This window comes from Macaca mulatta, chromosome 10 (genome assembly GCF_049350105.2).
Source record: "Macaca mulatta isolate MMU2019108-1 chromosome 10, T2T-MMU8v2.0, whole genome shotgun sequence".
Lineage (NCBI taxonomy): Eukaryota > Metazoa > Chordata > Mammalia > Primates > Cercopithecidae > Macaca > Macaca mulatta.
Genome location: NC_133415.1, coordinates 93025174 through 93097262, shown reverse-complemented (window position 1 = coordinate 93097262; position 72089 = coordinate 93025174). Strand labels below are relative to the sequence as shown.

At 38.4% G+C, this 72089-nt stretch overlaps 1 long non-coding RNA gene across 2 annotated transcripts; it reads right to left on the bottom strand.

Moving 5' to 3' along the window:
- Positions 1–38630: 38630 nt before the first annotated feature.
- On the bottom strand, positions 38631–67835 carry LOC144332249 (uncharacterized). 2 transcript variants are annotated; one of them, XR_013400152.1, is made up of 3 exons: positions 67772–67835; positions 53930–53978; positions 38631–39078 (listed from the first exon to the last, which is right to left on the bottom strand). It is a non-coding gene; the product is annotated as an uncharacterized LOC144332249 (long non-coding RNA). The 2 variants fall into 2 exon arrangements; XR_013400151.1 differs by lacking the exon at positions 38631–39078 and adding an exon at positions 41689–42775 and having other exon boundaries at positions 67772–67832.
- Positions 67836–72089: the final 4254 nt, after the last annotated feature.

The following is a 72089-nucleotide window of genomic DNA, read 5'->3' as shown; positions in this document are numbered from 1 at the left end:
CATTTCTTTTGCAAAATTCTTAGAGAAGTTAAGGCATGCATAAAGCATCATTAGCAATATTAGGATATTTGGAGACATGGCCTTCACATTTTACTGGACTACTAAATGCAGGAGAGGCCCCAAATTTGTATTTGATCAAATAATGAGAAGATGGAAAAAAATTCTTAATTGTAGCCATCTCTCAGTGAAACCTCTCATTTAATAAGGAAACTGAGTCCCAATAGCAGTTCTTATGCTATTTTAAGGTAAGTTTTGGCAAATTTTTTCTGTAAAAGACTAGCTTGTAAATATTTTAGGCTTAGTGGACCATATGGTCTCTGTTACAGCTACTCAACTCTGCCATTGTAGTGCAAAATCAGCCACAGATGGTATGTAAATGAATGAATATGGCTGTGTTCCAATAAAACTTTATTTATAAAAACAAGTGGTGGGATAGCTTTAGCCTGCAGACCATAGTATGCCAAGCCTTTTCCTAAAGCCTAGCAATCTTTAAAAAAATCATCATCTTATACTATAACATTAATAATACAATGTATTATGAACACATTTTAATATATTACAGCTTATATATTACACACTATATTTTAACAATAGAGTAGAATAAAATACAATAAACCTCTCAACTACATAAGATTCCAGGAAATTATAGAAAACACTCTTTTTGGTCCATATATGGCAGGAAGTATCAGTCATTTGAGAGTTAAAACATTAATCCCAGGTTATTTAGAAGGTAGTTTTCTATAGATTTGCACAGAAGTATGGAATTTGACCTAAGGCTTGAATTTCTGAATGTGGAATCATGAGGCATGACCATCAACTCACAGGAAGCTAGGAGCAGTCAGCTTGACAACTTGGGGATGGAGGTCATATCTGGAAAAGCACAGGTAAAATTCAGGGCCTTATTACAAACAAAGGGTAAACTACCTTTCCAACAATGTGTCCAGGCTGAGAAGAATTCATGGCTATTGCTTACAAAGGGTAGGAATCTCTAGAAATAGAAAGTTCTTTAGGGCTAGTTTTGGTGAAGTATTACCTTGGTAAATAGGTGTGTTTCTTGATTCTGTATTTTATTTGTTTTCTCCACATTTAGCTATCCCTACTTTAATCTAGTTCCACATGTCATTCACTAAACTGACATCACAGTGACAGTAGCTTAGATATGAATATTTTGTAGCTGATTATCTGTGCAGAACAGGGTCAAATATATTTATGCCAGAGTGCTCCGCAGCCAAGAGTGGTAAGAATATTGGAGAATGCTCTTCATGTCTTCCTGATCATTTAGCAGAGGCAAAAGGGATCCTTGTTTCTCCTCCTTATAGAGATGTCCTAGCAGACACATTGAGATAGGTGAATTTCGCATCAAGTTTTCTCAGCAGAAGAAGGCTTAGATTTAGGGTAAAAATTCTGTCTTTACCCTAAAAAATAAAAATATTTTGGACTGAAAATGCAGGCTCCATACCCCACTATACAACTAACTGGTTGTGGGACACCTTAGATAGGAAGAAAGAACCCCACACACCTTTTCTTAGTATTAAATGAGATAAGACATGCACAACACTTAATCTGGATCCTGAGATCTTATGGGTACTAAGTACATGACAGTTAAAGAGAATTATAACTTTCATTGATATTATTTTGTTTAAAAGTCTCGCTCTTTTCAGTTTCCTGATCTTTATATTTTAGTTTAAGACAGCTCCTTCAGATTTATCACCCACAGTCCTACTCTGAGATAAATTCTTATAGAATGAAACCCTGTCTCTACTAAAAAATACAAAAAACTAGCCGGGCAAGGTGGCAGGCGCCTGTAGTCCCAGCTACTCGGGAGGCTGAGGCAGGAGAATGGTGTAAACCTGGGAGGCAGAGCTTGCAGTGAGCTGAGATTTGGCCACTGCACTCCAGCCTGGGCAATGGAGCGAGACTCTATCTCAAAAAAAAAAAAGAAGAAGAATGATGTCTCTCTATGTTCTTTCTTTAAATCTGTGATTCTCATCTGCCTTTTTTCCTTTTGGAGTCTTTATTGCACAGACATCTCAATATCACAATTTTTTTTTTTTTTTGCATCTGAGCATCCCAAGTTTCCTAGTACAGCTTGTCACGTGAACCTTCCCAATACGTTGATGTGCAGCCAACATTTTCAACTTCAAATTTTCAAACATAAGAATCAACACAAAACAAGCCCTTTATCTATACGTAAACCACGTATGTTGCATATACGAAGTGTTATGTGTGATTTGAGCACTTTCCAAGGGTGCTGCTGTCTATGCGATTTAAATCAGAGGTTGAAACCCATCTTCAATTACAAGGCGAATTCATTGTATTATTAAATGAGTACTCTGCAACAGACCCCAAGCAATGAATGTGGAGGATGCAAATCTATCATTCCCCGAAATGACCTCAAGAATTAATAATATGGCAGAAGTGAAAAACCTTTGCATTTCTTGAATTCTTTAGGTTTCCAGAGGCAGAGAGCTGCCTGCAGTTGTTTCAAGTCATGTGGAGTTGACTCTTTAAGGTAGGGTTTCTCAGTCTCACCACTGTTGACGTTTGGGATGGGCAGATCTTTGTCATGGGGATCCACTCTGTTCATTGTAGGTTCTTTAGCATCATCCTGGTCTCTACCCACTAGATGCTATTAGGGTGCCTTCATCTCAGTTATGGTAGCCAAAACTGTCTCCACACATGGCCAGATAAACTCTGGGAACAAAATCACCCCTGGCTGAGAACCGTTGCTCTAAGGTTACAAATGGGGATGTCTGAATCAGGCATCTTGGTGTGGCTGGGTCTCATAAACCCTAGGGATTAGTTAATGGCCAGGCCTCAGGAAGGGCAGGGACCATGGGTTCCTGTCTTATAAGGGCTTTGTGAAATCAGGTATTGCTGGCTCCAGTAGCAGGAGACTCTTAATCCTCACTGCAGGACTTCCTCTAAAATCTGCTCACGTCAGTGTCTGCCTAGTTTTCACTCACCTCCTGGTTGGCTTTACCCACCACTGTATCATTTCTCCTCATTCATGGCTTTGACTATCACATGCTTTTACTTTTACTTCTGCTCCTGATTCTCTGTTGGTCGTCCAATTTGCCACTCAAAGAGGAATCCTATGGGTCTGTCTCTTCCCATTGGGTTTTTGCACCTAGTTCCTCAGAGGTCCTGAACAAGCAGCAAGGCTTGGCTACCCTTGGCTACCCAGCTGGTTTTATTGGGCAGGATGAGGTAGGGTAACATGACATAGCTCCCTGAAGTTTCTCTGTTTAGGTGGGGTTACTGGCATGGTTAGCACCATACTTAATGCCTCTTGCAGTCATGGACATTAATAAGGAAACAAGTAAATGAAAATAGGGAAATGCCATTACCGAGTGTAGTGTACTATGTGCTTTGTAAATACCATTAATTCTCCTAACAACCATATAAGGTAGATATGGCCATGCTGCACTGTACAGAGAAGGTATAAGGCCAAGAGCTGAGTGAGGTGCCTAAATCCACACACCTGGGAGGTGGGTCTGGGATCCACAGCTGGTGCTCTTTTTGCTTTAGGCCTCTGTAGGTTTAGGATCAATGTTTCCACTGGCTCCAGTAAGTCAAGTCCCAAGAGGAAATCCAAATGTAATTTTAGACAGGTATCAGGAAAGTGGGGAAGGTGATGCTAAAAAAATTATTAAGATATGACTAAAGAAGAACAACAGTCAAATTGTCAGCTAATTTCTTTCCACTGCAATCCTTGTACCCTTCCATACTTCACCTCCTCTGCCCAATCAGAATTACTTGCAGCCTCATCTTTTATGTAGAAATCATTACTTATATGTCTATAGTACAGAATTTGTGTCACTCTATTACATTTAGGAAAAATGCACTCCACCTTGTTATGAGACAGTAAAAAATTTTCAGGCATGTTTTTTCTATAACCTTACAGCTAATATGTACAAAATACCTGACACATAGTAGGTGATGAATAAATGATACATGTCTCTCTCTGTCCATTTCTCAGTCTCCAGACCTTGGCAAACAGGGAATAATGATAGCTAACATTTAATGAATCTTTATCATATGTCGTGCACTGGTTGAAGGGCCTTGTATTTATTAACTTCCTGGGTCCTCATAACAGCCTCATACTAAATACCATTTTTGGCTCAATTTAGATGAGAGAACTGAGGGACAGAAAGGTTAAGCAACTTGCTCAGTATCATAGAACTAGGAAGTGGCAGTGTCAGGATTTGAACTTGGCCTGAATGGCTCTCAAGTTGGTCTTAATAGCCTGCCTACTACTTTCATCAATGGCAGAAAGCTCTATGGATTTGCAGAGAGCATATGCTCTTGCTGTCTTTTGAAATGTTCATTCTCAATCGTCCTAGCTCTCTCTCCTCTGCCTATTCAGCAGGATTGAGCCTGCTGCTGGGTCACCCATTCAGATGAGCCACACCACCCATCACACATATCTGGTTGTGCTGGGTGCAGCTCTCTAGGAGAAGGGCTGATGGGGCACCGGCCATTACGTTGTGCAAATAGTTCCCTTGCAGCTTTGGGAGAAGCAGCAGCAATCACAGTTTCTCTTTCTCCATCTGGGCACTTGACATAAAGCCACCAAAATTCAGTTTGGAGGAAGTAACCACCTTCGAGTTCCTGAGAAGCAGAAAGTGGCTTATCCACAGTAGCCAGGGAGCCAGAGGGCCTGGATGAAAGCTGTGGTTGGAGGTAGAACACCTTGAATGCTAAAGCAACCAGCCAGCCACAGAAATCCTTTGATCTTACCCTCCCCTGTGTCTGGATTCTCTCCTGGAAGATGCCTTTAGTCCTGTTGCATGAGGATTTGCTGAGGCCCTGCTTTGTAGACTGCTGCACTCTGTACTTACACCCCACCTCTGGCTCACAGCCCTCTCCAGGTAGGGGCCAGTCCCCTCGCTGGCCTCTTCCTGATCACTCCTAAACTCTGCACCCGCCCTGCTGGACTGTGGTCCCTGTTCCCACTGACATTTCATTGTCCATAAACACCTTTTGCCCTGACTCCCTCTGTTCCCCTGTGTGACTCCTTATGACCATCTAGTCTCAATTGGGAAGTCACCCCTTCCTGAAAGCCCTCTGTCACTCTGTACCTGGCTTAGAGCCCTGGCTATGTCTTCAATATACTGAACCTTCCCAGTGGAGGAACCTAGGAATAAATTTTCCACTTGTGGAATTGTAAATCCCAGGAGACTGTAAGCTACTCGAGGGCAGGGACTCTGTCCACCTTACCATGGCAGCCTCAGAGTTTGGCAGCATACCCTAGCCACAGTTAGTGCCTCTGAGTTAAATGAATACAGGAAGGTTCTTAGACTGCAAATAGTCACTTGTATTTGGGTGTCTAGGACAGCAGCCACATGGCACCATGGGTGAGCTCTTCTTAACATAAATACAGCCATGTCACACTCCTACATAGACCCTGAATGGCATTTTCGGACACCTTAGCATGGCCCACCAGACACTATGTGATCAGTCCCCCGTCGACTTCTCTGTCCTCATCTGTTCCCTTATTGCACTTGAGCCACATTGGCTCTTTGTTTTTCTGCCTCTGGGCATCTCTATTTACCCATTCCTCTTTCCTCTTCCTAGAATGGTCTTCCATCTAATCTCAGCAAGGCTGGCTCCTCCAGCTGAATATGTCTCCCTGTGGAGCCTTCTCAGATTGTCCCTGCTCAATTGGCTCTGCCCCACCCTCTGCTACCCTAACTAAGCACTTTCTATCACTTGGAAGTGTTTTATTTTTTTCCCAGAACTTATCAGAAGTAATTTCGTTTATGTATTCTTTCTTTTTATTTTCCTGTCATATGTTTTTTCCACTAGGATGTGATTTCCTTGAGGGCAGGACCTTCTTGGCCTTGGTTATTGGAAGGTCTGAGTCTACAACAGTATCTGGCATATAGCATATGCTCAGTAAATATTTATCAAGTGAGTAGGTCACCATGAACTAAGTATTTGTTTGTTGTTCTAATTATGATGTGTGGATGGATATTTTCTTGCTGTCTTACAAGTCTTTATGATTCAGCTTATTTGAAGCAGGTTGCATAGGCAAAAGCACTTAGTGAAATGCTTGCTATGTTGTTGGTGCTAAGTCTCTCTTCCAGTTCCGTAACAGCATAAGGGTAAGGAGGTATGGCCTCCAATCTTGGAAAGAAACATCCATCAAGTAGGGATTGGACTTTGATCCCCGAAGCCCAACCTCATAGGGTTATTCCAAGCTCTAAACACCTATCAGAGTGCCTGGCATATCATAGGGACTCAATAAATGTTAGCTGTTATTGCTATTGCTATTGTTACTGTTACTGTTATTGTCATTATCATGCTGTACTGGTAAGTAATATACATCTTCCCCAAACATTCCTCCAAGGTAGGGGTGGTGTCTTGCCCTAGTAAATAACACAGTAGCATGATAAATGCTCACCAAAAATGAAAAAAAAAAATAGAAGGTAGGAAGTGAAGGCCAATGTGTGGTACACCTTTGAGCACTCAACTGAAGTCTGTTACGGACTCAGTGGAAGCCATGTCCAGATGTTACAGAGTTACTCATAGGAAGTTGGGAAGTTATGTATTAACTTTTATCCTTGTTTTAAAGCTGAGTATATTTTTCAAATATCTACATGATGTTGGTGCTGTGTCTCCTGATTTAGTAATGTGGTCTCTGGAGATCCACCACTCAGCGATAGGCTGTTTAACTTGCATCTACTGCTTAAGAAGGCTCTACTGCTTTCTACTACTATCTACTACGGCTGTCTACTATTTCATCAGTGGCAGAAAGCTGTACGGATTTGCAGAGAGCATACACTCTTGCTCTCTTTTGAAATGTTCATTCTCAATAGTCCCAACACTATCTCTTCTGCCTCTTCAGCAGGATTGAGCCTGATGCTGGGTCACCATTCAGCTGAGCCACGCCTCCCATCACATACACCTGGTTGTGCTGGGTGCTGCTTGTCCGCATCCTGCAGGTCTCAGCTGAGTACTGAGCTATCATGTTTAAGGGTCACACACAGGTCAGGTGGAGTGCAGGACTCCACAGTGGCCATCATACTGCAGCCCACACTACTTCTCAGAGTAGAGACGCCACTGCTAGCAAACCTTGGCTGGATTTCTGTGCAAATATATAGCTTCTGCATTCTAAGAGGCTCTTCCCTGTCCCAGTGCCATGCTAGTAAGCATTAAGTGAGTCTTCTGTATTCACCAAGTACCACCCTAAGGCACTGTCCTTAAGGTTAGTCCACTTGTGTTTTGGCACCCACACTATGGTATAGCTGTTTTTAGACCCATTGTATTGTGGATAAATTCAATTTAATACATTATATATTAAGAGTTTCTACTATGTTCCAGGGAGCATGCAAAACATTCACTTATGTTGGGATTAAAATACAATAATTAAGCAGGAACCAGTGAGGACCTACTCTAAACCAGGTATTCTTCTAGGTATAGGGATAAGTAGATGCAGATAAATCACTTGCCTTTAAGAGGCCATGCTCCAGGGAAATCACAGTTTTGCAAAGAAGGAAAGAGGCTGATGGAGAGTGTATCAGTAAGGCAATAACTCCATGGCTGCATTGACATTTTTAAAAAGTATATTAATCTGGATTTAGGCTTGTGTTAAATCTGCTCAAACCCTTAAAAAATCTGTTTTTACACTAACCTAGTTGTGGCTTCTGAAATTCCTCTGGAGGAACTAATGTCTCTAAAGCACCTTGCACAGATCCTGGCTCATAACTCACATTTAATAAATACTACTTTTACTCTAGTCCTCTCTGGGCTCCCAGGGCTGTGTCACGGTTTTGGTTGATCCACGGGAATAGAGGGGGAAATGGGGGTGGGGCAGCGCCAAATTCTAAGCAAGGGCCTCTGAAATCAAAGAATCGTGTGATTTTGGCTTTGATAGCTTTGCCCTCTACTGAACTTTATCTCTTCCAGGCTGATATTTTCCAAAAACAGCAAACATGCCCCATTTTCAAGGAAGTGCTTACAAAAACTCTTCTCTCACTAATGACTTTCTCAGATGGGCAATGCTGTATTCTGTGGGCATGAAAGGCAAGAAAACTAAACAGTGAGTGGGCCCTATATCTGCTTCCTTACATTTTTGAATGTTTTGATTTCCACCATCTCAGCCATTGGGGAAATCCTATCCTTGGATTAGGAACCATGCTCATGGTGAATTTAGAGGAGGAAAATCTTTACCTTGAAGTTAAGGTAAGTGAAATCTTTGCAATGAGTTTCTTTTCTTTTTTGGGGGGAACAGGGGAAAGTGCTTGTGGGGACAATTTTCGTCATGAATGATGGAGACAGCATTAGCTCAGCTTCTGACTCTCTTGGCTTTTGCAAAAGACTAAATTAAAAGAACCACCTTGAGCAGCTTTTGAAACGATGATAATCTAGAAGATCATAGTATTTCATAATTGGCAATTTTTTTTAATACAAAAAATAAAATCAGAAACTACAATGTTTACAAATAATTCGCAAATGAGTTATTAGGTGAAATTTGTTTCAATTCAAGGCAGTAATTTAAATTCTAGGCAAATTTCTTCACACATTAAGATTTCATTAAATATTCAATTACAATATCTAGTTTTCTCCCACCACCCTACAGGTTTGATTAGGCCAGGGTTTTTCACCCTCAGCAGTAGTGTCATTTAGAGTTGGATGATGCTTTGTGGTGGGGGCCATCCTGTGCATTTATAGGATGTTTAGCAGAGTCCCTGGCCTCTGCCCACTAGATACCAGTAGCAGCTCCCCTCACCCTAGTTGTGATAACCAAAAATGTCTCCAAATATTGTCAAATGTTCCAGGAGAATGGGTGGGTGGGCAAAGTTACTCAAGATTAAGGATCACCACGTGTTTGATTTAGCATCATTCAAAATGTTCACATCAAAGCATTTTTTCCCATTCTCTTAGGAGGCATAGATGAATAAAACCCTTATTTAGTTTACTGGAAAATGTATCACATGTTAATCAACTCACAGTATTAAAATCCAAGTTATTACAGTCTCTACAAAGTGTCTCCAAATGAATTTATTATTTACTTTTTTGGGAAGCGTATTTTAAATAAACAGTTGCTCATTGAAGGAGGAGTTTGGTATCACAACGAGCAATTGCTGTGGACTGATGACAGCTGTTATGTGTTCCGTACCCATTGATTATTAGAAGCAGCCAGTTTATTGAGGCTTGAAAAGGAAAACTACTTCATGCCAAAGATGATGCTGTGGATTTGGTTTTGCCCCAGGTCTCTCCCTGTTCTTCATGTTCATGGATGTCCTAATAATGGCAGCTAATTTTAGGGAACGACTCATTCTGCACCAGGCACTGTGCTGACAGCATTAACAGAATCATCTCACGGCATCCTGGATACAACTTTATGAGGTAACTGTTATTAATCCCATTTTATAAGGATGGATCTATGTCTTAAAGGGTGACACCACTTGCCTAAGGTCATTTAGGCAGTAAGTGGGTGAGCAGAGGTTCAAATCCAGGTCCAGCTCTTACCTCCTCTCAATTAGTACACTTAATTACCAGTCACCCTTACAATACACACTAGTTGCCTTTCAGCACAAGCAGATTAATTCAGTTCTACAGTACATGTTTATTGCATATGCTGAAATTTCCATCAGTGTGCTCTTAAAAAATGGCAATGCATTGAGTCCTGAGAAAAATGATCTTCCCAGTGTCATGGGTATTTTCTCTCTTTGCTTTGTCCAGGAGCAAAACTGTTAGCTTGTCGCCCAATGGAGCCTTTGCTGTCAGACTAAACAATGACATCTATTAATCACATGAAGAGCAGGACCAAGAAAAAAGTTCTTTTTCCTGTGAATTGAGTTTTAAGGATTTCATGGTTTGTATCACAGGGCTGCAAGGTTTTATGCTTCAGCTTAACAAGGCTGAGTCGCCTGGGTTTCGACAGCTTACAGAACTGCGGGTAAATAGCTAGGGATCTTGCGTCTTTAATCACTGGAACAGAAGCAGAGAGGGAGGGGAGAAAGTGGGTGGATGTGTGAAACTGACGTAGATAGATGGAGTCCTGGGAGGCAGAACTGCACACTCTACACCTCAGATGGGCTCCTGTGGTTATGCAGGCCCAGAGTTTATCAATCGGCTCAGCCGGGCATGGTCTGGCCTGGTCTTTATCAGAAGGAGCCCTGCAGATTAACCTCCCAGCTTCCTAATCAGGGTCATGTTAGTACCTCATTTATTACCTCTTAGTGCAGGCCAGGGTGTGGCTGTCAAAGAGCCTTGCAAGAAAAAGGGGTGGGGAAGATGGAATACTCCTCTCACCCCAGCCTGCAAAGCATTACTCTTCTTTTCATTCCAGGAAATAGTAATAATAATAATAATAAAATAAACTGGATACTTCTAAAATCTGCAATTGCAGTCCCATTGGGACTGTGTGAGTGGAGAAATATTCCACCCATTTAAATGTGGCAGAACCATTAAGGAGGTTGACAGAGTTTAGGGGCCTTCCTTAAGGCCTTGAGACTGGCTCAGACTCCCAATTTTCTCCATCTTATTATTAAAACAAGTCGTAATCATAATGCATCCCTCCAAGCTCCTTTCTCTTTCTCCCCCTCTCTAACAACCTGAATCTGGCACACTTCCCTTCCCCTTTAACCCTCACATGCTAAAAATAATATCCTCCTGGAACCAGCCAAAAAGTGTCAGTTGGAGGAGTTTAATTAGCAGGAGTGGGCAGGAGATAGTTCTAGCCTTCCCAATTTGCTACATTCTCTCCAGGGAGCCAGAGCCAAGCACAATTGGAAAATCCAGGTTCATGTGCACCAGAGATTGGAGTTTCTGACTTGCACGGAGAGTCGGCCTGGAAACCAATCTGTATTTCATCTCTGTAATACCAGGCAGGGGCACTGGGGAAGCAGCGACTTGTGCATCCACATGGAGGATGTAGGGTTTTAGAGCCTAGACCCCTGGACTACATTTTCAGGGCTTACTTCCTGCCCTTCTATTTGCTGGCCCTGTGACCTTGGGTAAGTTACTTAACCTCTTCATGCCCTGACTTACTCATCTGTGAAATGGGGATAATCCTAGCACTTATCTCATACGTTTGTTGTGAGAATAAACGAGTAGCATCAAGCACTTAGAAACTTGTCTGACACAAAGCAAGTGTTCATTTTTGTTTGCTCATTTTAATTTTGATGAGTTTAGAATTACCCACCTGGCAAAACTTTAGTTGGGTCATCTTTTTATTGCTACCACTTAGATTAAAAGCGTGTGGTGAAAAGAGAAAGGTTTAAATCAAACAATAATTGAAATTCATGTAGAAAGTAGGATTTTGCCTAATTTGCCCAATTCTGTTAATTTTAAAATGGAATTCAGTGCATCTGCAGGACTTTGGATGATTAAACATGGAAAGCTCTTAGAAGTCCAGTATCCAACTCAAGTCATTATTGTACATAGCAGCATCTCTGGCAGCAAGAACTGGATCGTCATGAGATGATTATGACAGTAATACTAAGTCCTTGTAGAGTACTTTATAATTTATATGTTTTTAAACAATGTCCCTGGCCTAACTCTCGGGGACCTCCTCATGAGATGTACTAAGCCCTCATGACTCTAGAAAGAGGCTCAAAAAGGTCTATCAGTGATTGTCAGAGGTGGGGTTACGGGAACAGACTGGATGTAGGGCTGGACTCCAAAGGGTGATAGGAGTCCAGCCCAATCATCGTGTCTGGTCCATTTCAGGGTAATGAACATCAGTTGGGTCTAACTTTGTTGTTCAAAGTATCCAGACGAATCATGAGTGACATATTTGAGTAGAGTCTAGGTTCATAGGTAAGATGGTGCTGGTATCTCACATCAATAAACGTGAGAATAAAGATGGCAGTTCATGTGCAATGAGGCTGAGGGTCTCATCCATATAAGGACTGCTTGGAAGAGCGAGACGGGAGTGAGAGTCCTGTCCAGAGAGAATAAATTCAAAGTCAGGCTCCAACTTCAGCTGGTTAGAAACACTGATAATTCATGTCAGTGGATACTTGTGGTACAGTCTAGGGATAATCTGTGGTCCCACGGGCACAGGGACATCTGGGGCCCCATTTGAGAAACGTCAGCCCAAGTCTGAGCAGTAAGTGAGTCTAGAATTCACCTGTGAGTGGAGAATTTACTGGCAGGTCTTGTAGCGATAGAACTATAGTCTCATCAATATAACCACACCTTCCCAAAGCAGGAGGCAGAATAGTAACTGTTGGCTGCATTGCACACACTTAGATAAGAACATTATCTAGATACGTAGTACTAGTAAAGTAAACTGGGATTTAAAACTCTAGCTCCAAAATCCCATGTTGTTGTTTTTATTCATAACATTGGATGGTGCACAACAAGGATTTCCTTCCATTTCTTTTTTTGTTGTTGTTGAAAACTCAGCTCTTTATTAAGTCTAGCCTTAATTTGAACCTAGACCTCTCTTTGTACAACTTCTTGGGTGAACTCATTTTTTTCTGCAGCTAAAACATTGGATCTTTATCCACTTACACACACACACCTTTATATCCTTTTCTCCATTTTTCTCCCTTAAGTTTTCTTCCTCTTTACCCCAAAACTTGGTGGCTTAAAAATCTCCATGTATTATTGCTCTTGAGTCTAGGGATTAGCGGGACAGTTTTGATTTTGTAGGCCAGTCTCCATTGGTTGATATCAGCTGACTTTGCTTGTGTGTCAGAGGTCAGCCAGAAGGTTGGTAGGAGGCTGACTAGTCTAGGATGGTCTTGGCTTGAGCGCCTCTCTGTGGCTGTGCATCCCCCATTAGGGTATCCTTGGTCATAATCATTCAACAGTGACAGCAGAAGTTCGCAGGATCTCCTCTGGCTTAGATGCCTAAATAGCATCCATGCCACTGTGCCATTATTGCTTTTGCTACATTCTGTTGAGGAACGGACATCACAAGGGGGTTGGCAAGTACATCCTACCTCTTGCTGGGAGGCGGTGCAAGGGGCATGGATCCATGAGAATAATAATTGCAGCTATCTTTTTCAAATAACCTAACGCTCCTTTCTTCTCTTCTCTTAATAATTCATAAATTATTCCAACAAAGTGAAATTATTGCATTAAACACTGGTGTTTAACTAGTGTTTAATCAATGCTAGAAAGAAAGTACATGTACTGTGGGTCTTGTTCTCCTGCATTCTAGTTAGGGAAGAGAAAGATGAATGAAATAATCCCACAAATAGATGTGAGTTTACAAGTATGCATAATGCTACCAAGAAGAGGGATAGAGTGTTATGAGAATTTAGACGAGGGAAACTGACCTAGTCTTAGGAGCGGGGAAGCTCAGTGGAGAGTTCCCTTGAGAAGTGATATTGAGGTGAGACCCGAAAGAGTGGAAGACAGCTAGAAAAAGGGAGGAGTGGGGAGTTCTTTGCACGGGAACAGCATGAGCAACCACACAGGGTCAAGTTCTAGACGGCCAGTGTGGCTGAAGTACAGAAAGCCAGAAAGAATATGATTCTAGAAGAGGCTGGAGAGGTCAGCTGTGAACAAAGCTTGGAGGTCATGATGAGAGATTTGCCTATTATGTTAAGAACAACGGAAAATCATTGAATGGTTTTAAGTAGGATGGGGGGTGGGAAGGGGATGATGTAACCATCAAATATTATGCCTATATAGCCAGACAGAAATGGATGGAAAAGGAACAAATCTGAGATTGAACAGTTTTTGGAGAAAGAAGATATGTTTGTCAATTTATAAAATCTTACGGGCACCTAACAATGTACTGGAGATTGCATATTCTAGGAATGTGAATTGGTGACTAAGAAGAAATACTTTGAATGTCTCTCTCAACCTTACGTGATCATTTTGTGCTAAAAATACATGGTTACATTTGGTTTGCTAATGTTTTGTTAAAAAATTTGAAGTGAATGATTAAGAGCAGAGGATCCCAAGCAAGACTGTCTGGTTCACTTTTGGGTGTGTACGCAGAGTACTATCTGTGTGACCTGGGGTAGATTAGTCACGATGTTTCTGCCACGGTTTCCTCATCTGTAACATGAGGACAATCATGTTACCTAAATCATAGATTTATAATGAGGAACATGTAAATGTGTAAATCAGTTCTGAAAGTGTCTGGAGCTTAATCACTTTAAGTTATTATTACTCCTACTGTCATTATTTTAATATGATTTCTTGTGTTTTTCTTGCCCATTTTTCATTTTGAAGTTAACTGTCTTATAAACAGATTTCAGGAACTTTTTCCTCATTTTTTAACAAATTTGTTTCTATCACTAGAACAGATCATATAATCTATGGATTCATTATTATTTAAAGGAGACTCATCTCTAAAATCAACTGAAATTCATATTTCTTGTAATTATATTTGAAAATTTAAGTTGTTCAGTGTAATTTACACTTTTCTAGCAAAAAGTTACAAAGTTCAAAGAAACAAGTTAATTTAACTTTAATATTTCATTTTACCCAGTATGTCTGAAATATTGCCATTTTGGCATTTTAATATGCAATCAATATAAAAAATAAATAAGATAGTTTTACATTCTTTTTCTTATGAAGAAAGTAAAATAAAACAAGTTGTTCATTTTATGTAACTTTTCAAGATTATTGAATCCAAGTTATTCATAATATTCTTTTTAAGTTTCTGCCGTGTATGTATTTATCTTTTTGTTTTTTAACATGTTTATTAGTGTCTTAATTTTGTTTGTTTCATCAGTTTTGATTGACCTTTGTCTATTTTATTGATCAGCTAGAGATTTAGCCTTTAATTCTGTTCATCTTGTTTTATTTTTCTGTTTCATTAACTTCTCTGATTTTCATTATTCCAACTTTCTATTTTCTTTAGTTTCAATATACTCTTATAATTCATTTTGCACTGAACATTTAGCTCATTACTTTTCCACCTATCTTTCTTTCTTTTCTTTTCTTTTCTTTTTTTTTCTGAGATAGTGTCTTGCTCTGTTGCCCAGGCTAGAATTCAGTGGCATGATCTCAGCTCACAGCAACCTCTGCCACCCAGGTTCAAGCCATTCTCCTGCCTCATTCTCCTGAGTAGCTGGGAGTACAGGCATGCACCACCATGCCTGGCTAATTTTGTGTTTTTAGTGGAGATGGGGTTTACCATGTTGACCAGTCTGGTCTTGAACTCCTGACCTCAGATGCTCTGCCCACCTCAGCCTCCCAAAGCATGGCCTAGCTTTCTAATATTTGTCGTCAAAGCTCTTCACTTCCCTCCAACACTACTCTAGCTACTTTTTATAGATTTCATTTGTGCTACCTTCATTGTCATTTAATCCATCTATTTCACAATTTCTATTCTGGTTTCTTTTTTGATACTTTTATTTAAACCTATAAAAATTATGTGAATTGTTTCAGTTCTTGAACATTTATTTCTCATTTAATTACACTGTTATCAGGGAAAGTGATTTATGGTACTGGTTATTTTGGTATTTGTTGTCAAATCTTTTATAAATGTCCCATGTAGTTTTGAAAATACTTTTTATTCTCCATTTTCCACCTTATATGTTTTCTTTTCAGCTGCATCTACCATCCTCTTTAATCCACTTATTCATTTTTTTAACGTCTAGTGAACTATTTATTATTTATTTCTAGAAATTCTAGTTGGTTTCCTTTTGAATTCACCTATATTTTTCCATAGGGTCTGTTATCTTAAAATCATATCCAGTGCTTTTATTCATCTTTGGTATTGGAATATTTCCATATTATTCCATTTCTTCTGTTCTTGGGTTGTTAATTTTTCTTTCTGTTGGGTCATTTGGCCCTTCAGATCTCATCAATCTTTTCCTTATTGCTTTCTTCTTTTTCATACCTTGTTCGTCTTCAGAAAGAATTATTCTGTCAAAATTCTGTCTTGCCTTATAAAAAGGTTGCTACCACATGGTTTCATGATTGTTTATGATGAGAGAGTTCTCAGTGGAAACTCAGGGATTTCAATAATCCGCACTAGTTTTTGGTTAGTTTCTGAGTTTACTGGTAATGTAGTATTCAGCTAATTTAAATGTCTATCAGTGGTGTGGGTCTGGAGTTTTTCTTTTGTGCCAGTAAATTTTCCTTCCCTTCATCGAAAACCTAAGGCCTAATACTCACTATTTTTCTGAGATGATGGACAGAGATTTTCTAGTCCATTTCCATTTTAGCTGCTTCTCCTTGAATGGACTTTAGACTCTCAGCACCCAGCTCTATGATCCATGACTCCTCCGACACCTGAGAGCAGTCATGGAATCAGTTTCAAATTATTGCTCTGGCATTGATTTCATTTTTCCTTTCTCACACATGGAGATTTATCTTGTCTTACTTTGATTTACTTAATATTTGCCATTTTATCCAGAATTTCTACGTGCTTAAAGTACGAAGTGGGGCAAAGTTCATCAGTTCAGTTCTCATGTTGCTAAACGTTAGCTTCAGAAGTTTCTACAGCAGCATTTAATGGATTAATATAAAAGTACATTGTCAACATCATTCTGAAGTAAATAAAGTATGACAAAGGTGTTAGACCCAGCTTGTACTAGCTTTCCAAGAGTGATCATTAAAGTTTCAGGAATATTTCCAGCCAATAGTTAAACAGAGTCATTATTTAAAACTAAATTATAGAAACGTGTCATGAAACACATCATTTTTAAAAAACAGATGTAATAAATGCTTGATTCATTACTTCCTAATTATTTTACTACATTTTATGATTACACATGATTTTGCAGTTACTTACGTCTATTATGTCTGTATAGTGGAGATACTGCATAATGTTACATGATAGTGTGCTCCCAAGCATCTCTTTCTGTCTACTTTCAGTGTCACCATGTTGATAGCTTGAAATCAGCCATGATGAGATTATTTGCCTCAGGAAAACTGCCAATGCTAAAATCTGGTCTTTTTGTTCCTTCAGAGAGCTAGTTGTTAAACATTTACTGACACATTTCCAGACCAAAGAAATATCACAATTAACATATAAAAGCAACATATATACATCTCAAATACAAAATAACTCTAAAAATGGAACATCCATTGGTCTCCTTTGGAAAAAATCAATGACAAAATCGAGGCAATCATGAGACAAATATGAATTGAAAACAAAGGACAGTGAATTCAAAATAAATACAAGGTGATTAGTAATGAGCCAATTTAAACTTGAACTACAGCAAAATAATCATAGAAATTAGCGTTATGGCACACAATTCAATGCTATAAACTTTGGCATTATTCAAAGAATAATATATCTAACAAAAATAGAGGATTGGAGAAATGAGATGACAAGAAGGTTAGTAGTGATTGTTTTATCATCTTTTAAAGCAAAAAGTACATTGATATTGCTAAATGAAAATGTGGATTAAAAATTACCGCCTCACGGAAAATTTAGGGCAAACATCATACTTAATGGTAACTTGCTAAAATCTTTCTATGATTCTAAGATCCAGATATTGACAATGATGCCTGCTTTCCCACTTTTATTTAGCATTGATAATGTAGGCCTTACCTTGTGTGGCAATGTGAGATAAGAATTGAAAAGGAAGAATTAAAACTGTCAATATTTGTAGACAACATATATATTTGTGTGCTGCTGGTTTCTTTAATTTCTAGGTCTTTTCAGTGGACAGAACAATCATACACTAACGTTAAATATATTATATATAATTATGAAATTAATTTTAGTTTTTATAAATGTCATAAACTTTTTTGAAGTTATGAGTTCATTTTGATTATTGTAATTCACCTTTCTAGGTTACTTCTATATGTCATTTATTTCACACAAGTAATCCCGGTTCTCAAGAAGTGAAGGAATGATAGAATTGGAATATTTCATAATTACCCCTTGGCTTTATATCACATGATATACACAATTGTCTCAGAATAACAATATCCATGTTACTTCACCCATATGATAACTGCAATCATTATATAGTTTTTTGATCTTATTCCCCCATTCTTTCCTCATTTGTGAAAATTGTGGTACTTTGTCTACATCGTCAATGCTTATAATGATTATATATTATGCATTGTTCAACTCTTCTTAAATTTTAGGTATAAATGGAACGATACATTTAACGCTTACCATCAATCTTTATTTTCATATCTTAAATAAAATAATTTTACTTTTCTGAAGATTGTTTTGTAGTAGATTTCTCAGCAAGAGTGCATGAAAACATTACCTGACTTCTTGAAAGTGAGGGAAGTTTGTCTGTAGCCTTTACATATGTGAGTTAGTTTGTTTGGATGGACACAAACTCTTTGGCTCATTTATTCCCCTTCAGTGTCTTAAATATGTTATTCTATATCTTTGTTTCTGGCATAAAACTTTGCCATTGAGAAGTCTGACAGAAGTCTAACAGTCTTGTTTTGTAAGTCTTTTGTCTTTCTGCCTAGATGTAAGAATGATTGCTTATTTTTTTCAAGCCCAGTAATTTTACTAGAATTAGCTTTTTTAAAAATATATTTTTAATTTAGATTTCGGGGGTACATGTGCTTATTTGTTACATTGGTATTACACACTTAATGGTGGGGGTTGGGCTTCTAGTGTACCCATGGCCCAAATATGGGACATTGCACCCAATAGACAACTTTTCAACCCTCCCTGCCTCCTCCCTTCTTCCCTTTCAAGTCAACAGTGATTTTTTCCCCTATATTTATGTCCACATGTACCCTTTGTTTTGTTCCCACTTATATATGAGAACACATAATATTGATTTTCTGTTTTTATGTTGGTTCACTTAGGACAATGGCCTCCAGATCCATCCATGCTGCTGCAAAGGCATTATTTCATTTTATTTTATAGCTGCATAGTATTCCATGGTGCATACCTATCACATTTTCTTCATCTAATCAACTGTTGGTGAATACTTAGGTCAGTTCTATGACTCTGCTATTGTAAATAAGGCTGCAGTCAACATAGGAGTACAGGTGTACTTTTTATATAATTTATTTTTCTCTGGGTAGAGACTCAGCAGCAGGTTGCTGGGACAAATGGTAGTTCTATTTTTAGTTCTTTGTGATATTTCCATACTGCTTTCCATAGAGGTTGAGCAAGTTTACATTCCTACTGATAGTAGATGAGTGTTCCCTTTTCTCCACACCCATGGCAACACATGTTGTTTTTTGACTTTTTAATAAAAGCTATTCTGACTGGTGTAAGATGGTATCTCAGTGTGGCTTTAATTTGCATTTCTCTTATGATTAGTGATGTTGAACATTTTTTCATGTGTTTATTGGCCATTTGTGTTTCTTCTTTTCAGAAATGCTGTTTATGTCTCTTGCCCAGTTTTTAGTGGGGTTATTTTTGCTTGTTGAGTTGTTTTGAGTCCCTTATAGATTTGGGATGTTAATTCTCTGTTGTAATTATAATTTATTAATATAAATATTTTCTCCCATTCTGTAGAGTGTTTGTTCTGTTAGTTACTTCTTTTGTTATGCAGAAGCTTTTTAGTTTGATTAAGTCCCATTTGATTAAGTCCTAGCTTTGTTTCTGTTGTTTAAGTCTACCTTTGTTTCTGTTGCAATTACTTTTGGGGTCTTCCTCATAAATTTTTTGCCTAGGCCAATATCCAGAAGAGTTTTTTCTTTGTTGTTTTCCAGGATTTTTATAGCTTCAGGTCTTATGTTTAGGTCTTTGATCCATCTTGAGTTAATTTTTGTATATAATGAGAGATAGGGATCCAGTTTCATTCTTCTGCATATAGCTAGTGAGTTTCCCAAGCATCATTTATTGAATAATGTGTCCTCTCCCCATTGTTTGTTTATGTTGACTTTATTGAAGATCAGTTGGTTCTAGGTATGTGGGTTTATTTCTGAATTCTCTATTCTGTTTCATTGATCAATGTATCTATTTTTGTACCACCATCATGCTGTTTTAGTTACTATAGCCTTGCAGTATAATTTGAAGTCAGGCAGTGGGTTAAATTTTTTTCAGGTATGTGCTTTTTCTTTTCAATATGTAATTTAAATTTTATATTGTATAATTTAGTATAAAATAAATTGCACATTTTAACATTTAGGAAAGTTTTCCTCAATTATTTTTGGTCATATTTGTTGTTTCTTTGCTTTGTTTTTCCTTTTCAGAGACTGCTATTATACATCTATTGAATCTTCTTTGCTTATATTCAATATTTGCTACTTTTTCTTAAATCATTTTATCTGTCTTTCAATTTCTTTTTTTAATTTTTAAAATTATTTTTCACTTCATACTTTTCTTAAGCCATTATCTGTTGTATTTGTTTGCAATTGTATGCCTTCTACTGTAGTTTTCATTTTTGAAGTATTTTTTTATTTTATTTAGAATTCTTTCCTAAATTGTTACACTTCATTTCTGATATTTTTCCAATTGTTATATATGTTGGTCTTTCATTTTATGTGTCATGTTTTTAATATGCTTACCTCATTTAGGAATAGCATGTCTTTGTTGTAGTCATGTCCTTTTTTTGTTCCTTTTGTACATATGTTTTCTGTAGGGAGTTAGGTTGTCACTTAGGTTTTTTCTTGCTCATTTTTATGTGAAATTAGTTTTTTTTTTTCCTTGAACTTTTACGGGGAGTCATGGTTTGTGGCAGTTTCTCTAATTTCACAAAGCTCATTTCTGTTGTTACGCAATATGTCAGCTTGATTTCTGTTATCCATCTCTCAGCCCTGTCCCTCTCCATCCTTTTATCTGGAGCTAGTGTTTTCTTTATCTCAATTGTCTCAGATCTGCTCAACAACTCTTCATCACTATAGGCATCTTTCCTCAAAGGGAGTTAGGACAGTTTTGAGAGTTCGCAGTGCCCAGAATTCTTCATACTTCTGTACTTACTCACGATTGGAGTTAGTAAAACTCATTTTTTATAAAATGAGCACACTGTGCTTTCCAGTGAGTTCCTTGGGGCCATTTCTGGATTCTCCTCTTTTCTGATTTGTCAGATTTCCTATGTCTCCAGCTGCTACTTCTCACACTGATGTTGATACCACTCAGTTTCTTTAGCTCTCTGTGTTCCAGCCAATTCTTGTTTTGGTGAGTTTCATGGGGTTACCTAAACATCATTTTATTGTACAGTTGTGTGTTCCTTAACCACAGGGACATGCCCTGAGAAATGCATTATTCCCACAATATTTTCCACCCATGTCATTGTGCAAGTGTTGTAGAATGTACTTATGCAAACCTAACTGGTATAGCCTACTACACATCTAGGCTATCTGGTAAAGCCTATTATTTTTAGGCTATAAACCTGTACAGCATGTTACTGTCCTGAATACTGTGGGCAGTTGTTGTAACACAATGGGAAGTATTTGCATATTGAAACATATTTTAACAGAGAAAATATACAGTAAAAATAAAATATTATAATCTTATGGGACTATGGTCATATATGTAGTTCATCATTGACCAAAATGTCCTTATTGGGTACATGACTGTATACATAATTACCAGGAGCTTAAGTTTTTGATATGTAGCTTCTGTGGGATTCAGGTAGATTCAAGAATTATGTCACCATTACCGCCAACTTCCCAGACTCCACCAGAACGTTGTTTTAATTAATATATATATATATATACTTCTAGCAATTATAACAATAATTAAATAGTATTTATTTTCTAATATTTAATAACATCAGTAAAATTTGAAAGGACATTTAAAAAATGTTAACACCATACAATTTCATAGAAAACTTGGAAAGCCATTTTCAACATGATTTTAAAATATCTATCTTAAAGTAAAAGGCACCACCATAATTGATAGTAGAACACTAAAATCACTCTCATGCAATCAGTAGCATTACAGCTATTTCTGTGTTGATATAGTAGTAGTAATATTAGTACATGTATTAATCTCACTTTTCATGAACACAGGAGTACAGGTCTAAGATTAAAAGATTAATTACAAGATTAATCTCAGAACCCACCTAATGGTGGGCCAAGGGCTAAATTTATTCCTTTTTTCTCTGGTTTGTCTCAGACTAAACAAGTCAGAAAAGAAAGGTAGAGATGTGCTGCTATTTTTATAGCTAACAGAAGTTACAAAATGCCAATATGTATGTTCTGCACATTATCCCAAAAATTCAATAAAAATATTAATTTGTGCCTGATGTGGAGCCTATTTGAATGTTCGGTTTGGTCTTGGTTCCACAGTTTCAGAAAATAGAGACATTTTTTAAGGATAGTTGTTTATTTTTGTTTCAGAAAATAAAATAAATAAAAAGACCATGAGGCTCTAAAACACATTAGTAGAGTTGTATTTTAAATACTAAAATAATTTCAAATGAATCTTAAGGAAAGTTTTAATAAAAGGTTAAAATATAAAACTTCAAATCATTCCAAGGAGTGACAAAAATATGTCATCTCCCTATGAGAACCAATGAAGAAAAACATTTCTTAATTAATATGGGCAAAAATATTTTGGTCCCGTTTTTCTTGTTTCCCCTCACAGGCAGGAGGTTTGGAATGTTGACATGTCACTCTAAGTGTGCTCTGATCCGGTGTCAGAATGTTTGGCTTTCAGGTTAGAGAGAGAGTTGCCATTTACTGAAGCGTACATGGAGTACTTATTCCCACAATATTTTCCACCCGTGTTTCCTTCTGCCAAAATGCCGTATCAGAAATAGTTGAAAGAATGGAAAGTGTTCAACCTGAGGAACAGAAAACACAAGGAAAGAAAAGGAGGGCAAGGGATCTGTATTCAATTAACTGAAATGTTGTCATGGGGGAACAAAAACTTGTTTGACATTATTCCAGAAGGAACAACTACCACAAATAGACACAAGTTATAAAGACGTGAATTTCAGCTCAAAGACTGAGGAAGTCAGCCTCTTTGCTTCACAAGTCTTGCAAGCCCCACCCATGTTCCCAACAAGAATTCTTCCCAGAATCCTGTTTCTCTTCCAGGAGAGAACTGTCCCACAAATTCATATTATCCTTCCCCTGAAGTTTCTCTTCTAGCAATAGAGGTCTTGCCTGCATTAAAGAGATAAACCCACATGGAGTGTATGGTTTGACATCAAAGATAGTGTTGAATGCAGTGATGTCACTTTGACAACAGAATTATTACAATGAGATATGATTACATTGCACTTGGCCCTATGGTAAGTTAATGGGGTGAAAAATGAAAAAGGATAGACATTCTTTTTGAAAGCAAATGGAAGCTCCTTGGCACTAAGACTAAATCAGAGTAAAAGCTCTGGTTGTTGACCAATTATATATAACCACAAATAACTTGCCTTCAAGGGTGCCTTCACTGTCAGAGTGGATATTACCACTGGGGAGACTAAAGGGGAGAGGAGACAGGAGGCAGATACTGTTTCAGTTTGTTCCATCCACACCTTTGAAAACATTCAATGCTTGCTTTGTCATTTAATCAGTTTGGCTCTAACTTGTTCTCAAATTTTTTTTTTAAAAAGTACCTACACTGTTAAGGTCTTCGGTGGATCTCTTTCCTGGGTTGAATGTTCTGGCTCCCTACCCCTAGGCATGCTGAAGGGCAGATTCCTCTGACTGGCAGACTTTCCCTCAGCTGTCATGTCTATGTAGTCTGGGTTGTGACTAAGGGAGGTGGAGAGCTGAAAGGTTCTTTTAGAATGGGGTCTCAGATACAAGGTCACTCCAACCCAAAGTGACATTGTTACTCGAAGGTAATGAGGATGCATGGAGCAATGCCTAGGCCTCTGTATTTACACTGATGGTGCAGGCACATCCTTAGGAAATCTGAGAGCTGTAGCCTGGCTCCAGTACTAATAGAATGTGCCATGGGAGATCTGGGCTCTTTCTTTTCTTCGTTGGTCTTCTGTGGATTCTCACCTTTGCTCCAGGGTGATAAACTTTAAAACACAGCCTCAACCTATGCCTACTACTGATCATTAACCTGTAAGGTCCAGATGAATATAAATCACCTTTTTTTTTCACCACTGCATATTCTGTCCTTAGCAAAGTACTTAGTGTACAACATTTGTTCAGTTGATATTTGTTAAGAGAAGAAAGGCAGACAGAGAGAAGTAAAGAAAGGAAGAAGGAGGAAGAGTGGTATAGAGAGACCAGAGAAATTGCCCATCCACTGACTTAATAATCTTTAAGGCTGCCTCCTTATCACCCTATAAATTCCTCATATTCATTTGCATTGTGGAAGAGAACAATGTGGGAGAAGACAATAAGGATTAGAACTAAGACTAGTTAGCCTTGCTTGATCAGTATTGCTGGAACAGGGGGATCTTATATAGTCAGGGGGAGGTATAGAGAGAAATAAAACAATCAAGTTTAATAGCTGAGATTTTCAGTTGAATCCAAGAGCTCAGATTAACTCCCAACATTCAGGAATTAGAAGACTGTCAAAGGCTTAATGCTACGTAGGCATGTTGAGCAGAAGAGAATCGAATACAGGCTGGAGTCAAACAGTCCTGAATTCAAAAGGGACTTCAGCACCTCTGATCTCCATACATTGTGAGCAACTCATTTTTAATGTAAACTGCAGTGTCCTCATTGTAAAACAAAGAATACCTACACCAAAAAGTATTGTATCATTTTTCTTTCATTCTTTGTTTGCTTTTCTCTTCTTCCCTTCCATTACCTTTTCCTGTCCGGAAACCACTACTGTTCAGCTTCCACTTCGATATTAGTTCGCTTATCAGACATCTTTGAATCTAAAAATGATCCCGTAAGTGTGTTTGTATTGAGTCCTTGTGAATATTAAAAGTTGACTTCTGCTGACAGTGGACTACAATGTGTGGGTCAACCTCTTACAGAGAACAACTACAACAGCTGAACAGGGCAGTTTTTAAAAAATGAAGCATAACAAGGCTAACATTCCAGAAAGGAAAGAAACTCAGAGAGGCGTAGCTCTTGGAACTACCAGAATAGGCAACTGAGAGGCTGAAAAACTGAGCAGATCTTTTAATAGCCTAATGGAACTCTGAGAACACAATTTGGAGTCCAGGGCCTGTCAAGGATGGGGACCCCTAATAATATCTCTCCATGGTCTGGTGTGGGATTGAGAAGGACTACCCTCTAACAGTAAGAATGAACCAGGAAAAAAAGAGTTGGTCCTTGTACAAATTAAAGTTTAGTTTAAAATGATCTCAATTCCTTGAATTAGATTAAGATTATCTGTGGTTGGTAGTCCTTCTAGCTGCCTATCAGAAGCAAACATAATTTTTCCTTGGAAAAAGAAAGCATTAATCCCAAGTATTTTTTTCTATATTTCTTCAGATATAATGAATGTTATTAAATTAAAAATAACTGGGCAACAAAAAGTCAACATTACCAAAAAAAAAAAAAAAAAAAAAGAAAGGAAAAAGAAAGAGAAACAACTGGAAATAGAAACAGTTACAGAGAGCATCCAGTTAGTGGACATGGACTTTAAAATAACTTCTTTCCTCCTCTTCCGTCTTCCCCTCCTCCTCCTCTTGCTTCTCCTTGTGTCTGTTTAATTAAGGGTAGGTCCATCAGGTTTTAGTTGTAAAGTCACATTCTTAGTCTGTTTCACCTGAATCATTTGATGCAACAGAAAGCATTCCCAGGGAAGAAAGGTCCTATTTTTGATTTGATCCTTATATAAAGCCTAAGTTCTAGTTGGCCCTTATTATTGAAAAGTTTTCTTCTCCTCCTCCTCCTCCTCCTCCTCCTCTTCCTCCCCCTCCTCCTCCTCTTCCTCCTCCTCCTCTTCCTCCTCCTCTTCCTCCTCCTCAGAGTCTCACTGGGTCACCCAGGCTGGAGTACAACGGTGCAATCTCTCAGCTCGCTGCAACCTCTGCCTCTCGAGTTCAAGCAATTATCTTGCCTCAGTTTTCCGAGTAGCTGGGATTACAGGCGTGCACCATCACGCCTGGCTATTTTTGTATTTTTAGTAGAGATGGAGTTTCACCATGTTGACTAGGCTGATCTCGAACTCCTGATCTCAAGTGATCCACCCGCCTCAGCCTCCCAAAGTGCTGGGGTTACAGGCGTGAGCCACCGTGCCTGGCCAGTATCTTTTATTAGATATGAATGAGAAGCAGTTGTTTCTTTCAATGCTATGAGTCCTTATACTTAAGGACTCTCTTTGAGGCTTTCATTTCTGTTTGCAATCCAGTCAGTCCTTTTCTGAGCCCATCTCTCTCTTGTAGCACTTTATTAAATAAAGCCAGTGTTAACCAACACACTGGTTTTACATTCTATTTTCCAAATTCTTCTCTTTGAGCTAAAAGTTCATTAAATACATTTCTGAGTTGAAAGTTATTTCAGGGATAACTTTTGCCAAATGTTTCACATTTGGATAACAGATCAATATCCCTCCAGTTTATATGACGACCTAATTTCTTGCTCCCTCCCACCTGGTGCCAGCTCTTTAGCTGATGCATGTTTGGTGGTTGTTTTTCGCATGAGTGTACCAGTTTCTGTATCAGTCAGACGGGGCCAGGTCATGCCGTAGTAATAAACAGTTCCACATCTCTGAAGTGTAAAATAAACACGTTTATTTTTTCCCTCTGCTGCAAGTCCATGAAGGTTTTTAGAGGGACTCTGCTCATTTTACTCACTTGGGTATCCAGCCTGATGCTCAAGTAAATATCTCTCACTAACAGAGAGAAGGAGATCTCTGGAGGGATTCCTACTGGCAATTACATGTGCACTTTTGTTCATAACACATTATGCAGAACTAGTCACATGGCCCCACTGTGCACAAAAGGGTCAGAAAATGGAAATTTACCATGTGCCTAGAGGATGAGGAAATAGAAACATTTTGTGACAAGCGCTAATGACTGCCACATAGACCTCCATGTATGTAGGAGCTTGGTATGTGAAAGAGGTGACAAAGCAAATCAACTGTGAAAAAATGGACATCCCACTCATGGCCCTGAGATGTTAGATTATTCATATGGAAAAATACAAAGTCAGATGCCTAGTATTTATCTTACAAAAAATAAATTCTACAGAGTTTAAACATATAAAAGTAAAAAGAAGGCTTTTACCATTTTAGAAGAAAACATTTAAAAATTCTTTCCAAATTAGGATAGGGAAGAAATTCGCAAAGGAAAAAATTTCCAAACCAACAAGGAAAAGGCTAATAAATATAATTAAAATATAAAAAAATTGGCAAGAGAAAAGCCATCATAAACTGAAAAGTCATGCTATAGACTAGGAGTAGCTATTTGCAAGCCACATAACTGACAACAAAGTAGAAACTAGAATATATGATGAGTTTCAAGACATTAACAGAAAAAGAACAAAATTGAAATAAAAAAGTCAAAGCAAATAAATATTCCTCAATAAAAGAAATAAATACATTATCTGAAGATTTTTTTCCTTACATATGGAGTACTGTGCAGCAGTTTCAATGAACAAAGCAGTTATATAAACATGGATACATGATCAAACTCAGTGCATAGTAAAGGTATGTTTCAAAAATGATATATTCAGCAAGTCACCAGTTCTATAAAATTACAAAACATACAAACACATGTTTTTCTATAGGTGCATACATGTAGTATAACTATAAAAATATATAGACTTACTTCACAGTAATGTTTTCCTAAGGTCGCAGATATGTTATCTTAATTGGTAATGTTTCATTTCATAAATGAGACAGATGGACAGATAGATTTCTAAAGCAAGTGAAGCCAAATATTAATACCTGTTTAATATTGGTAGCAAGTACATAGGTGACTATGATATAATTTGCTGTACATTTGTCAACATTTGAATTCTTTAAAATTTAAATATAAAAAATAAAACAATAAAAGGGCAGCATAGGTCCTTGTAGACATTTGCATGTCACTACACACAAATGTATGTGTGTAGATTTATGTGGATACACACCTACATACACAAGGATCATGTAAGTTACCTTGCGTTCTGCTGGAAGCAACAGACTTGAAGCTCATATAAGATGGCAGGAGATGGATAGTGAGAGCACGGGTTGCTGCAGCAGTCCCATGCTGCCATCAAGTCTCATGTTACCTACGCTCTTTTTATACTTTACTCTGCCAACCGCTGTTGACAATGGTTTTAAGAGGGTTACTGCAGCTCTGGTCATCACATCATCATGAGAATATAGAATATATATCTCTCTTCAGCGAGAAAAATCTTTACAAGATGCCTTCACTAGAAAGCATCTTATAGATAGATATTGTACTTACATGTCATTGACCAGAACTGAGTCACATACCAGACTTGATCTCAGTCAAAGGGAAATCGAATTTTCGTATTTGATTTTGACAAATTATAGTTCTGTTAGCAAGAAAGAGAAGAGTGAGTGGTCAGTGATAACTAACCAAAAGATTATGTTTTAACAACAATAATAATACCAGACATTATTTACAGATTACTCCCGTATGTCAGGCAGTCCTCTAAGCATGCAACACTCAGAGTTATTTAATTCTCACAACACAATAAAAGATCACTCTCCGTACTTAATGGAAGAAGAATTTCAGGCTCTGAGAGGCTAAAGTACCACAGGCAGAAAGTGGCAGAGTCAAGATTGGAATCCAAGTCATTGACCTGATTTATTAAGCATTAACTATGCACTATTAATTATTCCAGACACTGGGGTACATAATCTCTTTCCTCCAGCAGTCCAGAGTTCACTTAGCCAGAGAGAATAAAAAGCTGACAGCCCTTTGAAAAAGTAACCATATGTCCTTTGAAGCATAAGTTATAAGCTTCTCTTGGCCTTATGGGAGTATTTCCCAATGATTCCCATTGTCCTGACTTCGTCAAGGTAAATTTCCACCACATGAACTCCCAAATGCAAATACCTCCTAGGTATCTGTACCCTTCATTTGACAAGAAAGGGGTTTTGGTGTGGAGAGCTTTCCCAAGAAAAGGACATTCCTCTTTGTGTTTACAGGTTCTGTCCGCCTCTTTGGAATTACTGATACAGTATTAGGTTGGCCTTAAAAATACAAGTATGTATTTTTTTCTTATAGCATTGTATTGGGTCCAGATCACTGTAAGGCCATAGCCCTTTAAAATTTTTTTTTTTTAGTTATCATTATTTGAGGACTTACTTTGTTCCTAATATTTCATTGTGCATTCTATAAATGTCATTTTATTTGACACAATCCTGGGAACTATGTGTCACCTGCCCACTTGTATGGATGTAAAAAGTTTTCAAAACTTTGGAAAAATTTTCAAAACTTTGGAAAAAGTTTTGTGGAGTCCAGCCTCGCTCGGTTATGAGCAGATTAATGAATTATCTCGATCAGAAATATAAGGAGGAGACAGGTCTAAAAGGATTCACATCTGCATAAAGTAGGCTAGTGAATCTGACTGTATACTCAGACCTAGTCACTGAAGACCAATTTCTCCACGAAGCTTTGGGATAAAGCTTTGCCATCTCTGGCTTGGAGAATCCAGTGAAGAGCTCATGGGCTTTAAATCTGACCTAACTGGTGCCTTTTTTAATGCCATGGTGGACAATGGGGTTCTAGTTCTCAGTGGGGCACCGTTTCTTCTTTGTGGCTATTTATTCTGGTCCATTTTTAAATTTCTGCTACCCTCCATTGAGGACCCCATTAGGCTGGGTTCATCCTTAGACAGAGAAAATGTGCAACAAATAGCTCTTCTCTTGGCCCATGTGTTCTCCACCTCCTGGTTTATTTAACCGTGGCTACTCTCTTCATTAATAGCTATTTACACTTCACAGAGATACTTGTTGGGCTTGGCAAAAACCGTCAGCTCTACTCATATTTGGTCTCTGACCCAAGGCAAATTTTCATATTTGACAATATTTTGCTTTGTAAGAGCAACTAGTGAAAAACAGTTAATTGAATAGTCTAGGTTGTTCCATTCAGAATAGATAAAAGCATGTGGGCACCCTGTTAGCTTATTGCTTCGTGAAGGACAGCAGCTTGCTGAAGAGGGTCAACACAGATACAGATAAATATAGAAGGAAAGTGGGAAAACATGGGATTGTAGATTCTGCCGTGGCTCTCTTCATCCTCAAATAGATATTTTCATGAAAAAGAGGAAGACACCACCACTAAGTACAATGCCCTATCTCTAAGTTTCTTAGTTTTTTGTTTGCTTGTTTTTTGTTTTTTGTTTTGACAGAGACTCACTCTGTCACCCAGGCTGGAGTACAGTGGTGCAATCTTGGCTCACTGCAACCTCCACCTCCTGGGTTCAAGTGATTCTCATGCCTCAGCCTCCAGAGTAACTGGGATTACAGGTGCGCTACCAGGCCAGCTAATTTTTGTATTAGATGGGGTTTCACCATGTTGGCCAGGCTGGTCTCGAACTCCTGAGCTCAAGTGATCTACCCCCTGTAGGCCTCCCAAATTGCTGGGATTACAGGTGTGAACCACTGCGCTGGGCCTAGTTTCTCAGGCTTATAGGCATATTATAGCTACCTCAGCTGCTTCCCTGACCCTGGGGAGGAATGGTCAAATCTAGACTTGGATTAACTTTGTCTTCATCGTGTTTAGCTACAAGTCCTAAAAGGAAGGCCAGCCCTTGCGAGGGCAGCATAAATAAGCCTCATGCCTTCAATCAGACACCATGGTACAGTTATTTGCAAGTCTTGAAAGGGCCACTTAATAGTACCTTCGTGTCCTTTTGAGCCAGCTGAAGAGAAAGTGCTGCTAAACTGCTGGATTGGCAGAGCTAAGTTTATACAGATGGAAGAGTTAGCAGAGACCACAGAACAAATACCAGCAACCAACCCATTTCACACTTCTGAAAAAAGAGAGAAAGGAATGGCAGAAGCTGGCCAAAGCAAACAGGCTTTGGAAAGCTTGAAACTGTGGGCTGGAATTTTCAGTTGTTCCGAGTCTTTTCACACTCATTTTGGGGAACTTTCTCCACTCAGAAGAGCAGAAACTTTTTGCATTTACACTTCTTGGGTTTTGCCTCCTACAGAAAAAGGGAAGTTAGTTCCCAATAACACAACACGCTTTTCCAACATCATCAGCATAGTTTTTCTGGAGTCTGAGCCTTTTGTGGGGGACAGGGGAGGTGCTATTCTTTCCAGAATTTGTGTTGTTGGGGTTCCCTTAGCTTGTCTTTTTGTGTATGCACTGGCTCTTAGTCTTTTTTATTTTCTTTTTTTCCTTTTCTTCCAGGAAAGAAAGCTATTTTCTTTTATTTTCCCCAGAGTGTGCTGAGACATAAAACCTCCCCACAATCTGCTACCTCACACAAATACCCTTCAGTTTCCGCTGAAGCACTTGGGTGCTTATCAAAATGTATTCTAAAGTAAACACGAATGTTGTTACTGCCTTGGGGATGTGTGATGTTTCTAGCTCCAACCCCAGAAAGGCTGAGGACAATATTTGGAGACAAGAATTAAAGAGAGATTTAGCTTGAGTGGCTGTGAAATGGGCAGCTGCCATCTCTGGTGTGGTTGCCTAGAATTTATGGATAGTGGTTGGGAGAAACTTTCCTGTGGGCTGGCCTCAGAAAAGCCAGTGGAACGGCTTCAGCTAGGATTCTTTGTTTGAGAAAGTAAGAAAACTCTGTGCACATGGGACACACCATACTATAATCATCTTAGGTCTGGATCAACTGGAAAATGGCTGTCAGAGAGGCTTTTAACGGGTTAAGCAGGTTACCCAACTAGTTTACCAGAATGTGTAGATGTGTTTCTGCAAGGAAAAATTCTGCAACTGTGTTTAAAAACAGTTCCATCTGTTCCTATGTATTTAAAATACTTAGATGGGAAAAAAAGAGTAAATGCAAAGACAAGGATTAGACCCTTTACACAGCAGATTGTCTCAGTTCAAGTTGGTAATAGTAGATGACCCACAGGCCAATGGAAATTAGGTACCACCAAAGGAGAAAAAAAAAAGCAGCTGAGGAAAGCCTGGGGATATTTCCTGCTGAGCTGCTTCCAGCTGGATGATACCTACCAACGCTGGTACACACAAACGTGTACACGGCTCTTTGTGTATGAGACATGGGGATGGACCAAGGCAAAGTCCATTAGAGAAAGTACTGACATATGGATGACTTTGAACACAAAGAAGGAAAACTTTTCTTTGGAGGTGGCAGAGAAAAGAGATAATAAAAATCATCTAGGTGGCTGAAATCAGAGTGAAGGAGGAGTCCAAAGCGGTACGTGTGAATGAACGCATGGCATTCAAATGTTTGGAAACCCTTTGAGCAAGCAAACAAAATAACAATATATGCCAGGATTTTAACTGACCAGGATTTAAAGCAGAGGGGATGTATCCAGGTAGGATAGATGCGACATCCTACTTTGGACTTAAGAGTTAACTCCAATGAGTTAAGTCCCTATTGGTTTTCCCTTGTGAGAAAGTCTCCTAGTGAGGTACCTGTAGGTTCCATTGCCAGGTAAGGAATTGTAATGCCAATGTCAAATGGGGCAAATGAGCCTTGGCCTGTGTCACACTCTCCTGCCTACTAAGGGAAACAAGGCCTGGAAAACTTCTATCTGTAGTAAGAAATCTTAGAATGGCTGTTGTTTTATAATTGAGCAAGATCAGGAAAAGTAGGCATGATTCATAATTCTGTGCTTAGCTTTTCTTCAACGTGAGCTCTTGATCAAGTCAGCTAATTCTGATAAATCTCAGTTTCTTAATCTGAAAGCTAAAGTTGTTAGAGAATTCCATTAGAGCTATTCTGGAGCAGGACAACTTTGCAAAACACAGCTTCCTATGGCATCTCCCCAAATGCAGCTGATGGTAAGTGACAATGTGCTAGAGGGACAGGTTGTGGTAAGGCAGCCAGAGTCTTGCCGGCCTGTCCTCACTCACCAATTGTGATGTCTTAGGCTACACAGAACAAAGTTTTAATGCCACTGAACTCGACCATTCTACAGCATTGCAGTGCTAATCTCTGATATCAGATTACCAGATTTCAACAAAAAGTGAAATCTTGTTAGTAAAATCTGAATGAGTCTTAGATCTTTTCCTCTTGGGGTAACTCTCATCTCATTCTAATCTTTCCTAGCTCACAGATAAGGGAGCTAAGAGAGGGGGTCTATGGGCTACTGTCTCTCACTTTCCATCAGTTCTTCCAGCATGACCACCTGAAATCACCATGTTATATATTTACATTATATATAAATAAATAAATAAATATATATATATATAAACAAAATGCAGAATTTGGGATGGTATAATATAAACATAATATAAAGATAAATACAAATATGAAATATTTACTTGTTTTTTCTTTCCTTTCTTCACTAGAATGCCAGTTCCATGAGAAGAGTCATTTTGTCTATTTTGTTTACACCTAAATTGCCAGTCTCCAGAATAGTATCTGCACATAGTAGATGTTACATCAATGACTATGGGATGCATGGATGGATATCTGATTTTGGTTTCCAGAAAGCCTTTTACTGACCTTTCTTTTGCCATCTTACAATGTAAGATTCTACCTGGGATTCAAACCTGAATCTTCCCCACACGATTCTTAATTTCCTTCTCACATATTGAAATTCTACTTTTGGTCAGTATTGTTCAGGCCAGTGGCCATTCTCTATCGTGCCTTATCTGACATTCCTAGGGGTATTTGCACAGCCAGATGCAGTCTGAGGCGCCTTAAAAGGGACTTGGCCTCCATCTATTAAGAGCATCCTGTGTGGGTTTTTTTTTGAGACAGAGTCTCACTCTGTCACCCAGGCTGGAGTGCAGTGGCACGATCTCGGCTAACTGCAACCCCTGTCTCTCGGGTTCAAGCGATTCTCATGTCTCAGCCTCCCGAGTAGCTGGGACTACAGGTGCACACACCTGGCTAATTTTTTGTATTTTTAGTAAAGACAGGGTTTCACCATGTTGACTAGGCTGGTCTCGAGCTCCTGACCTCAGGTGACCTGCTCGCATTGGCCTCCCAAAGTGCTGAGATTACAGGCATGAGCCACTGCTCCCGGCCAGTGATTTTTATCTTTCATTTCTTTTTTAATATGGTGCACCACATTGATTGATTTGCATATGTGAAACCAACATTGAATCTCAGGGATAAATCCCACTTGGTTATGGTGTATAATTTTTTTTTTTATGTATTACTGAATTCAGTTTGCTAATATTTGAGGATATTCATCAGAGATATTGGCTGGTTCTTACTGCTCACACACAATGGTAACTAACTACTTGAGGAATGGATATGTTAATTTGTTTGACTGTATAAATACATTTATGCATCTCTTATATATGTAATTTGTATATCTTATAGATGTATATATGTATATCTTATATAGGTAATTTGTTTCACTATTGTGTGCATATCAAAACATGATGTTGTATACTTTAAATATATACAATTTTTGTTTTAGAAAGGCCACATGATCTGCTTAGCATGAATTCCATCCAGGTGCTGAACACAGGTCTGCCTCAGATCTGTTAAGCCCTTCCTCTTTCCCTCCTACTCCCTGGGCTAGGCCAGCCACTTTCTTCCCTTCTGCTGTCAGTCGTCCTCTCACTGGGTGTCATGTTGACTAATGATTGATGCCACTTCCAATGATCTATGGCCTTTCATACAATACTCCATACATTTTGGGCATCTACTCTATAATCACTGTGTTAGGGGTTACATGTACAACAAATGGGTCAAATAGTCCCTCAGTCCAAGGAGCTTAGAGAGGGTTTCAAATTTTTATAATCATCGTCCACAGTAAATATATGTAGACAATCCAGTATACCTGGACACACACATAGACATATTGTTTCAAAGTTATATGAAACTATACTTACCTGGGTGATGTTTTCCATTCTATTCTGGAGTGGTTTATTTTCTTTCATTTCATTAAAAGATCTGGTTATGACCCACTAAATTAACCTCACCACCCTGTTATGATTTTCAATTAGTACAATTTTTATTAGGTGCAATTTGAAAACCTTTGCTCTATAAAAGGAATTTTCTAGAGTCATTATAACAGAATAAGAAGCATGAACAAGGAAATGGAAGCCAGAAAAGAGATGTGACTCCTTCTAGAAAGATATCTTCTAGGGCTATGCTTCTAAAACTCTAACATGCACATGAAGCCCCCTGAGACTTATTTAAAGTGAAGACTCTTATTCAGGAGCTGGGGAGTAATGCCTTAGATTCTGTTTCTTAATACACTTTCAAGAGATGCTCGTGCCGCTGGAGCATGGACCACATTTGGAAAAACGGGTTTAGGAAGTAATGTTAAAAGGATGACCAGGAATTATCCAGAGGATAGAGGGAGACAAGAAGGGCAATCTGGTAGAAAGGAGCACATTAGCAATGTTTCCATGGGTTATATGAGGAATAGCAAGCGTCCACACTGTCTTAAAATTACCTGTGTCTGTTACAGTGAAAGATAGGGCCTATCTCTAGCAGTAAGGAGTTAACTAGGGCAGCAACAAACCACAGTTTTTGCGCAAGGGCAAATTGAGGAAAAGGGAAGCAAAATTTACAGGTTATCTTTTAAAAATAAATTATATTTTCATTTTTATTATGAAACACAATATTAGCAACTGCAATTAGAACTCTCATATTGCTCTTTCATGGGTGGGAGGTGGGTAGGGCTGGAGATGAGTAGAACCCTAAACTCGCCAGCAGGTGCTGCACTGTCTGACCACAATGCTGAGACTTGGAGTACATTTTATGTGAGATTAAACCTGGGTGGGCTTGGAGGGAGCTGTGGGTTGAGCAATTTGAGATTGGGGATGGCAAATTTTGTGTCAAGATAAAAAAATAGCCTCTTATCCTGTGATTCCTAGGTACCAGGGAACAGATTTTAGAGAGGGGTGGTTCTGATTGAGTCACAAAGAATGAGGTGGGAACAGGGAGGTGGAAGCAAAATACTAAGGGAATGCTTGAATTTTCCTATTTACCCGCACCTGTACGAGAATTGAGGGCTGGACTCCTCATGCCCCCTTTTCCAATCAGTGGTTTTCTTTGTCTTACCACTCCCTTCTCCCTGGTCCCTCAAAGAAACTCTTATAAGCTTGGTAAGCACCAGTTTAAATGCCACATTCCCAGTGTCAGCCTGGGTTTGTGACTCAGCCCTGTGGTGAGGACAGAAACTGAAGTCCCATCTGGCAGGGACGATGGGAGAACTGATTAAAGTTCATGGCTCCAGGCAGATTTCTCAGTGCAACAACTTGAATATGTAGAGCCCAGTAACTTAGATGTTCCTGTGTTCTTTAGTCCGTGCTCATTTACTCACTACTGTCATTGGAAAGGCCTCGCTTTAGGTGCAGTGAGTATGATGGTCCCTTCAACAAACCCAGTTCCAGCTACCAGTGAGCTTATGGTTTCATGCAACTGTGGTATATTTTGGGCTGAATCCTAACATAAAGTGCTCCAAATGTGGTGTGTATTTTACTCTTTACTCCTAACTGGATTGGGAAGTTCATTAAACAGAGCTTTCCTGTTCTCCCTTTGGTCATAAAGAATGATTGAAGAAGTCCAGCTTGTATAAAAAGAATTTGTCCTCATGAAGATGAAGAAAACATGTTTGTGATCCTAACCCAGATCCCGAGGCCTGGCCAGCATGTGCTCACACGGACACTGACTCCTGGCATATTTATCCATTGTTTGAGTTGGCTGGGCTACAATGAAGAGAGCCCAGCACTTGGAGTTTGAAATATTATTTTCTTCCTTAAAATGTGGCTGGAACATACCACAACAGAGTTATCTCCTCAAATGTGGTCCCACTCTGTCATACAAATGAGTTCAAAAGCCTGACAGTGCCAAACCCAGAGTATTACACATCTAATTATTTTTTAAAGCCCAAACAAGTAGATTTTTAAAGCTATTTAGAGCTTACCTGCTTTGCATGACCCAAGAAAACTCATGCAATTGCTCACCTTGATAAAATGGGGCCTAGTATTTACAAGGCCCCCCAATCCACTATTGTCTTTTGGAGTTTTCTGTCTCAGAGGCTCACCGCTGTGCTGCTAAATGACACAACTTAGACACGTAAGCCCCTCTCTGATATCCCATCTTCAGGTAGCCCCCTGTCCGTCCTTCTCTTCTGGGTGATGGCCCCTTCCCTATAAGCCTCTGACAGTCTTGTGCTATGAGACACTTCCCCTCTCGTGTGATCCTGGGCAAGTGCCACCAAAAAAACTTGTATGTTACTGCTTCTCATAGTCATATCTTTCTCCCTCATCAGCCCCCAGATCCCTTGATCATCTTACAGACTCCTATCCCGGATCCGCTGAGTCAAAATATTTGAGGAGGGGTGCCTGGAAAGGTGCAGTTTTTAAGAAACTCCCCAGGAGATGTGTGTTTCTGTCTGTGTGTACATGCATGTGTCCGCATGAGCACTAAAATTTGACAACCATCGGTTAGAAGATTTAGCTTGCATCCTGCCTCTGGCACTTGTTATTTGACTTTTGGGAAATTCGCATTCACTCCCTGAACATCAATTTTTTTTTGCCTGTGTAAGGTTAAGATGATGATGTGTACATTAGAGAGATCTATAGAGACAAAATGTGATGGGGTGTGTGAAGTGATTAGAGAATGGTCCACGCATAGGTGTGGTATCTGCATCTTTTTTCCTGTTCCTTCTTCCTACTGATGCTCTTTGGACCTAACTCCTGTCATCCTAAAATAATCTCTTTCTTACATGAATTTTTTATTCATCTGGGCCTTGTCAGTGTACCAATTCTCTTGTAAATTTATTTGACATACTTCTTTGCCTACCTGACTTTAAATCTTTTAATTTTCCTGTTCCTCTGCTATTAGATCTCCCATGTAACTGCATTATCTAATGCTATAAAGTGTCCGAGAGCCAGAGTCAGATGACAAATGCTGCATGAGGTACATTTGTATTGTATTGTTATAGTCCTTATCACTAAATTCAGATGGGACCCAAATGCTATTTTTATATAAAATTTTGTTCAGTTCTACTCCAGTGTCTACTGGAGATTTCTGGTTTTGCTAAGTACATTTTTCTCCCTCCCTGCTTAGAATAATCTACTGAAGTATAATTATTTTTAGCAACTTTGCTGAGTTGTTTGCAGTTTCGTATGTCTTTGTTCTCTGGGGACATAATAAGTACATGGCCCAGTGTCCTAGTGAATGGGGGGAAAGAAGTGTGAAGTCAAGGTGTGATTCCCTAGTGATGGTTGCTAAATGAGACCATTTACCAAAGGTGCCTTTGTTTCACTATAGAAATCTTTAACCCCTGATGCTTGGATCTTGTATCTTGTTTTTGTTTTTTGTTTGTTTTGTCTTTTTCTTAACATTGAACACTCTCATCCAAAGAAGATGTCTCCGCCTTTATTTAATCTCTACTCCTCATTCTTCTCCAAATTTTATTAAAAGACACAGCAGGTACCAAATACACATCAAGAATAATTATTTTTCCTTCTAAGGTCAAGGCCAGAGACAGATGCAATGGAAACCCAAAAATAAAATTACGTGTGAATTTGACTGTAATACAATGTGACTGGAGTGGGGAAAATGATAATGTAACTCTGGTTTCATATGTTAACATTGGTAGTGAGCAACTAGGAGGTGACTCACATGAAAGTATGCTGGCAAAAGTCAGTTTGTGTAGTTCCAGGGATATGGGTAAATAAAAAGATGAGTTTGAACTGTAAAGTTGTTGAATGAGGACAGACAGATAAAAAGCACAAATATGGGAATCTCATTTAGAGAAACAAATTGGGTGGCCACTAGGAAAAATGACCAGTAAATAAAGACTTTTAAGATGGGTAGTTCTAGAAACTTCACCAGCAAAGAGAGAAACACTCCACATCAACTTTCTAAATGGAGACCAGAGGGACCAGTAGCTTCCTAAAGAGTTGCTTAATTTGTATGTCCAGAGTAAAGTCTCGGGAAACTAGAGAAGGAAAATTCCAACTTTTTAATGTCATGAAGGACAAAAATAGAAACAAACATGTATACAGTAGTGCACTCCTGTGAACTCCTATGAATTTTTCTTTTCTTCTCTTTTCCTTTCTCTTCTTTTTTTTCTTTTCTTTTCTTCTTTGTTCCTTTCTTTTCCTCTTTGTTCCTTTCTTTTCTTTTTCTTTCTTTCTATTTTATTTTATTTTATTTTGAGACAGAGTCTCCTTCTGTCATCCAGGCTGGAGCACAGTGGCGTGATCTCTGCTCACTGCAACCTCCACATCCTGGGTTCAAGCAATTTTCCTGCCTCAGCCAGCTAAGTAGCTGGGGTTACAGGTGCCTGCTATCATGCCCAGCTAATTTTTGTATTTTTAGTAGACGTGGGGTTTCGCCACGTTGAAGAGCGTGGTGGGCTCCCTGAGAAGAGGACATGGAGCAGAGACTCCAGGGAGGCCAAGAGGGCTAGAATATCAGAGAAGAAAGAGCTGTTAAGAGAATACGCACTCCAGCGATCTAAAAAGGCATCCCTCAGGTATTAAACTGAGTATGGATGAATGTGTGTGTATATGTGTGTGTGTGTAAAGTACCTGAGGTCAGGGAAAGAACCACCAAAAGGGATTAGAAAGCTCATAGTGTTGATTATTCTTAGCAGCCTGACCAGAAACCTCAAGATTCATAAGGCACTTGGCAGAGTTCACAGAAATGTCTTGCCTCAGTGGTGGAGAGTAATTATCACTACAGTGAACACTGCTCTGGTCTCACATAATATATATTAAAAACCATACCCTCAAAGATAAAAAAATTTCCAAGTAACTTAAAGCACCCCAGAGCAAAGTTCAAGAACATTTATGAGAATACAAAAAATATCTAGCATTCAGCAACATAAAACACACAATGCCTGGCATTCATTCAAAAATTATCAAGCATTCAAAGAGCAAGAACAAAATGAGAAAATAAACTTATTAGAAACCAACCCAGAACTGACAAAATGCTAGTATTAGCAGATAAATGGCAACAAAACAGTTACTATAACTGTATTCCAGATGTTCAAAAATGTAAGAGGAGATATGGAAGATGTTAAAAAAGACCCAAATAGAACCTGTATAGATAGATAGAGTTTTTTTTGTAAAACTTGAACTATTAAAAGATAATTGATTGTTTAAACAAAAATAAAAAGATTGTATTTGGGGGCTTATTTTATATATATATGTGTATATATATATGTAAAATGTGTTACAGCAATATTCTAAAGAACATGGGAAGAGAAATTTGATGTACTCTTATAAGACTCATATCATACATGCAGTGATATGATATCACTTGAATGTAGACTGTGATATGTTAAAAGATGTATACCATAATCTCTAATGAAACCACTAAATAGCAAAAAAAAGAGTTGTAGCTAATGGTAATCCAATAAAAGAAAGAAAAGAAAATAATAAAAAACATTCAATGCATTCAAAGAAAGTAGAAAAAATAGACAAAAGAAAGAAAGAGGATATGTAACAACTATAAAACAATATGATAGTTTTGAACCTAGTCATATTAGTAATCAAATTAAATTTAAATCATTTAAATATCCCAATTAAAATGTAGTTTTCAGATTGGATACACAAAAAGAACCCACTGTAATCTACTTACAAATAAATATACTTTAAATATAAAGACACAAATATTTAAAATAAAAAGGATGGAATGAGATATAACATGTTAACACTAATAAAAAGAAATCTGGAATGGCTGTATTTGTATCAAAGTAGATTTCAGAACTAAGAATATTAACAGAAACAAAATTTTTATTTTATAATAATATAGTGGTGAAATTATCAAGAGAATCTGATTCTAAATGTTTATGCCCTTACACATAACTTCAAAACACATAAAATAAAAACTAATCAAGGACATCAATGAGAAATTCATAAGCTGACAATGATAGTTGGGGATTTTAATACTACTCTCTCAGAAACTGATAGAATAAAATAGGCAGGAAATTAGTAAGTATGTAGAAGATTTCAATAACACTATCAAGCCACTTGACCTCATAGGTATTTATAGAGCACTCTACTCAACAGTACCATAATATACATTCTTTTTAAGGGCATTCAGAATATGCAATAAGATATCCTATGCTAAAACAAGTCTCAATACATTTAAAGGATTTAGATCATACAAAGTATGTTCTCAGAACACAATGGAAGTAAACTAAAATCAGTAGCAGAAGGATTTTTATAGAATCTCCAAATATTTGTAGATAAAATAACACACTTCTAAAAAAGCTGAAAGAAGAAATCAAAAGGAAATTAAAATGTGTTTCAAACTTAATGAAAATGAAAACACAACATATCACAATTTTTGGAATGCCACAATAGAAGTACCTGGGGGAAATTAATAGAATTAAATGCCTATATTAGAAAAGAGGAAAGGTCTCAAATCAATACTTTAGCTTCCAACCTAAGAAAATGGCAAATAAACATTTAAATGTAGAATAAACAGATGAATAAATAAGTAAACAAATAAATATGATAGCAGAAATAAACAAAATAGAGCATAGAAAAACAATAGAAAAAAAATCAGTGGAACCAAACCTTGATTCTTAGGTAAGATCAGTAAAATTTACAAAATTCTAGCCAGAGTAATCAGAAAAAAATATTGAAGACTTTCATTGCCAATGTAAAAAATAAGAAAGATGACATTGCTGAAGATTCTACTGATATTAGAAGGATTATAAATTGAAAAATTACAATAAATGTACAAATTATTTGAAGAACACATATTATTAAAATTATTCACAAATAATTAGATAACCCAAATTATCCCTAGAGTTAGTAAAGTAGTTTAAATTGTAGTTAAAATCCTCACAAAGAAAACTCTAGACCACAATGGTATTACTGGTGAATTCTACCAAATATTTGAGAAAGAAACAATACCAATTTTACACAAGCTTTTTCATCATATTTAAAGGGAGAGAACATTTCCCAACTTATTCTATGAAGCAGCATGACTCTGATACCTGAAAACTACAGACCAATATCCCTCATGAAGATACATTTAAAAATTCCAAACAGAAAGTCATTTGAAAAGAATAAGGAAAATTGTTTTTATTCACAATTATCATGATTATGTTGAAAATCCTATCTACAGAAAGTCATTTGAACCAATAAATTAGTTCAGCAAGATTGTAGGAAACAAGAACAATGTCAGAATCAATTGTATTTCTATATACTAGAAGCAAACAATTATAAATAAATAAAATAGGTAAATAAAATAAAATGATATCAATAATCACCTTCAACATATAACACACATGGGGTAAATCTGACAAAAGATGTGAAAGACCTATACATACTGAATGAGCGACATATTGTGTTCATATGTCAGAAGTCTCAATACTGTTGAGATGTTGATTCTTCCCAAATTGAGCTATAGAATTTATGGAATCCTAATAAAATCCCAAGCAGGATCATTTTGTTAACATTGACAAACTGATTCTAAAATTCATTCAGAGGTGCCAAGCACCTAAAATATTCAAGACAACTCAGAAAAAGAATAAAGTTGAAGCACTAATACCATACGCTTTTAAGATATATTATGAAGCTACAATAGCCAACACAGTGTAGCTGTGGCGTAAAGACAGACAAATAAATCAATAGTACTGCCTAGAGAGCCAGAAATAGACCATGCAAAGATTGACAACTTACTTTTGGAAAATGTGCACAAGCAATTCAGTGGAGATAAGATAGTATTTTCAGCAAGTGATGCTGCAACAGTTGAGTGTTTATATACAAAAAATAAAATTTTATTTATACCTCATACCATATACAAAAAACCCTCAAAAGTGATTATAGACCTCAATATGAAACCTGATATGGTTTGAATCTGTGTCCCCACCCAAATCTCATTTGAATGTAATCCCCCAGAGGAGGGGTCTGGTGGGAGGTGATCGGATCGTGTTGGTAGATTTCTCATGAATGGTTTAGTACCATCCCGTTGGTGCTGTTCTCATGACAGTGAGTGAGTTCTCATGAGATCTGGTTGTTAAAAGTGTGTAGCCCTTCTCTCTTGTCTCTCACTTGCTCCTCATCCTGCCATGTAAGATGTTTCTAAGGCTGCCACATATGTGCTGGTGATAATGTGGAAGGACTGGAACTTTCATACACTGCTGGAGGAAATAAAGAAGAGTATAACCATTTTGGAAAACACCACAGGGGTTCTTAACAAGTTAAATATACAACCATTACATGATTCTGCCATACCATTCCTATTTATCCAAGAAAAATGAAAGCATAGGTTCATACAAAGACTCGTATGCAAATGTTCATAGAAGCTTTATTTGTAGTAGTTTAGATATGAGAAAAAACAATATGTGCATCAAGAAATAAGTGGATAAACAAACTGGAATCCATAAAGTGGAATACTACTTACTAATAAAAAGAATGAGCCACTAATACATTCTATATAACACAGATAGGTGTCAAAATAAGTATGCATAGTGAAAGAAGCTAGACAATGTATGTGCTCTATGATTCTATTTATATAACATTCAGGGAAAAGTAAACTAACATATAGTTCTAGGACTGGATTGGTGTATTGGAGAGAGAACCAGAGGGAATGAATGTTTTCCCAAATACCAATCTGACAGCAGGCTGGCCACATGTCAGAATTACCTTTATAAATATACAGATTCCTAAGCCCTTCCTTCAGAGATTTGTACCCATTAAGTCTTGAATGAGTCCTCATAATCTGTTTAAATAATATGTGAAGGTTACTCTGATATCAACCAGGTTAGGGCAACTCTATCTAAGTTGCACTTTGTTCTCTTCATTCCGTTAGTATATGTCTTTCAGAGTCTGGAGTAGTTTAAACCCCATAACTTTAGCAAATGGACATTTGGACAAATCCCTCACCTAAGGTCATCCATTTAAAGGAGATGTCTACAGAAGACCTCAAGGATCTTGACTCTTAACTGGAAACACCTGATCCCTTGGCCCAGGAATGTGAATCTAATTTGAGTGTTCCTAAGGTAACCGAAGTCACCAAGGTAGACCGACCAGGGAGTCCTACCTTTCTGAGAGTTTTCTTGCAGCTCTGCTCCGTATTTCATTTTTTCCAAATAAATATGCTGCCATTCTTAATTCTTAACTTCTCATCATTGGTGGTTAGTCAACCTTCATTTTTACACAAATTGTGATTACAAAGTAACTGAATTTGGCTTAGAAAATTCAACTAGAAATAAATAATTCTATTTGTTATTGTTTGCAAATTGAAATCAACAAGATGGTCTGGTACTTCTTTCTTTTCTTGCCTCACTATTTCTTGGCAGGTCTTCAACTTCCTTGAATGTGCTGTTTATTCCAGTGAACCTCAGTTACTCGTGTTGCAGTTTCCAGGGAGAAAATGCAGCCCTTTCCCCCCAACTCCATATCTAGAGTTTTTAAATTAGCAAAATGCCATAGGTTCTTTGAGAGACTTTAGTCTTGCATTTGGGTAAAGGTGTGTCTTGAACAAAAAGCTATGTGGGACTACATTACCAACATATTGTTTAGGAGGAGTTGAGAAGCAGCATCACAACTTCATCACGACTCCCCTCATTCTGCCTCCAAGCCATGCTGGTTAAGGCAGTATCACCTTTCAGGCTGACACAAGCCACCTGTTTAACTTACATTTCTCTCTGTTTACGTAGTATGTCTATCTTGTGTAAATTGCTTTCTGGGGACATAAAAGATCCTGTTTTGAGGAGGAAAAACAACAGTAAAATGTCCTGCCTCTCCCACTGGTCACTAGTCTACATTCAGAATCATGCCAACAGGTAAGGCCACATCTGTGAAAGCCTAAGTGAATGAATCAACGTGGTCCAGAGAACAAAATTCACTCTGATAGGCCAGTAAGAGGTGGATGGTACTAAAGAAAAATACAAAATGACTCTATTTAGTGCAGTGCTAATGGTGGGCATTACAATCACAGCATGTGCTTCGTGTGTTCACTTTACTTGTTAATTACAATATCCCTGTCAACCCACAGCTTTGTCTGAAAAGACTAAGCTAGTTATCTCATCTGTCAAGCCAAGCTGCAGAAAGTCACTCTTGGTCAGTGCTTGGAAAGAAGAGAGTTTGCACATGAAAAAAATCCAGATGTCACAGCTAACTGGTGTGGGCACAAGCACAATATTAGTCATCAGAAAGTGGTTAGGCACCAGAGGCCCTTACCTCTCAGGAGGGATAAAACTGTTTACCGATTCAGAAATATATGGACTCCACGTTTATAGAGTGCTCACCGCATGCCAGGGCCTGTGATACGATGGGTAATAGGGTCTGGGATATGGAAAACTGAATCCCTGAATTTAATTAACTGTGGGGGATTCCTTTCAGGAAAGGGTTATTATGCTGCTCAGTTGAGTCTCTGGCTGGTTTGTTTGTTTGTTTATTTGTTTTACAATATCAGGAAAATTTAGACAACCTGTAGTTGAGCAAATTGCATTCTGTCAGCAAAAATAAATAATTATAAAAATAGTGTGCCTTTGTCATTTTAGCAGTAATAATAGTATCAATAATAGCTAATATTTATTGAACATGGATTTTAAGTGGGAAATTATATTGATTGTTTTACTCTCTCAGGTAATCCTCAATACTCACCCTATGAGATGTTAAGTGCTGTTGTTCTATCTGTTTTTCAGATGAAAAAATGGAAGTGGAGAGGAGTAGAGTGACCTGCCTAAGGTCACAGTGCTAGTAAGGGTGGATGCAGACTCAAGCTCAAATCTGCCTCATAGTAAAGCCCCAAGTCAGTCGGGTGAAGGAGGAAAGGTTTCATTTCATCCTTTTAAAGAATGTACTGTGCTGTTTGTGACAAAGGCCAGTACAATCAAGTAATGTCTGAACATGCGGGAATATCATATGGCTATAGTTTTATCTCTGGCTCCCAGGGAATCCCATGGGTTAATAATCTATTCCATTTTGTGGCACTTTGGAACATTTGAGGAGAAAGTCACTCTGTGAACATAAAACTAATCATTGCATATCTGAAAGCTCGCTGGAAAAACTTAAGCATTTCAACAAACCCCCTTCACTTTAAGTGCATTCAGCATTTTCCTCCTCAGAAATGACTTGTAAGTTTGTGCTTTTAATTATTATCATTCTCCCCTGAAATTACAGGCAAAGCACTCAGTGATATTTGAAACATCAATTACTGGCCTGCAGCCCTCTGCTACTGTTTCTCTGCCTGCTGCCAGGGCTGCAAATCCATTTTTTGCATTTCTTTCAGATTTTCTGAACAAAATTATGGAAAATCGCTGTTGGCACATGGCATTTTTCCACAATGGTCAGAGTTATTGAATTGTACCGTTATGTGCTACTTTGAGAAGACGTTCCAACTTAAAATGCCAGCTTCAAAACTATCAGGACGTTTTCTACAATCTGGGCTTTATAAATTTCCACAGGAAAAGGCTAAGAAGTTTGCCCTGGCTTTGCCTGGATCTCCTGCCGAGCGTAACTACCCACTTGTGATGGTTCGTGTTGCTGATTTTTAGCTCATCTCTCCTTTGAGTTATCTTATCTGGATTTCCTTTCTGTTCTGTCATCACAATTGCTCACCCTGCGTGGCCATGCATTCATGGCCCCCAGAACTCTGAGGCCTCTAGAGGGCAACCTATTGGTAGTCATTTTGAATTTTTCTTCTCTGCCACTTCCTTTCAGGACGCAATCTGCGCAGTCATGTTCCGAAGGCAACTCGAACTCAAAATCCCCAACTAGACTCCACCTTCTGTATGCCCCATGGAGGATCACACACAAATAGGAATTCTGGGAGTTGTTCTCAACTACTTTCTCTCTCTGAGATCACACAGTCATGCTGTCTCCAAGACCTGTCAATTCTACCTCAAATGTCTCTCCCATATCAACTTCTTTTCTGTCTCTGACTTTTCTTTTAGATTTTACCACCTGGCTTATATCTTGCCACCAGTCTTTTCCTTCTTTAGTGTATCTTCCACATTGCTGACAATGGATTTAAAAATATATATTTATTAGTAGACAACGGTTATTAAACATCTACGCTGTACCAGATACTGAAATAGGCTCTAGGGAAATAGATTTGATGAGTGTATAACCCCATCTTCTAAAAGTTATGAACCATTGTTATTCCATTGCTTAGAAAGAGCCAATGGTTTGGCCGGGTGCGGTGGCTCATGCCTGTAATCCCAGCACTCTGGGAGGCAGAGGCGGGCGGATCCCCTGAGGTCTGGAGTTTCAGACCAGCCTGACCAACAGGGAGAGAAACTCTGTCTCTACTAAAAATACAAAATTAGACAGGTGTGGTGGTGGCGCATGCCTGTAATCCCAGCTACTTGGGAGGCTGAGGCAGGAGAATTGCTTGAACTCGGGAGGGGGAGGTTGCGCTAAGCCGAGATCGTGCCATTGCACTCCAGCCTGGGCGACAAAAGCGAAACTCCGTCTCAAAAAGAGAGGACAGGAGAGGGGAGGGGAAGGGAGGAAGGGGAGGGGAGGGGAGCGGAGGGGAGGGGCCGGTGGATCATCTCTATGAAATAAAATCACAGCTCTTTAACACAGCTGGTCCTCTGGGACAATGGTGACATGGTTCTGATGTGTTTCTCTGGTCACATCTCTCTCATTTCTTTCAACATACCCTATATTCCATCTGCGCTAATCCCTGTTTCTTAAACAAAGCAGAAATTTTTTTGATCCCAAATCTTTACTGTACTATTTCATTGCAACCTGTACCCATCTTTCACAGCTTAGCAAATGCAAATGCCAAGTTATTTTTTTAAGGCTTGATTCAGATTTTGCCCTCCTAGGAAGCCTTTCTATTCCTACCCGTCTGGCCCCCAGATCCTCTGCACCCTAACTGTACTGCATTCATAACTCTGGAAAATCAAAAGGGGGTGGGAATGGTGGGGTAATACAGGATGGCAAGAGGGAGCACAAGCCTTGGGGTCAAATGGATCCAAGTTCCGTTACTGACCAGTAGGGATTTTATGGAGTTGTTTATTTTATCTAAGCCTCAGTTTCTCCATTTATACATTTGGAAATATGAATGTGGACGTCACAGAGTTTTAAATAATATTTAATGAGCTCATTTGCATAAAATGTCTATCTTAGAGTAAGTGCTAAATAAATTACAGCATTTATAATTGTTATCACCATTGTCATTTTTATTATTATAGTGGAGCTTACCCCATGTTATTCCAATTAGTTTTGGGTCTCTCTTTCCTACTAGATTGCATGTTTTTACAGGAACCATCTTTTTTTTTAACCTCTTTTCTCCGGTGCCTAGAATAGTGCCTGGCTCATTTTAGGTTTACAATTAGTATGTGCTAAAATAGCAAATTAATCTTTATCTGGAAATCCACAGGTACTTCAAACTCAACATGTAAGAAAGCCAGAGTCATTAGCTTACCCCAATGCGTGCAAAGCATCTAGAACAGTGCCTGGCATCTAACAGTTGTTAACATATAAGTGAATTATATTATAATTTGAGTTATTCAGCCAACACATTGATGAGTTATTCTCTTGATGATGTGTAAGAATTACAAATATCAATTTCTGTGGAAGATATGACATTAGATTAAACTGCTCAAATAAGAGATTCCTTGAATATCCATTTTAAAAAAATTAAATAAACTGCATATTCTCCAGGTTTGGCCTCCAGGAAACTCTGCTAGAACACTCCTATTACTTAAACTTAGCTATTGCTATCCTCTAGCTGGAAGATGGGAACATAGAGAGGCTGTGGGCTCTACCATGTTCAAGAAAGCTCTGTGGTTGGTTTATGTATGTTTTGAGATCTAGGGTAAAATATAATTCCTACATTTCATAAAACATAGCTGCAATCATATGCTATATGTCCTCTTGATCTTACTTCATCAAAGGTTACCCCCACACTCTGCATTCCTAATCACAGCCCAGCAATACTTCTAGGTACCTCTTCATTTCACTGATTGATCTGCACACTGGACGCTATTATTTTCTGTGCCCTGCATGTACTAATTATATTTTCCTATGGTGCACTGCTGTAGGCATGCATCATCTTTCACTGTTATATGGGCTGAGGACTGGCCCCTTCTAATGTATCCTGCCAATGTTTTCAAAAGAAGTTCTTTAATGTATAAGGCAGCTGGAATAAATGGTTTTTTTTTGGACTCAAGGAAAAAGGAAACATAGATCTATCTGGTTCCTGATATATATAAGGAAGACAAAACTACTAGTTTTTCTGAAAGTATGTGAAATTCCTAGAACAGTGCCAAACAGGTAGCAGTTACTAGAATGAACTTTATGTGTTTTTCTTTTCCTTTTTATTTCTACAAATTTATGGGGTACATATGCAATTTTGTTACATGCGTAGACTGTGTAGTTTTCAAGTCAGGGCTTTTAGGATATCTATCACCCAAATAATATACATTGTACTACATTAACCCATCCTCCTCCCTCCCACCTCCTCACCCTTCTGAGTTTCCATTATCTGTCATTCCACTCTACATCCATGAAAACACTTTTTTATTTTTTTAGTATCTGCTTATGAGTGAGAACATGCAATGTCTGTCGCTGTAGGCCTGGTTTGTTTCACTTAAGATAATGATCCTCCAATTCCAGCCATGTTGCTGCAGAAAACATATTTTTATTCTTTTTTATGCCTGACTAGTATTCTATCATGTATATATGCCAATTTTCTTTATCCATTTATTCACTGATGGAAACTTACTTTGATTCCATATCTTTGCTATTGTGAATATTGCTGTAATAATAACATAGGAGTGCAGGTATCTTTCTTTTCCTTTGGGTAGATACCCACTAATGGCATTGCTGGATTGAGTGGTAGGTCTAATGAGTTCAAATGAGCTTGCATTTGGACTGAGAAAGAGGACAGATGGCAACACAATGTTTTCCACTTCCAATCCTTCACATACACTGCCTTGTTTACCTGGTGACAGAGGGAAAGCTGACTAGGACTTCTACTCCTACTGTCTAATAGATATATATATATAATTTTATATATAATTATATATATAATTTTATATATACACATATATAATTTTATATATAGACATATATATACACACACATATATATATAATTTTAGTGGAGATTTTCACTCTCTCCAAACTAAAATTTCTTTTGAAATAATTTTTTTTTCTTGGTGAGACAGAGTTTCATTCTGTTGCTCAGGATGGAGTGCAGTGGTGTGATCTCTGCTTACTGCAACCTCCACCTCCAAGGTTCAAGCGATTCTTGTGCCTCAGCCTCTCGAGTAGCTGGGATTACAGACACGTGCCAAACACCCAGCTAATATTTTGTATTTTTTTGTAGAGATGGGTTTTCACCATGTTGGCCAGGCTGGTGTTAAACACCTGGCTTCAAGTGATTCTCCAGCTTTTGCCTCCCAAAGTACTGGGATTACAGGTGTGAGCCACCATGCCTGGTCCTAAAATTTCTGAATAGGGAAATCAGTAGTTAAATTTTGCTGTGTTAGAGAGAGACTGAAAATTTCATATAGAAATAGTTTGGCATGCTATGATTTTACTCATTCATTTGTTATTGCAAAAATAGTTCTTGACTCTTCTATGGATCAGGTTCTCTGCTAGGCACCAATGACAAAAACATGGTAAACAGAAGGCAACCTACTTCACAGCGATGAAGGTGAAGTGGGGCAGTATGTGTGTACAGCACTTAACACAGAGCCTGGCATGTAGTAAATACATGTCAGCGTTTTCCCTTGCTAATGTGCTCCTGTCTCAATGTGAGGAAAGATGCCTATTTTTCTCAAAGGGAGGGCAGGTACAATGGAGGCCACAGATGTTCAACAATGATTCGCCCAAGCCAGTGGCTATGATTTGCCAACTGGAGAATGCGTCAGTTCATCCTTACATTTCTAGCAGCTCCACAGTACCTGGTCTAAATTATATATGTCTCTAATTATTGACCTAAACTAAACTAGATTCACAGATAAGAAAACCTCTGCCAGCTCCTGTTGACATGAAAAACTGTGACATGGAGCTGCTGGTTTCTCATCCTTTAATTGAGTTGCTCCTTTTCTGGGAAGTAAAACAAAATACAACTCCAAGAGGAATAAATCTATAGTTCTTAGAGAAGAGTATCAGTATGCTTTGCAGTATGCTGCAGTTCATAATATTCAAATTATTAGCAAATAAAGATTATAATAAATTATTAACTGTTTGTGAGTGGATTTGCATATTTTAAAACATTCTTTTCATATTAAATCGTAGAAACACAGTCTCTCCTTGCAAATCATGAAGGATTATTGGGATGACAGGTTTTCACCTGGCTTTATGATGCCCATTTTGGGAAGGGAGCAGTTGTTGCCTGAGCTTGTATTGGGAGCCTGGCTTCCTGCCCTAGAGTCCTGTCTTCCTTGTGCATGGGTCTACATGCTCAAGCCTGTGGTCTCAGACCTGCCCAGGCACACACCCCAGCTTTGGCCCTGAGCTGGGATTCTGGAAGGAGTTGGCTGATTCACATCCAGAAGAGCTTGGATCTCCCAGGGTCTGTTTGTGGTTCATGTCATTCCTTAGACCACCTGATTCTTCCCCAATTATGGTCTCACTCTGTGTCCTCCAACTTCAGTTCTCTTGTACTGTGCTTACAGGTTTCTCTGTGTCCATATTCTAATCTGAGACTTGTGCTGTGTTCCCAGGTTGTATGTCCCGAAGGTAATTTCTGATTCCCTTTGTTGCCCAGGCACTGGGTTCTTATATTCCCAACCTCTGATGCTTTATTTACCTTGACAGTCCCTGAAACTTGATCTCTCAATGTCTGTCTCTTCATGCCTGAGCTTTCCAATAAGGTTAAATGGGAAAAGAAAGGGGTTTGCTCACCAAGGTAGTTTCTGCAAAGCGACCCTGCCCAAGTACTTATTTGGGTGGTGGGGAATAAGTCAGCAAGTGAGGCATTGACTTGGTTCCCTGGCAAACTCTCTTTAAAAGGATGAGTGCTTGGTTTGATACTTGACCTACAATATAAAGAAGGTCACAGCTCACATTTTTGTCCCTAAAAAGGAATTACTCTTCCAAAAGCCCAGAGGAAAGTAGAGTCTGGCTTTCTGATTATATGTTTCATTGCAATGCAGTGATGTAATGTCATCCATGATAAAACTAAGGAGCTGGGCTTGCATTGGAGTCAATTGAAGCTTACAGGCTTAACCCAGGTTTGGGTATTTCAAATTTGTCCAGCCATGATTTTTGGGGCAAGTATTTGAGGTTAGAATAGCTTATGAGTGACATGGACCATTGGTTGGTTTATTTTGCAATTCAATGGGCTGCTGAAAAGGAAACTTTGCTCATATGGTTTGGAAAGCGTCATTTTGAAGGGAAAACTGAGCTAATCCCTGCATCCTGAGAGTACTGGAAGGAAGGCTTTTTTCACTACCATTTTATCAGGACCTAAATGAATGTAAACAGGTAGAGACTGTCTCAAAGATGATAAAGGGCCTGGCAGGTTTGGTTTTGTGTGAGGTTTTTGGTAATCCCTGGTTTGTTTAACTGGGTGATTCTGGGTCAGGGAACAGTTGACACAAATTCATAAAGACACATTTACAAAGGAAGGTCCTGTGCTTTGGCCCCAACTCCAGGCAGACGGCTCTGTGTGTTCACTGTCCCCAGTCCATCCTGGCTCCTCCCTTAAAAGGCACAGGGCTCTTTCCTCACGACAGCATCCAAGGCAGCTCACATTGGGAATGTATTACCACTGCATTCCCCTGAAAGTGATGGGGAACTTATTCAAACCTAGAATAATATTTGAGGATAGGACATCCTCTTTGATTAAAGGAAAAACTGGATTTTATGGCTTGATACAAACTAAAATCCTTGTTGGGTCTCAAAAACATATATGTAATGATGAGACATTGTGTACCTTTTTATTAATGAGTCTGATATTCATCACACTAGATGGAAGTGTCCATTCATGTGCATTCCATACATAATAGAGTTGGTCTTCAAAGCAGGGTAGAGACAATGGTAAGTAAACTCAGAACAACCTAGGTTGAAGGAATAGTACAACAAAGAGTACAATACTAGAGGGAGCAGGTGTTGTCAGGGACTTTAAGGAAGTGTGGCTGTGGCAAAGACCTTATGGGGAGAGACCCTCTAGAGAGAAACCTTTGAGGGAGCGAGCCTCTAGGAAGAAAGCCAACAGTGAGAGAGCTTCTAGGGAGACAGTCTACAGGGAGAGACTCTATAGGGGGAAACTTTATAGAGAGATATCTAGGAAGAGAGTCCATAGGGAGAGAGTCTATGAGAGAACCTATAGCAAGAGATCCTATTGGGAGACAGTCTATAGGGAGTGACCCTATAGGGGGAGGTTGTATAGAGAAAGACCTTCTAGGGAGAGAACCTATAGCAAGAAAACTTCTAGAGACAGAGATCCTACAGGGAGAGATCTCTCCCTATAGAGGAGAGAGCCTGTAGGGACTTGAAGTTGGAGAAATGAGCAGAGGTTGGATGATGGAAGCCTTTCATTTCACTAAGGACTTTCCAGGACTTTTCTTTTGCACCATCCCCCACACCAAATTCCCAATCTTCCCATCTCTGATGAGTTAACTTTATGTTAACATTATTTAACATGAAATATCTTAGAAGTTAGACACTTTCTAGTTTTTGACTCCATAATTGTTCCTGCTATACCTGGAGGCTTCTTATCCAGGGCTACTCCTAGCTCTAAAACCCACTAATTCTTCCTGAATCTCCTCAAATATTGGATATCCTGGGTCTATCACTTCTCCCTTTTGATGTTACCTATGGAACAAGTCTCAATCATCCAGTTTAAAAATATTCTGTAGTATCTGGGTGTCTTTCTGTTTGTCCTTCTAAGACTCAGGTATTTCTGGATACTTAGGGGCCCAGGTGGCTTAAGGATGTCAGCAGTGCCTGTGGACACTGACCTGTGCTGACTGCTGAGGAGGGCCAGCTGTCCTTTGCAGGAAGACCTGGAACATTCCTCCTTCCAGCAAACTGCCTTCCTCTGAGCCCCACCAGCCTCCCACTGGCGTTTCCTTCCCCTAATTATAACCTGAGTTGAGTCATTGGGTATAGCTGGTGGTGGTTATGGTTTAATGTCTGCTCTAATAGTTACTTAGTCCTTGGGAAAAGTAAGGAAAGTGGTTGGTTTGAAACAGCCTAATTCTCCTCAGGACTGAGGTCATTCACAGAGGTTCATTAAGAAGACACAGAATATCCTTAAAAGCCACTAAAGAAACAGTGCTCAGAGTTTCCATTTAGCCATCCCCCAAATATCCGTCTAATTTTAATTCAGATAAGTAATCGGAGCACAATAGAACCACTGAAAATGCTGCTTACCATTAGAGTGGGGTTTATCTGTAATTCCTCGGTGTGATCTTTGTCTGTTCTGCCAGAAAAAAAAAGAAAAAAACCTAAATGGAAATTCTAAAACTTCCATGTGTCTAAGATTTATTTGGGATACTTATAAAAATGCAGGTTCTTGGGCCACATTCCCTAAGTGTCTATGATTCATCTGGTTTGATGGTTGGGCTTAGGAACCTGAATTTTTAATAATCCCTCCAAAATGATTGTGATGCAAGAAGTTCATGGCCAGATTGAGAACTAGGGCAGCAGCTGTCTTGGTCCTTGTATGGACTAGGAGCTGGTAAAGTGCTGTAGTTTAAATGTATAAATACTTGAAATAAAATATATTCTGAATTTTGAGGGGATAAAAGGATCTAGGGTCTAATTAACAATACAGAATCAAAAAGGAAAGGTAACAAAATGCAAAATGGGCAAACACCAAACACTAAAATGAAAACAAAGTCAGAAACCAATAACAACAAAAGGAAAAAGGAAAAATGTACTTTGGAAAAATATTTACAAAGCAAATTACTGTTTTTCAACCTGGGGCAATATAAAACTGCAACTCTTTGCTATTTAAAAGAAACGTAGCTAAAATAAAGATATTTCAGTACAGTAATTTATCAATATGTTTTGTATTCATTAACCCAGTGATTGTCCATTTTGGACATTTTTTTCTAAGAGAACAATTATGTGTGTACACAGATGTGAATACATAAGAACACTCATTGCAACATTATTTAAAATATTAAAAAAATTAAAAACAATATATATGATATGTGCAGGATTAAAACGTCAACAACCATAATATAAAATGCACTGAAGTGATTAAAAATATGTGATGAGAAATTTACTTAATATTCTGAATTTTTCTTGAGTCATTGTTCAGTCAAATAGAAATACCTAGATTACAGAAGTATAAATAGAGTTTATCCCAAACAGTAGTGGCATCAATGGGTGGGGACCATGGTGTTTTAAAAAAATAGTTTTAAATACTTGTGATATGGTTTGGCTGTGTCCCCACCCAAATTTCATCTTGAATTGTAGCTCCCATAATTCCCACACATCATGGGAGGGACTCCGTGGGAAGTAATTGAATCACGGGGGTGAGTCTTTCCCATGCTGTTCTAGTGATAATGAGTAAGTCTCACAAGATCTGATGGTTTTATAAAGGGCAGATCCCCTGCACACGCTGTCTTGCCTGCTGCCATGTAAGATGTGATTTTGCCCCTCCTTTGCCTTCTGCCATGATTGTGAGGCCTTCCGAGGCATGTGGAACTGTGAGTCCATTAAACCTCTTTTTCTTTACAAATTATCCAGTCTTTGGTATGTCTTTATAAGCAGCATGAAAACAGACAAATATAACTTGTAAAATTTTCTACAAATAGCATGCATAAATTTTAGGAAAAACAATTATCTAAAATAGTAAATAACAAGATGTTTGAGTTCAACATGTCAGACATATGCAAATTAAAATTAAAAAGCAAGTGTTTCTGCAACATAAATAACAAAGGTTTTAAAATTTTTAATTGAAAAAAGGATCATTTTATTTTTATTGTAGTTTAGAAATTTTGCTAATCATTTTTCTACTAATAAAATACATTAAAAATTAGAGCATTAGACAAGGAAAGAGGATTTCTTGTAGGTCGATATACATATATTCATTTATAAACATGAAGTATATTCATATGTAAATCTCCTGTGCAGTGAAAACAAAGAAATGTCTTATTTTCCATTGCCCAAAGAACCTTTAGAACTTGCTAATCTATCACAGCACCTTCTAAAAAGCAAAAATTCATAATGATAAAACATGAAAATTTATGGATGTCAGCCATAGCTATTCTCCTAGGAAAATTCATATATTCAGGTATTTACATATAAACTAATAAATTTAGTACATAACTTAAATTCATGCACTAAACATCCAGTTCTAGAGTTTGGAAAAAGATGTAGACACACATATTGAAATAATTTTTAAAAATTTAAGAAAATGTTGTATTATTTCCCAAACTAACAGTTTGAAAAAAAAGATTTCAAGGTGGATGGTTTTCCAGGTAATATAGGTGGCCAAAAATAACATTAGAAATAATGTTTATGGACCAAAAACTGTGAAAAGAAATCTACTTCCAACAATGGTGATGGAGCCAAGTGTGTTTTCACCAGTTAATTCCAAATTTTTGAGGAACAGATCATTTTAGTTATACAAACTGGTTCAAAACATAAAATAAGAAGAAAAGCTTTCCAATTAGTTTATCAAGTTAGGATATCATAGACATTAAGATGTGGGAAAGATTGCACAAAATCAAAACTAGACGTCAAAACAACTTTTAAATATTGATACAAAAATCCTAAGTAAAAAATTTGAAATAGAACCGAATAGTATATTAAAATAATTCTATAAAAAAGTTTATCTAGTACTGCTAGAAAGAGATAATATTTGCCAATAATAAATATAAGCACATTAGTAGAGCAACAGAAAGTGTCATTTCAGTGTTACTCAAAGTGTGATCTCTAGTGTGCAAGGTAGAACTTGATAAACACTGATTTCTGGGCCTCAGCCCCAAAGATCCCAATTATACTAGTAGGGAGGGGAGAGTGTTGAAAATGTGCATGTCTAGCAAGTTCCCAGGTCATGTTGATGCTGCCAGTCAGGGACCACACCTTGAGAAGGTCTCAACTTTGGCTGCAAGTTGAAATCACTAGGGAGCTCATAAAAATACTCATGTCTGAGTTACAACACCCAATATTCTGATTTAATCATCTGGGCTGTGGTTTGGGTATTTGGAGGAGGTTGTTTGAAATCTCCCCAGGTAATCTAAATGTGCAGCCAAAGTTGAGACCCACTGCTCTAAAAGCATTAGCCAAACCAAAGGCTTTGCATGATCTTCACTACAAATGTATACTGGTAATTAAACATGTCGTTCCCTTCCCTACACAATCCATCTTAAAATATGTCATAGGCATAATCATGTTTTTTTGTTTTTTTTTTTTTTTTTTATGAAGCACCTGCTCTACACAAGGTGGTTTGCATGTACTATCTCAAATGCTTGAAGGGACTCTTCAAAGTCAACTTGGCTTTTCTTACCACTGGTTAAACAACAGTTGAAACAGCATAGAATGACTAACCATTTAGGTTTTCCCTGAACTGAGGGATTTCCCAGGATGTGAGACTTTTAGTGCTTAAACTGGTAAAGGTCTACATAAACCAGTACAAATTGATCACCCAAGGCTGACAACGTGCTCACAGTTATGTATTACTAAGGGGCACAGACAGGAGTGGAAAGCAAGTTTGTACTGTGTTCTGCCCACTCTACAACACCACCCTGGGTAGCCCTGGGGGAGGGCACTACTCGAACTGGAGTGATGGCGAATCTCCATTGCAATGCCAGGGTTGAGTAATTGGTAATAGCACTTAGGTATAGATTTCGGATATTTTTCAGTCTAGGAAGACAAAGTTCCCTGAACCAAATACATCGTATCTTTGGCAGCGGTTCTGGAAGTGGGTCCTAGGACCTGTAACCATAGATCCACAAGCAAACTTGTTAAAAATGCAAATTCCCAGGCCCTACCCCAGATATACCAAATTACAAACTTTGGGGTTGGGGCCCGCAATCTCTATTTAAGAGTCCCTCCAGGCTGGGCGCGGCGGCTCACGCCTGTAATCCCAGCACTTTGGGAGGCTGAGGCAGGCGGATCACGAGGTCAGGATATTGAGACCATCCTGGTCAACACGGTGAAACCCCGTCTCTACTAAAAATACAAAAAATTAGCCGGGCGAGGTGGTGGGCGCCTGTAGTCCCAGCTACTTGGGAGGCTGAGGCACAAGAATGGCGTGAACCCGGGAGGCAGAGCTGGCAGTGAGCCGAGATCGCGCCACTGCACTCCAGCCTGGGCGACAGAGCGAGACTCCGTCTCAAAAAAACAAAAACAAAACAAAACAAAATAAAAGAATCCCTCCAGATGATTCTGACATAAAGTATAAGCATCACTGACTTAGATGGAAGGGATGAGAATTGGGATGTTCCCCAGATTCCAATGTTTATCCAGGGATGAAAAACAGAGTTTCAGACCTCAGAGCGGAGGTTATTAGGCTAGGCTGCAGATTAGAAACACCTGGAAAGTTGTTACCGTCTTGATGCCCAGGCTGCTAGTCTAATTAAACAGGAATCTCCGGAGTGGTATCAATATTTTTCACATCTCTCTGGATGATACCAATTTAGAGCCCAGATTGGGACTCTCCGCCTTCTGCCCTTTAAAGCTGTAGAATTCCACAGTGAACCTAGCAGGTGTATTTTCTCATTGCTACATGGCACAAACTTTTCTGAATATGGGATCCTAGACTTGCAACTGGGATAAATGCTAACCTGACTACATTCGGAACTTGTCAGTTACCTAATCTCCCTGGGTATATCTATTAAGAGTGAGTCTATGGAACTTTCTGGAAAATCAGGTAGGAATACATCCTTTAAGGCCATCAGATTCCTTTGAAAGATTTGGAATCCCTTCACAGGGAAAGAAAAATTCAGTAAATATATCATAAGATCCAAAGGGGATTTTTCCATGAAAAGACACAGATTGTTAAGAGGGTACGCCCAGAGCTGCCCCTTTGCTGAGAATATTTCTGGGCTTGGATTGCTGATTTGAACACAGCCATGAGCCTCACCTCCTAGAGCCAGTCTTGCTGGACAGTGGACATTGCCTTTGTGGGCCAAAACCTCCCATTTAGATTTCCAAAAATAATGTTTAATGTTTCAAGACTAGTAAGCAGTGACAATAGGAAAAAATAACCTTTACTTTTTTTGCCCAGGGGGGGAGGTCAAGAAAACTCTCGAAAAGGAGAATTGTCTGAAATGAATTCTGCATTAGGCAATGTTGTGGTAGAGCCTGGAAAGTACTGGAACTGAAACTCTTTCATTTCTTTTACTATCCAAGCTGTGAATTTCAAAAATAACAAGTCATTATAAAAGTGAAACATAAGATTCTTCACACCCACTGTTTTAATCATTTTTAAACCTTCTATAACTTGAGGTAACTAAAATAGTTTTAGTAGTTAATACTCGCTGAATTATTAGTGCTTTCCGAACATAAAATTGCATTAATATTGCATTCAAGATACAGTAGTAGGTATTTTTTTGCATTTATTCATTCAACGTGGACTGTGTGCTAGAGACTGTAATGATTGCTGAAGAACTGGAGATTAATTACATACTATTCCTGCTTTCAAAGAGCTTATAGTTTAATGATATAATTGATGTATGATGTAGTGTAAGTATTGAGGAGGGGTGCACAGAAAAGGTGCTTTGTAGCTGGGCATGGTGGCATGTGGCTGTAATCCCAGCTACTCGGGAGACTGAGGCAGGACAATTGCTTGAGACTGTCTCAATAAATAAAAAATAAAAAATAAAAGAAAAGGTGTTTTGTCCAGTTTGGTAGGGGCAAGAACCAAGAGAAACTTATTGGAAGAGGTGATACTTTATCTGAATCATAATTATTAGTAGCAGTCAGTCAGAAAAAGAGTAATTTAAACACATCTATTTATCTTCATAACAACTCCAAGAAATAGGGGTTATTAGTCACATTTCACGTACCCTTTAAAGTAAAATGTCCAGGCATGGAGCAAATGTCATGGAGCAAATTTTGTAGGAGGACATCCATCCTAGCTAGCCAAATAAGGATTAGTTATCTATCTGTCTTGGACCGAATTGTCCTTCCCCGACCCAAAAATTTATCAATTTGTATGTTGAAGTCCTAACCCTCAATGTGACTGAAGGTAAGGTCTTTAAGGAATTAATTAAGGTTAAATTAAATCATAAAGGTGGAGCCCTAACCCAATAGGACTGGTAGCTTTGTAAGAAGAGGAAGAAATAATCAGAGATCTCTCTCTCTTCACATGCAGAGAGGACAAGCCGACAAGTCATGTGGGGACACAGAGGTGAAATGGTTATTGACAAGCCAGAAACAGTGGCCTCACCAGAAGCCAGCCTTGAGGTTAACTTGATCTTGGACTTCCATCCTCCAAAATTGTGGGGAAAAAAAGAAAAAAAGTTGTTGTTTAAGCCACTTAGTCTGGTATTTTGTTACGGCAGCCCAAATATACTGTCTATAGGTATAATAAGGCTTAAAGAAGTTTTAAAAAGTATAATTAATTTAAAAATATATTGTTTATGCATAATAACCTAATACTAATGCATTACAGTTTAGTATGTATATGATGAGATAGCACTGGTCTGTAGGGATAAGGAATGTAGGAATGTGTGTTCCTGGTTTCTGATTCTGGGATCTACTTTCTCTCCACAGAAGGACCTTCCTTGTTTTCATCAGCATGCTCAAAGGTGGACCTGCACCAGATAGAAATAATCTCTCAGTTGATGTTCTCGACATTAACTAAATTGATCATTACATATGGCCAATTAATTTGAACATATTAGTTCAAATGCTAGAGATGGACCATCTGAGAGTGTTGGAGAAATCATGGGTACATGTGGGAAAGCCACACGAGATTTCAGAGTGACAGCATTTTAACTACCAGCCGAGTGCTGAACCCTTGCATAGGGGACCTGCGGATCATTGTATTTTCACATCATCTTCACGTCCAGCCTGGAAACATACCTGATCCAAATGGAATATTCCAATGTAACAAGTAAAGAAACTGATAAGGCCGGACACGGTGGCTCAAGCCTGTAATCCCAGTACTTTGGGAGGAGGAGACGGGCGGATCAGATCGAGACCATCCTGGCTAACCCGATGAAACCCTGTCTCTACTAAAAAATACAAAAAACTAGCAGGGCGAGGTGGTGGGCGCCTGTAGTTCCAGCTACTCGGGAGGCTGAGGCAGGAGAATGGCTGAACCCGGGAGGCGGAGCTTGCAGTGAGCTGAGATCCGGCCACTGCACTCCAGCCTGGGCGACAGAGCGAGATTCTGTCTCAAAAAAAAAAAAAAAAAGAAAGAAACTGATAAAAGGCTTTTGTACTTTCATGGATTTTAACCTCACAGCTCTGATGAGGGTAGAGTGAATATATCTGTGCTAGGGGCAGTGAAAAATATTTCTTGATATTTTTGGAATCTGAGGTCTCCCAAAGTTGACCATCTCCTTACAAAAGTGTCTTTGGCAACGTCACTTAAGCTTTCTTAGCCTCACTTTCTTTACGTAAAGGGTTATTTTTGTCTGTCTCAAAGCATTATTGTAAGGATCACAGAAATAATAAGAGAAATTAGAAGATACTTTTAAATGTTAATTTCTCTCTCATCCTTCCCATAATAGATTGTGATCATAAGCCCCTCAGGTTTAATCTTTCTAATGCTTTCATAAGTTTATTCTAACCTAAAATAGTTCACCTAAAATATGCATTCTTCCTTATTAATGAAATTTGTAGTTGGCCTTTGAATGCGCTGAATGTTGTGTAGCAAATGGGCCAGGTGGTAATCAAGCTTTCAGCCTTATTATTGAAATCAGTGAAATATTGACTTATTTGTAAAATCATCAATAACTTTCAGAAGTGAGATGCTTTTCTCAGATGCTCAAATTTGAATTTGGCATTGAAACAAAATGTAAAGCTTTCAAAGCAAAATAAGTTTTTATAAAATGTTGCCTACCACACCTCTTCCCAGAATGATGCAGAAGACCATATTGTATAATAGAAAAATGAAGAAAAAGCCTGAAATGATTGTTGGCCTTACTCAGAATTCTAAATATGTAGTTTCAGTTACTCTAATAATTCAGAATTTCAAAGGTCCATTTTATTTCAAAGAAAACCTCTCAGCCTAATTTGGGGTGGATGGAGAGGGCTGCTCTCTCTGGCCAGAAGTCTCCAAGTATGATTTATTCTAGCAGCATTTCTATGAGATGTTTTTCCCTTCTTCCAAATTTTGTGGAAATGCCAAGACTCTTTCTTTTAAAACTCAATACAATTTGGCTCAGAAACGCAAGGCACGGGGAATAGGATACCAGTTATTTAACTCTACACGGCTTCTCTCACCCCTGACTAACCTCTTACTTAAAAGATTTAAAATAATTTTCTATATAGAAAACGTTTTACCTTTTGATTTTTTTGGATATTCCTTAGAAACCACCTCTAAAGTACTGAAATGTAATATAGTGTGCACAGGTGAAAACTACTTACTCTTTGAAAACAGCATTTCTTTTGGCTCAGCCAAAAATACAAAAATGTTTTCGCTTACTTCCCACTAAAGAGCAAAGCTATTTTGTGAAGTAAGTTTCACCTTTGAGGAATAACCTTTAGCTGTGAGAAGTCACCAACTCTAAGTTAATATTTGTGCACAGCCCTGGCTCTGCATCATAAAACCTTGCTAAACACATCTGCCATGTAATATTTGTGGTGTAGCCAGGGGCATGGTGCTATGGAAAGAGCTTCAATTTTGATCTCTTTGGAATAACCGTGAGTCTTGGAAATACCATGCAAACTCTCTCAGTTTCAGTTTCCATATCTTAGAAATGGGACTCCTCTCCCCACTTTACTTGGACTCTATGATGACAAAATAACGAGTCAGGCAAAAGGCAAGTTCTCCACCAGTGCCAAGGGCTCTCTCCTTCATCTGCCTGCCTTATTTTCTAAATCTAGGTCCAGCCCATGATCTTACCTTAGCATTTGTGGCAATGCTGTCCTTCAATGATGTCCATGTCTCAGTCCCCTAAACCTGTCCCCCAAATATACCTGAGTATATTATCTTACATGGCCAAAGAGACATTGCAGAGGTGATTAAGAATCTTGAGATGGAAGATTTCCCTGGATTATCACAGTGGGTCCAACATAATCTCAAGAGTCCTTATAAGTGGAAGGAGGAGGTTACACAGCAGCACCTGGAGATGCTGTTCTGTTGGCTTTGAAGATGAAGCAAGGGGTCTCAAGCCAAGGAATATAGGAGACCTCTAGATGCTGGAATAGGCAATGAAATCAATTCTCCCTTAAAACCTCTAGAAGAAATGCAGCACTACTGACACCATGGTGTTAGCCCTGTGAGATCCATTTCAGGCTCGTGACCTCCAGAACAGTAAAATAATCAAGTTATGTTGCTTTAAGCCATGAAGTTTGAGTTAATTTGTTGGAACAGAAACAGGAAATGAACACAGCACCTTTTCAGGGCCAAATGCTTTGAGTAGCTATGGAAGGTGTAAACATTGGCTGTTTATCTCCTTAGATAGGTAAGATGAAGTTGATGGAACAATAAATGCAATGGACAGTTTCTCTTTTACAGGCAAGAAAGCTGAGTTTTCCAGAACAGAGCACATAGTTTGATGTAGACAAAATATGTAGGCACTTTTATTTTTTCTTCGGCAATTTCATTAAAATGTCCATTTTGTTTTTTCAGATTTGAGCAAATGTGACTTCTTTCTGTCTGCCTTTCAGAAGTCCAGAGACACCCTCTATTTCTGCCCCAAGAAGGCAAATCTCGAGGCAGAAATAGAGGGCGTCTCTGGACTCTGAAAGATGGGTACTATTGCTATTAAAAAAAAAAAGTTTAACCTTTTACAACACATTCTGACTGAACCCGAAGTAAATCCACAAAACATGATCTTTGTAATTTTGTATCTCTCTGGGGAAGTGTTCAGTCCAAGGCAAATTCAAGTGAAACTGTCTGGATTTGACACTTCAGCCCTGAACTATGGCTATTTCAAGAGGTTTCATGATTCTGAAGTATAGCAAAATCTGACTGTGTTCCCGTTGAGGGGCAGGGAGACACACACACACACACACACACACACACACACACACACACAGAGAAGTGGGTGGAGAGAGAAAATTACCCACCCGGGACTAAAGGAGAGAAAAATCCTTTGCTATTTTGTTGTAGGTATTTCCTCAGAACTAACCAGAGCAAGCATCCAAAGATAAGCTTGTTTAGACATCTTATCACTTGGTCTTGAAACATTTTTTTATGAAATGCTACAGAAAGTGTTAGCATATCCAATTAGTGATGATATGGTAGAGTTGGAAAAGTGTCATTTGCCTGGGTGGTCCTGAAACTTCTGCTGGCCTTTTAGCCAATGATATTTATTTTAATAACAGCTCAGAGACCAAGAGGCCTCTCCTTTTCCCTCTTCATGAACAAATTGTGAAGAATTCCCCTATTTCTTATTCACATCTCTGGAATATGTGTGTGGTGGCTGCAGAAGAGTATTTCCTGCTGAGGGTGGATCTGAAACACCGAGAAGCTGCCTGCAGCTCTCTGAAGCAACCTCATGCAGGAGAACAATCAGACTATTTCTGTCTAGCTTTTAGGGCCACAAGAAAAGAAGTAGAAAGAAACATGATGACTCACTGAAAGGCAGACTTCTCTAATATGAAGAGTACTCTGATTTTTTTTGGTAATTTAGCTGGAGCTAAGGATTCTGTGGTGCTGTTTTGGTGCCTTTATCAATGCATGTAAACTGCCATAGGTGTAGGGTTAGAAGATGGCTTCACAAGTCACACATTTGGTAAACCCACTATAAATGCAATTGCAATTGAAGTAGTTTTAAGTTTCTGGAGGCTGGGGGTATTCAGACATGGGTCTGAAGACTCCTTGTCAATGATGTTCTAGAAAAAACTGGACACACTGAGGGGTGTATGGACTGAATCGTATGGACTTGTCATCGAATGTTCATTAATTCTACTACACGCAATGCTCTGTGTTGAATATTGTACGGGTTTAAAGATCTACCTTAAATGTTCATAATTGCACTATTCAATTAACTGTGGTATGCATGGCAAAGGAGAATGATCAAATAGAAGTAGGAGTCAGTCACATCTTTCATGATGCTGAAAATAAAGTCTCATGAAATAGCAGATAACAAGAACAACAGTAATAATTGCCATATGGCCCAGGCATGTATGTGCATCATATGAGTTAATCTTTCCACAGAACTTTGCAGTAAATATAATAACTGTTATTTTTCATGTAAGAAAATTGAGGCTCAGAGACATCGGATAAATGACCCAAGATCCAGTGCTAGTATCATCTGGGGCAAGTATTCCACCCAACATATAGGTACCAGGTTAGCATGTGGCCTTTTGGCTAGAGACTTGCAGAATGATGGAAATACAGCAATTACCCACAGCATATTTATTTGAAGGCAAATGAAGTTCCCTCCCAAAATAAATTAGCAGCAAGGTATTCATTTTATAAATAGAGATTTGCAAAGTCTCATCTGGGATAAGCTTAGTGATAAGTCAGTTGGCACTGGAGGCTTGCGAGACATTACTTATGGCAAATTGGTTCAAGCACAAAAAGTGTTCTTAACACTGCCTTTTTGTTGGTGACTTAAGAAGCAGCTAGAGTTAAACGTATGTATGACATTTCAGTATATTAGGAATTTTTGGAAGCAACAGGGAAGCATACTTCGGGTACAATCTCCCAGCACTAGGCCAAGTACTTTCATGTACATCCACTGATTTAATTGCCTCAGTGGTTTCAGAGGGTTGATGTTACTAACCCCATTTTTGCAGAAAGAACATTAAAATTCAATATTTTGTTCTAGACCACAGGGATTATTAGACCTTCTGAAGCTGGCTGTTTGATTGCAGGCTTGCAGTTTATGCCTAGCTATGCATTTATAAAATACAGTAACTCAAACTGCTTTTCTGGGTTATACTGTGGTTCTAACCCCTCTTTTGTAATAGTGTAAATTTTATGGAAAGAGATGGTCTAAATTCCAAATAAGAAATGTTGAACGATGAAGACTTCTGGTATATGGTTAGAACCAACTTTGTTTTTGAACAAAGAGATTCAAACACTAACCCAATGGAGAGGAATATCACCATTCATCACTCTACACTAAACCATTTGTCATGGCATCTATGGAGGGAGCCCTGGGAACCACTGAGTAATAATGGTATGTAGACCATTAGGCTGAGCTTTGTATACCAGGATATGGGAGCCCTTGCCCTCACATCTGTGTTCCATCCCTACAGACTCTGTCTCAGGCCTGGGTACGGAAGGAATCTGCAGGCAATAAAGAAATAAAAGACCTAGATTAGCTCTGGTTCCATGCCATGCTCTTCTCCAGGGGTGGTATTGAGTAGCAACTCCTGGGCCACACATGCAGGAGATAAACTGATGTGAAGATGTGACTCTTTTGGCTGTGGCTGCCTAAGCAAAGCAAACCTGTTTGGTATGTGACATGCTTTCCACATTCCATTTTCTTCTAATGATTGAGTTCTGCTGGAAGAATAGGATTTGGGTTCTCACTGTAGTTTCTGCTTCCTCAGAAAGCCTGAGAAGCTACAGTTCCCCAGTGAGACTACACATGGAAAAGAGATTAGGCTGGGCACAGCTTTAGGGCAAGGCCACATCAGGACTCTGGCCTTGACTGTAAATGTCTCTGCACTCATCTCTCTGCCTTTGGCTTCCATAGTCAGTCCTCACTCCCCAAGCACCCCTATCCAGAAGCAATATTTTAAAACAGCAAAATCAATGAACTTCAAAACCTCATGGAGAGCAAAAGAAAAACAGGGCTCAAAAATCTAAGGAGACCAGACATTTGAGGAAAAAAAAAAAAATTCAAAGCACAAGGCCAGCTCAATCTCATTTGTAATGGGTCACAGTTTATTAGGAAGCCAATATGAAACCACAGGCAGGGACTAGCCCTGTCCTACTTTAAATGGACTTTCCATTTCCTTTGTAATGGTCAAAATGCAACTTGGTTAAAATGGACTTGTTTGTGAAATTTCTCCTTTCACAATTAAAAATAAGCAGTAAAGTATTTTATACATTTTTGTTTAAGTATTCAACCTTAAATGTTTGTTTCTTTTGCTTTACATTAATTTATCAGTATTAAATACATTTATTGTTTTAAATTTATTGCTGTTACTTCATCAGTAATATTAGTAGTATTAATAATAGTGCTAATAGTGGTAGGTGTATGTTCTAGCTTTGGGCCCAAATCCCTATCTGATTTCTTTATATATATATATACACACACACACACACACACACACATACACACACACACACACACACACATATATTCTAGCCCAGCTCACTGTGATATATTTGGGAGATAAAGAATCTGCTGATTCAGAGTCACCTATCTCAGCCTCCTTACCCTTAAGTCCTACCTTAATTCCATAAAAAAATAAATAAAAAACTAAAATGTACACATGGAAAATAAATAAAATAATATAACATAATATGGGGTAAAAAGCAAAAGTTTCCGTCATTCTCTCAATTTTTATTCCACTTAGGTAACTATTTTTATCATTTTCTCACATATTATTACATATTAAGTACCTATCCACTCTAGGATATGTAGACAAATGTTTTTCATTATGATCATTCGGGTAATTTATTCACACACATACAGACACACACACACACACACACACACACACACACAGAGGTTATTTTGCATCTTGCCTTTTCTCTCTTCTGAACACTATATTTTGAAGAACTTTATCAATCCATACGCATGTTTTATTTTTAAAATATCTTCCTAGTATTTAATTACAAAGATGTACCTTAACTTATTTAACCAGTACACTATTGATGGAAACGTAGGTAGTTTCATTTTTAAAAAAATAAATTAGAAATTATGGGTCCATAAAAATATATCTTTACTATTATCATTTTGCTTGTGCAAATAAATGTATAGAATAATTTCTGCTTTTCTTTAAAAAAGCAGGCTATGAGCGATCCTTGCTTCCCAGATGAAAGACTGTCTAGATCCTTCTTAATGTAGCGGACAAGGAAAGTAGCAACAGAAATACGTACATGCATTGAAGAGGAAAACGCCAAGAAAGCAACTGATTCTAAAAGAGGGGTCAAGGACTACACACAGAAAGGAGCAGGAGAAAAAGGCCCAGGGAAGATTTGCTTCAGTTCAGTTCTATTCGTAATACCTTCAAGTCCTCCATGGCCGCCCAGCCCTGGGTACCTCACTGCCTCAGGCTTCTGGAGAGCTCCTCTATCTTCCCAGGGGTGGATAGAAGAGGCTTGAGTAGGGGAAGCCTTGAGCTCCCCCTAGAGGTTGGAGAGCATAAGCCAGGCCAGAAAATACACATCACAGTAAATTAAAGGACATGTTTCAAGGAAAAACACGCAAGTATAGAACAGCTGGTCACATGCATGCCCTTCCCTTGGTGTCTTAATTCATGTGCATACATTTTCCATAACTGCATTGATGGCCTAGCTTCAATTTTATATTCAGCTTCCCCCACCCCCTTAATATTACACAGTAAATGTTTTTCCATGTGGCTGTATAATCTTTCTAATTACCATTTTAATGACTTTATAATACTCCTTCCAGTTCACATATTGTAATTTATTTAACCACTCCCTATTGGTGGACATTTTAGATTGTTTCCAGACTTTTAATAATACGGAAAATGGTTCGTATAGTATCTGCTGTTTTCCCCTTTTTAAATGAGTTTCTTAGATTAAATAGTGAGTCACAGGGTAGGGATGATATCATAGCTCTTAATACTCTTTGATCTTCTGATTCCATAAGCAGGAATGCTTCTGATAAGGTACCAAGATACTAAAGGATGTCTGTTTATTGTTATTGTTGTTGTTATTCTTGTTATTATTTTACTTCTGCAAATCTCATAATGTAACCTACATTATGCTTTAAGTAAATTAAGTACATTATATATGAGCCTTTCACATTCTACTAATTCTTCTCTACTTTCCACACAGCCAAACTCATACATTTAGCCATTGGTTGATCATTTTTTCATTTAATATCTTTTGAGAACCTAATATTTACCAGGAATTTGCTCTAGAATCTTGTTTCCTTGGTAACATTGCAATTCCTATAGAAAACAGGAACAAAGGATGAGAATGCATCATATTAGTGAACTCCTTTTGTAAAACAAAAAAAAAATATTTTGCAAAATTCTAGTTATCAAACTTAAGGAAAATGTGGGTTGGAGAAAATTTGCTATTATGCCCCAGCTCTGTGCAATGCATAAAGGCTGAATAAAAAGAGAACTGAGGCTGGGCGTGGTGACTCACACCTGTAATCCCAACACTTTGGGAGGCTAAGGTGGGCGGATCACCTGAGGACAGGAGTTAGAGATCAGCCTGGCCAACATGGTGAAACTCCGTCTCTACTAAAAATACAAACATTTAGTTTGGTGTGGTGGCACAAAAAAATTAGTTTGGCATGGTAGCGTGCACCTGTAGTCTAGCTACTCGGGAGGCTGAGGCAGGAGAATTGCTTGAACCTGGCAGATGGAGTGAGCTGAGATCACGCTACTGCACTCCAGCCTGGGCGACAGAGTGAGACTCTGTAGCTAAATAAATGAATAAATGAATAAATAAATAAATAACAACTGAGAAAGAGTGTGGAGCTGGTTAAAGCAAAGCATTGTTGGATGGGTAGGAATCTACCAGCAGATAAGGGATAACAGTGGGGTCCTAGAATCAGACCGTTTGTATTGAAATCCTAGCTCTGCCCCTTAAAAACTGTGAGGTCTTAGTAATTTATCTTTTCTCTTGTCCTCCCTCTTTGTTTTCTTACCACTTCTCTTAGGTTTGTATTCAACTTTAAAAACTCAAAGAAAATATCACTTATAAATTTATATTCCTCAACTTCTTCAGGAAAAGTAAAACTCCTCCTACCCAGTGTTCTCAATCCATTCATTGATATATCTCTAGTATAGCCCTTATCACATGATCACTGGAATGCACAATCTTTGGGGGGAAGAGGTCATGTCTTCCTCCTCTTGGTGTCTCCAGCATCTAGCATAGTACCTGCCACATGTTAAGTACTTAGTAATGTTTGTTGAATTTAATGACTTGAATTGAATGTTTAGGTAATTATAGAACATAAACAGGAAGAAATATTATGTAGCAATTAAAAGGATAATTAGGAAGACTGAGTAGCTCAGTGGGAATATGTTTATGATATGTTTAGTGTTAACATGCAAAATGATACCTGCATTATAATTCTCACTGTCAGAAACTTCTCAGGCTAGATACTAAGGAGACAAAGAAAAATGTGAAAAAAATTTATCTCTGAGAAGCTCCTGCTATGCTGAGGGAGGCAGGTGTATGTAAAAATGATCACAGAGTAGGGCCAATGACAGCAGTGTGCATGAAGTACTGACAAGGGAGGGAGCTGAGTTTGACTGGGGGAGTTTGGTGAGATTGATAGGACATTCACCGTAGGCTTTGGAGATTAAATAGTTGTTAACAGACAAGAAATCAGAGTAGGATTTTCCTTAAAATGGGAAAAATACAAGAGAGTAAAAGTGCATTACATTTAAGAGGAATAATTAGACCTTTCTGTAGGGGCTGGTAAGAGATGAGACGAGAGCATAATGTTGAGTTATATTGCAGGTGACTTGCTAAGGTGTTTGATCTTCAACATGTAGACAGAAAGGTTTAGAAGCAGTGGAGGAGTGGCACAATGATTACATTTGTTTTTATGACAATAAACTTGACCAAACAAAAAGGATGGGCCAGGGTGATAAATAGCAGGACAAGAACACCAGAGAGGAGGCTACACCTACCGGCTTCAAGTGAGATATAAATCGACTTAATAGAGAAACTGGAGCTGGAGCTGGTGGGTTGGACTTGACATACCTTCAAAGGAATATTAGATAAGACTTAGTGACTTATGTGATGATGGGAGGTGAGTTGAAGAAGAAGTCTAGAGTGATGCATAGGGAAAGACAATGATTTGGAAAAAAGTGTAAAAGGAGCCGATCTCTGGGAAGACAGATCGTGGAAATGAGGGAGTGGGCAGATGTTGTATTTAGTTTTGGAAATGTTGAGTGCGTGGTGCTAGTGGGCTTTGCATCCACAGAAGCCTGATATACAGTCAAACAAATTATTCTAGATTCTTAGGAAAATAACTCTGGCAAGAGATGTCCATAAACTGGGGCTAAAAAATAACCCCACATCTTCAATATCCATGTAAAACAGGATGTGTTATAAATGAAAGTATTCTGGATGTCTGACTGCAAGTCTACGCTCTCCTTCAGCAGATGTGAGCAAATTACTTAACCTTGTTAAGCCTCAAATTCCTCATCTGCAAATTGGGATAATAAATCTTGTCTCAGAGGGTAGTGTGAAAATGGGATGAGATAAAGCAAGAAAACATCTGCAGGAGGACCCGATACGTGTCACTTCCACCCCCACTTGCACTTTGCCCTTTTTCTCCCACAGATGATCTCAGAACAAGAGTAAAAGTCTTGAAACAGAAACCAACACTGTTGTCTTTAAAACAAGCATCAAATAGATGTCTGTCCGATAACGACTGATTTTTCTAGTGCTGATCTTCTTCCTAATGTCAGATGTTAGTAAGGTTCAGGGACCAGGTCTTCTCTTGAGTAGTACCTACACTATTTTCCAACTTAAGATTTCTCTGAGATGAAATACAGAGATTCTCAAAATGACCACCATCGAGGTACAATCCGTATCAACATTCCTATATGGTGGCTTTATTTCTCTCTCTTCTCTGCTGAGAGTAAGACCTTGGGTTTCTCTTGCTGATTTGAAATGAATTATCTCTATGTATTTTCATACAATATGATAATACTAATAAAATGATCACAACTTTCATTTTGAGAGCTTGCTTTATGTTAGTATTTTAGGTGCACCAGTTCTTTTAAGCTATGCAAAAAACCTTCATGATTTTGTTTTACTCATTATGAATGATGTGGCTGAGGTCTAGAAAGGTGAAATGACTTGTCCACAATTGCACAGAAAGTGAGTGAAGAACCTAGGAAAGAAACCATGGGAATCCACTGTGTAACCACTACCTCTCAACTGAGATGGTATTTTCTGTCACTTGGAGGGAAAAGGAGTGATAAGAGATGCAAGAAGTAAGGAAGTGTTGTATGTATATGTGTTTTAATTGCTGTTCCTCATGAATCATAAGTCACTCTTGTTTCTCTATCAAGGAAGGCACAAGGACAAGCAAACAGAATGGCATTTATCTATGATTAAAAAATTATGACCATTTATATGCAAATGAAGTTTGGACCTATGCTTCTGGAAGACTGAAGGGGATTATGCACAGTCATAAATTTGGGGTTTTTCTTCTTTTCCACACACTCCTAGGGCAAGTGTTAAGGTTCAACAGTGTTCTCCAGGGAGACTGGGAACACAATTGATGATCTTGGTTTGTTTCACAAGATATAGTCACAATTAGTAGCTATTCTCATGCCCCTTCATACATTTGCCGGAGAACCCTTGCCAGTCTCCCTG